Genomic DNA, 72,089 nt, shown 5'->3' with positions numbered 1-72,089 from the left:
ACTATCAGTCAGGATAGGAAAGGCTATGCTGCAGTAACAATCAATCACAAAATCCCAGTGGCTTAATGTAACAAAAGTGTACTTCTTACCCAATGAACTTGGCAGAGGACTTGGTTTATGTGTAGTCACTCAGAGAGCCAGGCTGGTAGAAGTTCCACATCAACGTTTGCTTCCAGTGTCCCACAGCAGGGAGGAAAGGATGTAGCAAGTCCTGCACTGGTCCCAAGGCTTTGTCCTGGAAGTGATATATGCTCTCATTTCATTATGTAAAGCAAGTCCCATGACCACACCCAAGGAGAGGATAGCACGAATGCTAATGAATAGCAGTAATGACTACCCAAATACTCACATCCAATATGAAACCAGAGACAGGTGTTAGCGAACCTGGCACAAAGTAGATGCTCTGATAAAAATATTTATCAGACAAATAAAATGAGAAAATGTGGCCCTCATGTTGGGAAACAACTGCCACTATCTTTCTGCTTGCAAAGCTGGTTATATTATGTTTTAATATATATTAAAATGTATGTTCTATGTTATTGAGTGGAGGAGCCATAGATTACAGAACAGCTGTTGGTATGATTATGAACTCAGTTAGAAAAAGTTATGGATGTACACATACACACAAGGCATAGTTATATGTTACATAACAAGAATTAAGTGTCTGAAAAGGTGTTCCACCAAATGTTATTATTGGATTATTTCAATATGATGGGCTTTTAAGTAACTTTTAAATTTTTATTTTTCCTATGTTGTTTGACATACTGTCAGTAAGCATGATAATCAGAAACAAACAAATTCTTTTTTGAGAAAAGAATATACAAATCCTCATTGCAAGGGAATAAAGTAGGCAATACTAATAAAAACATGCATGGCAGAAAATGGAAATAATTAGTCAATGTTCTGAAATAAGAGCAAGTTTACAGAGTGACCTAAGATACAAAGCTGTCTATTGAGGAATATTCTTTGGAGTACATAGAGAAAAATCTGACATGTCCATCATAAAATAAATTGACGCTCCCAGAACAACATGGGCTTGTGAAAAGGACACAGGGGGCAGCTGGAAGAAGCTCCTCATAGCCAAATCTGGAATAATTTGAACATCACAATTAATAATGATAGTAATGGGTTATAACTCATTGAATACAATAAGAATCAGAGAAACTATTGGAGGCTCTTTCACCTTCAGCACTCACTAGTGATGTATTCATGGAGTAAATTCTCAGTCCTCACATTATTTGATTTATCAGCAGCATTCAACAGAGTAGATCCCACCCTCCTCTTTTAGGTATTTTTATTCTGACCTTCCAGAACAAAACACTGTCCTAGCTTTCCTTCCACCTCGTTGGCTCCTTTTTCTCAATCCCCTTTTCTGTTTCTTCCTCCTCTCCTCATACTCAACACTGGAGTCCCACCAGGATTTAGTCCTTGGTCCTCTACCTGCATTCTCTCCACTGGTGATCTCACATAGGCTCATTGCTTCAAATACCACTGATGCGTTGCTAACCCCCCAGTCTGTATCTATCACCCAAGCTGCGCTCCTGTACAGCAGATTTGCATATCCAAGTGGCTACATAACACCTGCAGTTGGACACCCAATGGACATTTCGAATCTAATATGTTCAAAAATGACCACTGGATCTTCCCCAAAAACCCACTTCACCCTCATCCTTCCCCCACTTTAATGAATGTCATCCTTCCAGTCACTGAAGCCAAAACCCTGGAGTCTTCCATGACTCCTCTCCTTTCCTCATCCAGTCTTGCAGGAGATTCTGCTGGTTTTGCCTTCAAATATATCCAGAAGCCAGCTATTGTATCATGTTCTTCATTGCTACCACCAGTTATTTCCTCTGCCTGGAATGCTCAGACAACCACAGGTCTAAATCCTTCACCTCTTTAAATTTTTGCTCAAAAACCATCTTCTTTATAAGGTGTATCTGGACTACTTTGGTTAAAAATGCAATTCAGCCAGATACAGTGATGCATGCCTGTAATCCCAGCTACTCAGGGAGCTGAGGTGGGAGGCTCACAGAAGCCCAGGAAATCCAAGATTTCCACCTGAATCAGCCTGATATGAGAGCCCACCCTCATGACACCATACCCACTTTAACTCCAATCTGCGCAAACACTGCAAATGTCATGATTTGTCTATGGACACAGAAGAATCAGCAAAAATTAGAACATTTCTTACCTGCTTTTATTTCTAAAAGAGTAGAAGAGGATATCTAGAATTGCAGGAAAATAGACCTGTAGGAGTGTTTAGAGACCTTAAAAATAAGGAAATCAAGTACCACGTTCCATTACAGATGTTAATGGACTCGCTAAGTTGCATGGTTGGAACTAGACCTAACAGCTGGTTCAGAGCTATTTCCACCTCACCCACCTAAGCCAATGCTTCTTCACATCCTTGGTGTGCCTGTGCAGTCATGCTAGATTACCTCCTCTCAGCTCCCCTTTCCCTCAGGGCAAAGAGCACCAATCTTTTCAATTTTCTTCTAGGGCACTTATCCAAGCCTTTAATCATTTGCACAGACTCTTCTTAAATTTTTTTTAAATCTTTAGTCTCTGAAGCCCAACTATGAAGCAGTTTCATATAAAAGAGTGATTTTTGAATTAGGAAAGGAATAAACATGCATCTGCTAGTGGGCAGCTGTGATGAGGTAAGACAGCATGATCACCGCCTCCCCCAGGTCATCTTGCCTGGTAAGGGTCAGTGGGCATAAGGGCTGGGCCAGCCAGGGGGAGTGGGAGGAAAAATGAAATCTTAATTTCCAAAGAGCCTGGGGGAATAAAGCTGCCTGAAAAAAAATGTGATCCTTGCAAAGATAAGAAGGATAGAGACGATTCAATAAAACTACTAGCTTGCTATAAAAACATTTGCCTACTTTGTTTTCTACCCAGTTTCCTCCTGACACGTATTCATAAGTGTTCCCCACCTTTGAATGTGCACCATACACGGAAATACACAATCAGCTGCTATTATTATCCTCATAACATGTTTCAACTCAAGGTAGTTGAAAATTGTTCTCAATGCACTGCATTTAGCTGGACATCCATTCTTGACTGACAGACACATTCACACACATTTGCCCACTATCCCTCCAGCCTTCCTCATCTCACCCCTGGTAGAAAACCACTTGATAACGAAGATGTGGAGTTTGGTTCAACTCTACACCTACACCAAAGAGAAATGGATGCAACCATCCAATAGTTAGTAGAAAGGTCCCTGAACTAAAGATCATGAGATGCAAGCTTCCTTTGTTCACCTCCTAAAATTTTGTGACCTCAAGCAATCATTCCACCTCCTCAAGTCTCACCTGCTTCTATTGTAAAATAAGGATGATAATAAAACTTTGCCTACCTGAGGGCAAGTGGCTAGGTCAAATAAGACAGTTTCATGAATCTCTCCTTGGTCCACAGTTCATTTACTTAGTCAAAAATATTTACCAAACTCCATATAGGTGCCAGGGATGTTGGGAAATGCATCAGTGAGCAATCCTGATGAAGCCCCATCTGCAAGGTAGGAGGCAGACCACTAGAAGGAAAAGTGAAGTCAGGAAGGGGATAAAGAGCAATAAAGGGGAGGGAGTGCTATTCTTTCTATATATATATATATGCTTTAAGTTCTAGGGTACACGTGCGCAACATGCAGGTTTGATACATAGGTATATATGTGCCATGTTGGTTTGCTGCATCCATCAACTCATTATTTACATTAGGTATTTCTCCTAATGCTATCCCTCCCCCAGCCCCACACCCCCCAAAAGGCCCCAGTGTGTGATGTTCCCCTCACTGTGTCTATGTGTTCCCATTGTTCAGTTCCCACCTATGAGTGAGAACATGCAGTGTTTGGTTTTCTGTCCCTGTGATAGTTTGCTGAGAATGACAGTTTCCAGCTTCATCCATGTCCCTGCAAAGGACATGAACCCATCCTTTTTCATGGCTGCATAGTATTCCATGGTGTATGTGTGCCACATTTTCTTAATCCAGTCTTAGTGATGGACATTTGGGTTGGTTCCAAGTCTTTGCTGTTGTGAATAGTGCCACAGTAAACATATATGTGCATGTGTCTTTATAGTAGCATGATTTATAATCCTTTGGGTATATGCCCAGTAATGGGATGGCTGGGTCAAATGGTAATTCTAGTTCTAGATCCTTGAGGAATCGCCACACTGTCTTCCACCATGGTTGAATTAATTTACACTCCCACCAACAGTGTAAAAGCATTTCTATTTCTCCACATCCTCTCCAGCACCTGTTGTTTCCTGACTTTTCAATGATTGCCATTCTAATTGGTGTAAGATGGTATCTCATTGCGGTTTTGATTTGCATTTCTCTAATGACCAGTGATCACAAGCATTTTTTCATGTGTCTGTTGGCTGCATAGATGTCTTCTTTTGAGACGTGTCTGTTCATATCATTTGCCCACTTTTTGATGGGGTTGTTTGTTTTTTTCTTGTAAATTTGTTTAAGTTCTTTGTAGATTCTGGATATTAGCCCTTTGTCAGATAGGTAGATTGCAAAACTTTTCTCCCCTTCTGTAGGTTGCCTGTTCACTCTGATGGTAGTTTTTTGTTGTTGTTGTTTTGTTTTTTTTTTTTTTGTTTTTTTTTTTTGCTGTGCAGAAGCTCTTTAGTTTAATTAGATCCCATTGTCTATGTTGGTTGTTGTTGCCATTACTTTTGGTGTTTTAGTCATGAAGTCATTGCCCATGCCTGTGAACATAGCCTATGGGAGTGCTATTCTTAATAAAGTAGTCAGGAAAGACCCCCCTGATATAAGTTCACTTGAACTATGTGGATACTTTGGAGAAAAGCATTCCAAAAAGTGGGTAGAACAAGTACATACTCTGAGTTTATGAACTCCACTCTGCACATTTTTAAAGAGACAAGAGGTCTCCCAAAATCCTGCATCCTTTAGAAACACTAGCAGCTTGAGGGCCTGGCCAGCTCTGTTGTGGAAAAACCAAAAACTGAGAATTAGGGGAAAGGATAACTTGCTTTTTTGCTCACCTCTTCCAGGATCAGCTGGAACGTAGCCACCAGTCTGTGGGCAGGGATTTTCCCAGAGCCCAGCTTCAAATGAGCCCTCTCTGTTCTAGCAAGTGTCTCATGAAGAGAGCCCTGGAGACTGCTTCACTATTCCCTTTCAGCTCCTTGGAGGACCACAACCCTTTTACAGCAACTCAGAAAACATCCCACTAGTTACTCCCATCTTGGTCCTGGGACAACATTCATTTACTGTCAGGCAAACCTGAAGTTTGTCTCCCTAAGTGGCCTTAGCAGGCAGAGCACTTGGTGTGATTGGAAAGAAATAAGGAAATAACAAGCAGAAAAATTGTGCTCCAAAATGCCTTCACAGGCCTGCTTAGAGGAATGTCTACAATGTCCACGATGTATCACTCTTTTAAAGTAAAACTGAAGTCCCATTCCATTTTTAAAAATGCAAACATGGTACTTTGATGATAACACATTAGAATGTTATCCTGCCTTTAACACTTGTAGTGGGTTGAATCACAGCCCCTCCCAAAAGAAATCCACATCCTATCCCCAAAACCTGCAAATATGTGACAAGTGCTCTTGTAAGTGAGAAAAGAGGAAAATACATGCACAGAGCAAAGGTCATGTGAAGATGGAGGCAGAGATTGGAGTAAAGCAGTCACAAACCAAGGAGTGCCTGGAGCCACCAGAAGCTGGAAGAGGCAAGAAAAGATCCTTCCCTTGAACCTTCATAGTCTCAGCCCCTGCCTACCTCTCGATGTCAGAATGCTGCCTTCCACACGTGTGAGAGTTACATTTCCGTTGTAAGACACCGAGAGTGTGGCAATGTGTTACAGCAGCCCCAAGAAACTAACACAACACCTTCGAATTTGTTTATCATATTAGTCTCTGCTGCTTTCCTGGACCTCAAAGCTCTGGGGCCTGGTCCCCCTCGTGTTTTATAGGGAAGGGAACAGGAGCAGGAGGAAACGTTTGACAGAGGGAGAGTGAAGAGCAAACCCAGGGAGCACACTGATGTGGCAGAGGGGCCACATTACAACACCATAGGGGACAGGGGAATGTGGGCACTGGGGTGAGTAGGGCAAAAAGGAGTAGGAAAGGCCAGTGACAGGGCATTTGAGGGGTGATGATGGCCAACCTCAGAAACTGCACCCTGGCCTTGATGTTCTCGTGGTTTTATGTCACTGCAGGTTCCAGCCCAGGGCTCAGAGAATCAGACTCCTTCCCGGAAAGGGCTCCAGGTCTCCCCAAAGGAGCAGCCAGTCCAACATAACCTCTGCAGAGAAGGCTCTGGGCTAAACAAAAAGGTGGATTAAAAGCTTTCTCAGGTTACATTTCTCTAAAGTGCAAGCTTGAAGAACCATCTGACTTGTGCTCCAAGGCAAATTCACTGCTGTTGGCTTCAGATGAAGAAGTCACAGGCAACCCCAACCTGGTTGAGAAGACAGGTTGCCTGTGATTTGTCACACAGAGAATGCTCCAGGGACCGGGAAGAAGTGTCTGAACTAGCAGGCTGGCGCACATCCAACTAGGAGTAAGAACACACACAAATCCCAGGCGGCTGATGGTTAAAATGTCTTGCCTGAATTCCTTTTTTTGTTTTGTTTTGTTTTTGCCAAATTTGATGGCAGTGATCAAGCAGCCTCCTTGGGAAGCACCTTGAGGATACAGAGGGAAAGAAAGCTTCCTTTGGGGTTTCCAAAACACTCCCCTTTCATGCTTGTTTTCACCTAGTCATTGCCTCCCTCCTGGCCTCCGGCACCAGAGCCTGCATCCTGCCTGCCCCAGGTAACCGGAGCCCTGAGTGTGCACAAAGCACCACTATGCCAGAGTGATGTTATCAGGCAGGCTGGTCTGCTCCACATGGCAAGACAGCGGCTGAGCCAGGGTGGCCGAGCCCGAGCTGAAACAGGACTCCCATGCTGCCAAGTGAGGACAGAGTGGCCTTTGTGTGGGGCAAATCATATTTAGGTCCATTCCTTATTAACATTGCAGTCATCAGAGCATTTTCTTTCCCAGCTTCCAGCTCCAAAACCCTGCATAGGATTGTGTAGGATGTGGTTCAGCCCTGGAGTTGACATTGGGTGGAAAGGACGGTGTGACTTTTCTCAGCTTCAATTTTTGGGGTCCATCAGAACACTGAGTGCACAATCATACATGATGAGCAGCAAGCCTTGTGGCCAAACCACAAAACTTGATTGGAAGCTTGATATAGACTAGAAAAGATCTGGTCATCATAGAGAGAAATCATATCTTTTACAAGAGAGAGAGCTGATTTGGGAACCCTATAACCCTGGATATATATTTGTACCCTACCACAAACCTGCTGTGTGCCTTTGGGCAAGTCTCTTGACATCTCTGAGCTTCAGTGTTCTCATCTGTAAAATGCAGACAATAGTGCCTACTTGCTAGTGTTGATGTGATGATTACAGACAGTAAATGCAGACAAATGAGCGCATGGTAGATGCTCAAAAAAATAGTAGCTTTAGTATTAAATGGATTTTCTGTGCCCTCTTCTACCGTCAAACTATTGGAATACATCTCAGTAGCCCTATCACATAGGTGAATATACATCTTAAGGTCTTAATAATGTACAGTATAGAATTTGGCCCAAATCAGAAGAAAATCAGCAAATAAACCGACAAGGGTATTCAAAGCCAGACATGTAATACCATAGCCCTTTTAATGATACTAAACCACACCCATGTTTGTTTTTTTTCTTTTTTTTTTTTTTTTTTTGAGACGGAGTCTCGCTCTGTCGCCCAGGCTGGAGTGCAGTGGCCGGATCTCAGCTCATTGCAAGCTCCGCCTCCCGGGTTTACGCCATTCTCCTGCCTCAGCCTCCCGAGTAGCTGGGACTACAGGCGCCCGCCACCTCGCCCAGCTAGTTTTTTGTATTTTTTTAGTAGAGACGGGGTTTCACCGGGTTAGCCAGGATGGTCTCGATCTCCTGACCTCGTGATCCACCCGTCTCGGCCTCCCAAAGTGCTGGGATTACAGGCTTGAGCCACCGCGCCCGGCCTCACACCCATGTTTTATGAGCAGCACTACATCTAGAAAGAATACCGCTACACAAAAGCACGAGAATTTGCTCTTTGAGGTTTCCAATCTCTCACCGGCAACTCCATTGATGGCCCACATTGATTGTGCCCCTCCTTAGGCAAGGTCTGGTAGAGGGGCCTGAAGATGCAACCATTAGGGAGCTCAGTTTGGCATGGAGTAAAATAAAGCAGGACAGCAAACTGGCAAAGAGTTCAGCTGGGGAGAATAGACAGCCCCTGTCAATCCTTGCTTGTCACACTCACCAGCTGTGTGATTTGGGGCATGTCATGTTGCCCCTCTAGACCTCAGAGCAAATAGCAAAGCACCTCTCTCATGAGTAGATGTAATAATGCAAATGGTCTGGTACATAGAGCTCAGGAAATATTTGCTGAACTAGTGACTTGCTGTTGAGAAGTTAAGGCTGGGAAGAAGAAACAGATCAATAAAGGACATAATTGGAGGCAGGAGACGTTTTGTGGCACCCTCTGATCACGCTGGGTAGGCAGGAGGCAGAGGGCTCCCCCAGATACCTTCCGTGCACTTTGGAGAGGAAGATGAGGCCAGGTCAAAGTCTGAATAAGTAGTGAAGGCACATTACACTGGAGAAAAGGCAATGGAAAGGAGGTGACATGTGTGTATTGCCTGGTATATTCAGGCCAGTGCTAGGGGCTTTACCTATGCCATGGTGTTTAAGTCTTACAACAACCCTATTAACCCTCTTAAACCCATATGGAAAATGGGAAAACTGAATTGTGGAGATATTAAGCAATACTAACAATTATTGAACATATATCATGTGCTTTATTGATGATTTTATAATCATTTCTTTTAAAGAGCCTAATGGCCCAATAAGTGAGATATTTCCATAAAAATCTAACATAAAGCACATTTAATAACCTGCCCTGGATTTTTCAGCTGATAAAGGAAGAGCCAAGATCCCAAACCAGAGACCGTCTGGCAGCAAACGCCAGGTGCTGCAAATCTCTCACCGCGCACCACCCATGAAACCAGTGGTTCTCAATATTTGATGTGCCTCAGAATTACTGCTTGAGTGTTTTGGAATCTCAGATGATCAGATCTAACAGACCTCCTCTAGCACTTACCACATCAGAGCCTCAGGGGTCTGGGCTCAAGTTAGTGTGTTTTGTAAATGTTTCCCAGGGCATTTTGCACTTGACAAGTATGGAGGATCACTTCACAAACCGTGAGGAGTTTTTGTACACTCTGGTTTTCTCATGCTCTGCTGTTGCCGGGCACATTCTGAGGAAAATAGTTCCCACACCTGTGGCCAGGGCAGACTTGCTTTGTCAAGCCTGGAGGCCACCTGGTAAGCATGGGAACTAGCCTCACTCTGGGAGAGGTCGGCTGGGCATCCTAAGCAGCTCACTGCTCCTTTTGTCTTAACTGTTACTTTCCTTGAAGAAATAACATAGCAAGAAGCAGATGGGGGTTGGGAGGAATCATCCATGACTCTCTTTATATGTTCTTCTACAACTTTGCATATTCGTTATTTGATTAAATAACAATATTGTTATTTAGTCAAAATCCTAGGGCAGATATTCCTTTATTCCATTGTTATCACAAGGTATGAACAGTTTCCTGTATTTTAATTTTTCCAGGTCTTTTCATAAGCTTTATAATTCTATATTTGCACTTGTAAAATATCCCTCTCAGTGGAAAGGCCATAATGTAGTTAACCTTTTTCTCTATTGTTGGGCATGTGGGCTGTTCCTAATTTTTTAGCATTATGGATAATATTGATGTAAATAGCTACCCAGGCAATTTCAATTCCTTTCTTCCTTCCTTTCTTCCTCTCTTTCTACCGACCATCAACAACATCTACTTAACATCCACTATGAGCAGGTTCTACGCTAGACACTGGGTAAAAATCCGAAAAGGACCCAGCCCTAGCCTTAAAGAAGTTTATTGTCTGGGCCGGGTGCGATGGCTCACACCTGTAATCCCAGCACTCTGGGAGGCTGAGGCGGGCGGATCACTTGAGGTCAGGAGTTTGAGACCAGCCTGCCCAACATGGTGAAACCCCGATTCTGCTAAAAAAAAAAAAAAAAAAAAAATACAAAAGTAGCCAGGCGTGGTTGCACAGGCCCGTAGTCCCAGCTACTCAGGAGGCTGACGCAGAAGGATCACCTGAACCCAGGAGGTGGAGATTGCAGTGAGCCGAGAGCATGCCACTTCAGCCTGGGCAACAGAGCAAGACTCCATCTCAATTTTAAAAAAATCACTGTCTAGAGGAAAATGGAGAAAGCAAGAAAATTTTAAAAGTACTTATATTAAAACACAAGGAGTCCACTAAAAGATATTTGGTGAAACAAGGAGAGCTGGACAAGAAGGGTCAGCACTAATTATTCCACCTGGGGTGTTGATGGTAACTGGGGCAGGGACAACTTCCCAAAGGAGGGAGCTTTGCAGCCAGGTCCTGGGAGAGCCTGTGATAAGGGAAAGTGGACTGAGTGATGGACTCAGATGAGCCTTTAGGCCACCTTTCCCACTCATGTTAGAAGTGATCCTCCTACTGGCAAAGATTGTAGGCCAGCAGTTCCAAGTTCTCGGTGAGAAGAGCCTCCGTGTCCCCTTCACATCACACCTGAACAGAGACTCACCCACCATCTCCTATGGCTGGGTTGAGCCCTTATGGCTGTCTGGATCCCCTTCTTGCTGTGAAGGATCCATGTCTGCTTCTATAAAACTTTCTCATGGCTAAAATTCCCTGGGACATAGCTGGTTAGGACACTAAGAGAATTTCATCCTTCATTAAAGCCCAGCTCAAATCACACCTCCTCAGTCAAACCTTCTTCAACCCCCGCAGACTGTAATAACCCAATGTCTGCACAGTACACGTGGCCAGAGCAGACCCTGGTTGTCTGAGATTCAGTTTATTCACTTTAGAGGAGGTAGAGTTTTTAAAGGGGCTTTTTAAAAGAAAGACAAAATTATAGTACAGATGTGACAGAAAAGGAAATATTTACTTAGAACGAAAGAAAAAGATATTATGAAAATTTAAAAGCTGGCAAGTACAATAAACATCAGATAATTCAGAAAAAATGTGTTTTTATGAATTAACTGCCTAAAACACTTTTTGTATTTTTCTCTACAAAATCATGTACACAAAAAAACATTTTAGCTACATACTATTTTGTGTGCATACATAGTATTTTAACATTTTCTGCCAAAGATAATAAAAATATAATTTATTCTTTCTTTTAGCTTGGTAAGTTAAATTTGTTTGTTACCATTGAAACTTGGGATGCATAAAATATGTAAACACACACAGATTTATTTCATTTTGTATAACAGCTGCAGGTTTTTCTCTACAAACACAGATATGAAGAATTCTAATGAATTCTCTCTCATGTAATTCCCGTTACACATATCTACATACACATGCACATTCTACATAAGAATGTTTAGTGGGTGTGCATGTTTATATTGCACAATTCTGTATTAAGTATTTTCCTGGCCTGGAAAAAAGTTCCATTTAGATTAAACAAAATCCTCCACATACAATTTGATGTTTGAATGAATTTTCCAAAGACTAGCTTCTGGTTCCATTTATTTCAAATTGTGTTTGTTCTCATGACCTATATACTTAGACATAACATTACCTCTGGCCCTGCTGTATCTTTGTTCCACCCGTGAATTGAATTTCTAGTGGTATATGTATTCCTGGAAGCCATTTCTGTACCAGCTTGGCTAGCAGTAGCTTAACTGTACAAAGAAATTACTGTGAAAAAAACACAAATCCCAAAGTAAGTGTAATCCCAGCCCAATTGCCCCTTTAGCAAGTCTCAGAATTGTTCTCAGCTCTTCCAGCACTACTTAGCGCCAAGGAAAATGATGCAGAGAGGGTCATTGTGGAAAGAAAGTGTCTTCACTGGTTGCTATTTAAATATCTTACTCATGAAAATTGTACAAAATTCCATGCCCACATGAACACATTGCGAGGATCTATCCAAAGGTCGTTAAAATGGAAATAAGTGTCCTGAGATTTAAGCTTCATTGTAACTCTGCTTCTTTATCTTTTTTTGGTTGCCCTATTAGATTGTTATTTGCCATTATCCTGCACTGATGTCCTGGCTTTACCGCTTACTATCTATATGATTTGAGTCAAGTCTGTTAAGCTTGCTGAGTTTCTGTTTGAAAATCCGTAACGTGGGAGTAAAATGAGAATGCCATATCTGTTCCTGGGGCTTTTGGGAGAATGGTGAGAGGTAATGGAAGGTTCTCAGAAGTCAGCAGATAGTCCCCATGCCCATGGTGGATTTGGTGCTGACACAGTGGTGGAGGTTATCCTTCATACGCTCATTGGTTATGACATGGGGACAAGGAATTGAACTGACCTTGGATTTCTCTTAGTCTTGTAAGCAAATTTTTAGCAATGCTTATGAGGTGCTTTGTGGTCTGGCCCTGCCTACTTCTTTTAGTCTTGCCTCATCTCTCAACACTCCTACCTCATTCTCCAATACAACCCTTTCCATTCTAATTACCAAGACATGTGGAATTTCTCCACCATGCAACCTTTCTCTGGCCTCTGGGTTTTTTCACATGCTGGTCCTTCTGTCTAGAAGACTTGTATCCCAACACTCCTCCCTTTGCTGATAGTCCTGCAGGATGCAGCTCAGCTGACACTTCCTCCAGGAATTTATGTCTGATGCCCTAGTCTGTACAAGGTGCCCTGCCCCCACAGCCATGTGTCTGCACTGCCTCCCGCTCTTCCTTTTATCACTGCACTTAACGCACTGGATTGTAATTGCCTGTTCACTCATCTGTCTCCCCACCACTAGCCTGTGGGCTCCTTCTGGACCCACAGTACTTAGTACACTGACTGGCAAACACTAGTGTTCAATAACTATTTGACAATTAATACATTCACTGAAAACAGAAAAAAGGTCAACTCTCCAATCCCTTGGTGGTATCTAGAAGAGGCAGCATAAAGGTGGGAAGCCTCTGGGATTGATCTTTGGGCTGTCAGCTAGCTTGAGAGAGGCAAACTTTCTCCTATCAGATGACAGAGGGTGAAATACTCCCTGCCTGAGGGCACCTCTTCAAGAGGCATGAAGACCATTTGCTGAAGTCATTGACCCCAGACCTCAAAGGGCTTGCAGAGGTTGCTGGACTGAATGAAGGAAACTTGTACAGGTCAGGGAGCCTTCCCTGATAACACAGGTCTCCCTGGCTGCCAGGTGACCAGCCACATAAAGGAGTCACAGGTGGCTGTAAGAGGTGTGGAGTTCACTCAGTGGCTAACCCTGGGGCTACTCGGATCAGGAAGAATGACTCTGCACAGGAAGTCTTTCTGTACAGGGGCACAGTAATAGAAGTGAAGAGGGCGCCTGTAGTCCCAGCTACTCGGGAGGCTGAGGCAGGAGAATGGCCTAAACCCGGGAGGCGGAGCTTGCAGTGAGCCGAGAGCCAGCCACTGCACTCCAGCCTGGGCGGCAGAGCGAGACTCTGTCTCAAAAAAAAAAAAAAAAAAAAAGAAGTGAAGAGGAAAAATGGGTCATTAATCAGAAGACAATAGCCTGAGATCAGCCTTCTTTCAACCTCGGAAAACATCTCTAAGGTTCAGAATATGCCCACAAATCAACCTGTCCCATGGAAAAGTGTCTAACTTGTGACTAGATAATGTCCCATTCTCCTCTGCAGTAAGTACAACCAAAGCTGGAAGTTTGTTAGATCTTAGAATTTTTTTTTTTTTTTTTGACAGAGTCTTGCTATGTCACCCAGGCTGGAGTATAGTGGCATGATCTCAGCTCACTGCAACCTCCACCTCTCCAGTTCAAGTGATTCTCCTGCCTCAGCCTCCCGAGTACCTGGGATTACAGGGGCCCACCACCATGCCCGGCTAATTTTTGTGTTTTTAGCAGAGAAGGGGTTTCACCATGTTGATCAGGCTGGTCTCGAGCTCCTGACCTTAAGCAATCCACCTGCCTTGGCCTCCCAGAGTGCTGGGATTATAGGCGTGAGCCACCGTGTCTGGTGGGATATTATTTTTTTTTCTTGAGCTGCAATAGGGAGGCAACTTTACCCACACCTAATTGTCCATTGTGGTCTGAAATTCCACAATTACACATGCATTCCTTTGGCTTAGTATTTTTTTTTTTCCTATTAGAAGGCAAACATACCTGGCAGCCTGTGCGTTGGACCATATCAGCCGTTTTCACTGTGTATCAGTTTACATAATTCTCTCCTAGCCTCAGTATTTCTTACCTGAGTTGTGGAGTTAAGAGTACTCGGAAGAGAATTTCAAGTCCCAAAATCAATGTCACCTCCTTCTCAATTTTTCTAAGTGCTTTTCACCCTGCCTCAACTGGTATCCATTTTAAATATCAGCAATCCTGATATTCTTCACCATGGATCCTTCTTTATTTTTTTTCTTTCTCTTCATTTTCTACCTTTCTCCCTCCATTATTTCTCTTCTTTTTTTCAATTTCTTCTGTTTCTCTTTTTATCCCATCAATCCCAAGCCTGAGGGAGTATCCACATGTATGTTCACGGACATTCTTTAACACAGATGCAGTGTGGTATATGAGAGGCAGCACAAAGCCTTCAACGCCAGAAAGGTCTGGCTTTAAATATTGCTTCTATTGTTTAGGAGCCGTGTGACTTTGGATAAGTCACTAGTCTTATTTTTCTCCTTTGGAAATGGGGAATAATCTCTATCAAGCCAGCAGGACTTCCTATGCGAAGGTTGCAGGGAGCTGTGAAGATTAAATGCTTCACCAATGTGTTTGGTTTCTGCTAACCCTTTCTCCTTCCCTTTCCATCTCCATCTGGGCCTGACAGCAGCATCCAGTGAGCCCCATGAGCATTGTTTAGCTCTGTGGACTGGAGATAATTAATCTCTCTCACAGGCCTGTCTTATTCTTTGTCCTTTTTAGTTTTTCCTGACTTTAACTTTCTCCTCATAATTGTGTTCTCAATTAAGTTGCAGTGAGTCTGCAACATGGTAGCCTGATCTTGAAAATACAGATGGTGTTTCCAATCAATTTGCCAAAGTTGAATGGAAATCCTGAAATTTTAGAGCAATGCTTCCGAAAGTGTGATATTCAGCTTAGCTGCATCAGAATCTCTAGAAGTGTTAAAACTGCAGATTCCGGGGCCTTGTCTCAGAGCTCCTAAACAGGATCTCTGGGAACATGGCCTGGAATCTACATGTTTGCCAAGCACTCCAGGTGATTCTCACATACCCCAAGGCTTGAGATCTATTGCTCTACAGATTAAGCTTAGGACCTAAACTGACTATTGAAAGAAAGGATAGGAATGTTCAGCCTTTATTGACCATTCATAGCAGTAGAATGACCTCTCTTCACTGGCCATAGAGACCTGAGGAAATGACTTGCCTGAATGCTCATAGCTGATTAGTGGTAAAGACAGAAAGAAACCCAGGTTGGAAGCTTCCAGGTCCAGCTGTCTCTCAACTGCCCTCGAACCTTCACTCCAAAGAGTTCTTGTCACCTAACAAAGCACTCACCAGAGTCTTATAATCTGCAGGCAGAAGAGTAAAATAAATGTGTATGTGTGTGTGTGTGTGTGTGTGTGTGTGTGTGACAGAGACAAAGACAGACAGAGACAGAGAGATTGCCCTCTCTTTCTTCCTGTGTCCATTACATTTTCCCTTATTTTCAAATTCATCATTGAGCTTAGATGCCTGATATTTTTTTTTTAAATTCCTGACAATACAGCTTCACGTGAGTATAATCATAATTAAATTCCATTACAGGGAAGGAATTTAGATGACTAATGGCATTATTTTTTAATCCTGAGATTTGATCTATATGTCCATTTAGGTATCTTTTGTGCTTCCTTATAGTTAGGAACTCTTATATCAAGTTTCATGCTTCCACTTGATAAAAGATTTTTGGACCAAGGTACTCATTTAAAACATTAGCTATTATCTGACACAGAAATGAATTTAATGATGCTTCAGGAAGAGTGTAGCTAAAAGAGCAGTGGTCTGAACATCAGCAGATTTGAGGTTGCAGCCCAAAGAATGAGCTGTGGAACCCTGGGTGAATGACTTACCCTCCCCAGGCTTCAGTTTACTCATTGAAACAATAATATAAAGAAATGTGAGTGTTTCTCAGGCTGCAGAGCCATGTTCCGTGATGTGTTCATTGAGGGCAATTGCTGCAGTTACATCATATCCAGAGCGTCTTGACACATACTCTTATAATAAAGGCTCTGAGCGGTTCTAAAGTCAAGAATCAAGTGTAATTTCTCTCAATACAGCTTTCCCCAAGCCCCTTTCACTTTCCATTCAAAAAGTATTTATTGAGCACCGACTTTGTATTAGGCACTGTTTCAGGAGTCAGGATTCAGCAGGCAACAAAACGTAGAAATCTCTTCCTGGAAGGAATTTACATCTAACTGGGGGAGACATACACAAGCAAAATAAAAAATTAAAATCTATAGCATGTTAAATGATGAAAAAGTTTGTGAAATACAACTCATTAGAGAAGAACATTGAGCTAAAAGAAAGAGATGAGTGACTAATATTCTTTAAGAATAATTCTTATGAATATCTCTGGACCTGACGTTGGGCAAAAATACGACCTGGGAAATCATGTACTAGAATGTGTCTAAAAGACTGTCTATTCCTAAAAGCATCTGCTTCCCTGTGAGTGATCACACCAGGGATCTTGCTGGTAAGTAGGGAGGTAGAGTTTGTCTTTGGCATCAAAACTGGTCATGTAGTCAAATCACTCCCATAATGTCACAAGCTAGTATAATTCAGTCTACTCATCCTTTGTTTGCCTAGTGCTAAGGTAGATGCTATTAGGAGACACTATAGTAGAAACCATTGCCCTTGTCCCGAGCAGCTGAGGGTCTTGCTGGATAAAATGATTGAGAAGATAATTCTTGATCAATGTCTTCAGTGCAGTGGATGCAGTGAAATCTATTAGAGAATCATGAGGTTCGTCATCTAGTGCCCTTCATCCCTAGTAGATGACTTTGCATTGTCACTACCAAACTGGGCCTCAGTTTTGCTAGACTTCAAATATACATGGTAGCCTATGACCTCCAAACTTGCTTGTATTGGTGAAATGTTAGGTTATCTCTTTGTAAGAGAGAGATTTATTCATTCACTTAACAAACATCTATTGAACTCCCAGTGGTATTTGACCCTGGAGCCAAGATAAATAATCCAAAAATCCTTTTCTGAAAAAAAACTTTTCATTTGGCTCCCATTTGGCTAATGTTTGCTGAGCATTTACTATTTGCAAAGAACTAGTCTGAATGCTTTTTATATATAATCACAACCCTTTTGTGAGCTGTATTGTAGGAGGCAGAATGACTCCTACAAGATGAGCCTCAGTGACTTTCACCTTTGTATAATATCTGTTGAATGTGGATGGAACCTGTGAATTTGATGAGATGTCACCCTGTGGTTATGTTATATTCACTGGCAAAAGGGATTTTGCAGATGTAATCAAGGTCCCTAAACAGTTGGCCTTAAGAAAGAGAGATTATCTTGGGTGAGCCTGATCTATTCAGATGAGACCCTAAAAAGGACTGGGCTCTTCCTGAAAAGACTCACAGCATGAGAGAGATTTGATGGAAGGAGATTCCCCTTGGCTGGCTTTGAAGATGGAGGGGACCACACAGTGAGGGATGGTGAGCAGCATCAAGGAGCTGAGAGCAACTCCTGGCCAGCAGCCAGTAGTCAGGCAAGGACCTCAGCCCTAGAGCCTCAAGGACTCAAACTCTGCCAACAACCTGAATGATCCTGGATGCAAGTTGTTCCTTAGTAATGCCTCCAGGTGAGAACACACCCTGGCTGACACTGTGATTGCAGCCTTGTGAGACCCTGAGCAGAGAACCCAGTCAAAACATGCCCAGGTTTCTGACTTGCAGAACTAGGAGCTAATAAATGGGTATTGTGTAAGCTTGTGGTGATTTGTTGCACAGCAATAGAAAACTAGTATCCTCATTTTATGGATTGGAAAATAGGAATAGGGAGGCAAAGAACTTGAGCAAGATCATAGAGCCAGCAAATGCCAGGATCAGGTTTATGAACCTGTCCAGGTTGGTTCCAGAGCCTGTGCTGTTACTTCAGCTCTGCCCTTCAGCAGGGAACTGTGTCAGTAATCAAATGTCTGCAGCACAGTTTACCAACTGCAATAACTAACATTGGTGGTTTTTAAAAAAAGTCGTCCGGGTGCGGTGGCTCACACCTGTAATCCCCGCATTTTGGGAGGCCAAGGTGGGCAGATCACTTGAGGTCAGGAGTTCAACACCAGTCTGGCTAACATGATGAAACTCCATCTCTAAAAACAAAAACAAAAATAAAACAAAAAAAATGGAGCAATCAACTCTATCAGGGGAATAAACAGGTACTGTCCTTCGCAGAGAGCCCATAGTCAAGAATTTTACAAACTGGTTGTTAAACTGTTGGCAGCTTGAGATAGGTAGGAATATTTACCTTGTGCAAAGTGGCAAATGCTACAAATCAGATTTTTGTTTTTTGGTTTTGTTTTTGTTTTTGTTTTAAATGAGAGAGAAGATTTGCCAGCACACCACTGGCACTAATGATTCTTCAGGTAAAATATATGAAGGTTAACATAAATCAAATGTTGTTAGAATTCTGAGAAAAGAAGGATCATTGTGTGACTGGGTCAGTGCAGAACAGCATCATGAAATATAACAGAGTGTGGGAAGAGCCTTTCAAATGCACATTTGTAAAGTGGCCCAGAGGTGGGGAGGAATGTCATGTGTGTGAGCACCTGGAACAGAGGGTCATGCTGGGCACATCATTCTCCATCATGAGATGCTGGCACAGTACCATGTCATGACAGCAGAGCGTGCTCTGCGTAGGAGGAGTTTGGATGGATCCCAGCAACATACCAGATGGGATGGGGGATGGGACACTCACAACTGTCCATCAAGTGTGACCCAGAGGCCCAGGGCACAGTATACTGGAATGGGAAGGTGGGGATCGGGGCCCCATCAGAAAAGAAGAGTACTAATATGAACCCAGCTTGAAACCAAGTTCGTATCAGCTGGTACTGAACTGGGTGTAGTTACTCAAGGAACAGATGCTTTAACTGGACAATGGAGGCAAGAACTGCCTGAAACAGTTTGGGTTAGTTTCTGTTCTGAGCCTACTAATGAAAAAAATACAAATTTATCAACATTTAGTTGCATACCATTTCTCAAAGCTCCATTATACAGTGTCAAAACGACTGGTTGAAGTGGAAATATTTAAACCTTTTGCCCAGGTGTGTTGTGCACTGGGTACAACAAAAGCATGTACTGGTGTTTTTTGGTGTGCTCTACTGGACACCCCTTTTGCACCTCTTCATATCCTCTTGGCCTAATGGCTGCAAGAGGTAGTTGATAGCTTCACACAGGTATGACTGACAATCCCACACCTCAGACCTTCATTACTCGTCCCTTACCCCTGGCCTTTCCTGTTGACACTGCGGCTTGGACCACCTCAGAAACATACCTGGAGCCCTCAGTTGCACAACCCTGAAGTGCCAGGGAATTAATACCCCTATGGGGCAAGACTTTAAGCACTGGTAGACAGGAGTGGTGGGTAAATGCTTCCCCTTTACAACCCTGCGGATGGTCTTGAGATCCATTTCATGAGGCTTCTCAGCAAGGCTGTTGGGCTCTAGCAGTCACCTGTGCTGGGAGCCAGCTCACTCCTCCCATGCTCTGTTCTGCCTCACTCTTGCTCCCTGAAAACTTTCTCATCTCAGTTCTGCTTTCTAGGGAACCTATGGTGGGACATGTACTAACTGGTCAAAGGTCAGACCTTAATGACCAATTACCTGCTAGGAACAGTGGTTGCCAAGATGGGAAAGTCTTAGAAGACTTTCTGGGTGAAAAGCTAAACGTAGCAGGTCATTTCTGATCCTCAGATTTTTCCATTCCTCCAACCCATGCCTGTTTGATAAAGTTTGAAAAACATGCAGCACACTCACAATAGTGTGCAAGGGATAAACTTCCAAGGTTTTGTGGATTAGATTAACCTAGATATGCATATTGTTTTGGTGAATATAAGAAACGTCTTTTTTGGGGTATACTGGTAACCATGTGCTGAGAGCTGTGGCACCAATACCATTAGAAAGAGGGAAATCGTTACATTATCAATAACTATTGGAAATCTCTGACATCATGCATCTAAATCTAAGAATTACCTGTTTATTTTGGATTCCATTCTATGAGTAATCCATTTTCTTCACTGCTTCAAAAGTGTGCACATTTAAAGTTTAATAACTACTCTCTTGAAGGGTGCTTGTTATGTTCCCTACCCTATTCTAAGTGCTCTATATGCATGATTCACAACTCCCAGGTAGGTATAGTATTTTTATTATTACCTATTTCACATATAAGAAATCTGAGGCCCAGAGACATAAAGTAACTTCCTAGAGGCCACACAGCCCAGTAACATTATAAATAGAGCTGAAAGTTAGAACCAGCTAGGGCTGATTCCACAGCCCTTACTCTTAATCCAGTTAACACACTAACTCATGGTTTGATACTGTCATGTTTAGATAAGAGACTAAAAGACTGTGCAGATACGTGGTGAATTGGGAAAGCAAAGAAACACCAGTGAATAGAGCCTTCTCAGAATTGGATGGACATGATGCCCAATTAATAATTGAAAGTGAGAAAGAAAATCACAGTGTTTCAGTGTTTGATACCCAGATGCTTGATGAACTTTTCATTGAATTCACATTAATCAGTTTGACTTTTTTTTGTTTCTTATTGATTGAACCATCTGAGCTGTATTGATACCAGTCAATGTAGCCTAAAAAATGCATTAAATGATCTAAAAAGTTCATTTATGAATGCTCATAACTAACCTTTTGGCATTTTAACCAACTATTTGTCTTAAATAGGTTGCAGGCATAGACCAATCACTATGTATAATTTGTCTCAGTTTTCTGTCTAAGCTACTCTAAAATGATTAGTTAATGGCAAGAGGAACATAGAACTGAGGAAAAGGTCCATCATCTTGTGCCTAAATCACATAAATTTCTGCTAGTCTGCTTTTAGAAATTAGTATTTTTTCTTCTTTGAGAAAGACAACATTTAGAAACTTGGTTTCCCAAGCAAATCATGTTCTAATTCAGCAACTGTACTGAACTACCTAGGACCATGGGCGTGTAACAAGGTCAAAAGTCAGACATAGAGTCTTTATGAAAAATCATTATCTTTCCTGTTGTAAGAGTAGGATAACTAAGGATCGCCTAATCTTTTCTTTAAAAAATCTGCCCAAAGAGCTAAAACCCAAAAACCTGTCATTTTCCTCAGTTCTGAGCACCAGCAACATTTGAGCACTGAGGATATCATATCATGGCTCTGATGGGGGAAGAGGCCCCTGGCTGTAATCTTGTTTGCTTTCTATAGTGTAAAAGAATGGGCCCTGGACTCAGCTACAATATTCGTGACTTGATTGTATGACAACTAATAGACCAACTTAACCTCTCTAAGCATCGCTTGAGTCATTAAGGGGATGGAATGAGATGATATTTGTGGAATCTGTGCAAAAGAGAGATTTCAAGATATACAATTGTGCCCAGCAGAGTATAACACGCTATGGTACACAGACTTAATAATGGTCCCAAAGATACCCATGCCCTAACACCTGGAACCTGTGAATGTTACATCATACGGCAAAAGGGACTTTGATTAAGTTAAGGTTCTTGAGATGGGAAGATTATCCTGTATCATCCAGGTGGGTCCTAAAGACAATCATGAGTGTTCTCATAGGACGGAGCAAAAGGCGATTTAACTACAGAAGTAGGAGATGTAACAACGGAAGTGAGGGACTGCAGTGATGTGATGAGCCAAGGAAGCCCAAGGAGTGTCAGTAGCCTCCAGAAGGTGGAATGAGGTAAGGAGCAGGCTCTCCCCTGGAGCCTCTGAAAGGAACCATCCCTGCTGACACCTTGATTTTAGCCCTAAGAGACTCATTTCAGACTTCTGACTTCCAGAACTGCAAGAGAACAAACATTTTAAGCCACTAAATTTGTGGTTGTCTTTGACAGCAATGACAAAAGTGACTAAGTTTGAGATTTCATTTCCTGTTTCTGTTGTCACTTTCATATCTGCCTGCTAAAATGGGATACTCCATTCTCATGTCCTTCTAAATAAGCATCTCATGCCATGCTTCAAAGCAAACCTTCTTGTATTAGTCCGTCTTCACACTGCTATAAAGAACTGCCCAAAAGACTGGGTAACTTATAAAGGAAAGAGGTTTAATTGACTCAGTTCAGCACAGGGAAGCCTCAGGAAACTTACAATCGTGGCAGAAGTCGAAGGAGAAGCAAGGCACCTTCTTTGCAAGGCAGCAGGAAGGAGAAGTGCCAGACAAAGAGGGAAAAGCCTCTTATAAGACCATCGGATCTCATGAGAACTCACTCACTATCGTAAGAACAGCACGGGAGAACCACCCTCATGATTCAATTACTTCCACCTGATCTCCCCCTTGACATGTGGGGATTATGGGGATTATAATTCAAGGTGAGATTTGGGTGGAGATACAAAGCCTCACCATATCACTTCTCCTTGGATATTGTATTGTTTTTCTGGAGAAAGTCATAATTTCACTTAGCACTAACAGTGAATACAAGAATCCAGTCAAATTTCTCTTAGTCAAAAGAAATTCACAACAGGAGTAAAGAGAAAAGACAGTGAAGAAGAATCCTCCAATTCTACCTGTAATACAGCTAGCTGGCCAAACAACCAACCAATTATTCACCTGTTGGTCAACATGTTTGAGCAATTGGTATATGCGTAGTAGTCACTGTGCAAGCCAATAAAAGGTACACAACTTTTCTGAAGAAGGAACCATGTGGATATGCATGACTTAGTACAAAAACAGTGAAAAAATATCTTGCCTCTAACCAGTCATATGATTTTGGGCAAGTTGCAGCCTCTCTGGGTCTTGGTTGTCTCTTCTCTCAAAAGTAGAAGTTACACTGTAGATGATGTTTATGCTTTTGAAGTGTCTTTCTTACTATGTGAACCTCCCTGAAGAGCCACAACAACACCATAAACAATATTGTTATTTCCATTTCATAGGTGAGGAACCAAGCCTGAAATTGCTTCATCTGCCAAAGTCAGTACTGGTCTGGGTACTGACTTCATGCTTCTCCCACCACATCACAGCACATTATGCCACCCAGTCTCCAAGGTCCACTCACCTCGGTGGCTCTCCCTGCATCTGTCCAAACTGTTTGTTCCCTCTGCCTAGAATGCACTTCCCCAACCTAAGCTTGTTGAAGTTCATCATTAAAGATCCAGTTTAAATACCATCCTCTCGATTGAAATAATTTTTCCTCTGTGACTTCTCATAGAAACTTGCTTGAATAGTACTTTTATAGTACATGTTTAAGCCTATTTTGTAGAGAAATATTTTTTAACTTAACTTCCCAACCAGTCTATGAGATGAACAGACAGTTCTCCTTGTTTCCTCCCAGCACCAAGTATAGTAGCTCCCACACAGTATATGCCCATTTTCCACTGAATTAAATGTACAGCTCTGGAACTAGGAGTTAGAGTGCCTGATTTCTAGACCACCAAGTGGCATGACCGCTTACGTGGTGTTATGCTGTTCAGTGCATTCATGGACTTTGCCAATCCCTCCTTTGACTCTAAGGCCCACATGCTATTGATTTCCTTTGGAGAGGTAGAGGGGTGTGTGTGTGTGTATGTGTGTGTGTGTGTGTGTGTGTGTGCATATACACATGTGTATGAGATTAACAGATCAAGGGAGAGTCAAGGACGTGATATGGAAAATGGGACTATATATACTTATGGGAATGTAAGAGAATATCTAATTAAAGACTTATTTCTGTAATATTCCAATTGTGAAACTAAACACTTGTTCTTCTTTCACTAAATGAGTGGTTTGTACAGGGGGAATGTGGTCTCCCTGGACATGAGTGAAATAAAAACAGGCTTTCTAACTTCTCACCACTCTAGCCATAGTACCACACACGGACAGTGGAGAGAAGTGAGAGGTAGGCATGTGTCTTTCCAATAGCTAGAAGATCCCAAGAAACTGGTATATATCTTCCAGTCAAATAAGAAACTCTACAGGGGACTCCAGGTGACATAACAGTAAGGATTAAGTGCATGTCTCATTACCAAGATTTTCCCTGTGGGGACCATGGGGCTCCTCCTTTTGTTGGGACCACTGGATATACTGACAACTCTTATTAATAGTGGGCAGAGCACATCCATTTCTTACAGTGTAGTATACTAGGTAACTCAGACAACCTCCCTGAAAATAATCAAAAAATGGTAGGTAGCTTTTTAAAAAAATCTTGAGATTCTTTCAAGAACATACAGGAAAGTAAGGATGTCCCAGAAGTCAAAACCTGAGGGGTAAATGGGAAGACAGACAAGCAAAGCCCTGGAACTGGTATTCTCTCTGACAGTATTTGCCTAAGTCAGGTAATTGCAAGTTTTAGATTTCACACTTCACAGGACAGGCAAAGCAGGAGAAAGACTAGAAAGTGTGCACATTGGTGAGACTAATAGAAGACTCTAAATAAAACTGGAACCCCAAAGGGTTATAGCTTCAGTGAAGAATGAATTAGAAATCCCCCCACCTAGGAAGAGGAAGAAAAGTAATGATTTCAAACCTGGGAGGTGGGTAAAGGAAAAATGCTCCCCTAAAAATTCATAACCATTAGCCAGCCCTCAAAAGTGTCTGAAGTCCAAATTCATTATTATTAGACTTGTCTGAAAAGTCCTAAGTCAAAAATTTAGTTATAAAATGATCCCACATTGGTAGCATACCCTGTCACTTGGCAGAAGATTATTCATATCCTCTCTAAAGGTACCCATCTTTAACCCAGGCATAAAATAATTCCCACAGATATATTCTAAGGAGGATCAACTTGGAGTAAGTGTTTTAAAAAACCAAATGGCAAAATAGTACAAGAAAACAAGGTACCATGAGTGAGAGCCAGTAGAAACAACAACAGATCAATCAGATTTGTTAAGGCTTCAGTGCTAGAATTATCAGTCACAGGTTATAAAATAAGTATGCTAAATCTGTTTTAAAAATAAAAGTGATAATTAAAAATGTGAATAAGGAGTAAGAGACTATCAAAATTACCAAGCAAACTTAAAAAAGAGTGAAATAGAATTTCTAGAAATAACATATAATTGAAAATTTTTAATGGCTTTCATTTCCAGCAGTATGGTGGATTACATACCTGAACTAACCCTCCCATCAACTGTAATTCAAAATGAAATGTTAAACTTTTCAATTCTCCTAAATGCATCCATGAGCTGGTAAAAATGTAAAGAAAAGTCAGATCAATATCTAAGTGAAGGAGTGAGCCCAGGATGGTAAGTGGAGACCAAGGCAGTTTTGTGAACATAAGCATCAGTTTTCTCAGTTTTTAGGAATTGAGAAACAGTTACACCTTAGGTATTCTAACAGAAGACCTCTGCATAGAGTGAGGACCCCAGAGAACCACATATTTAACATGAACCAAAATCAATTGTATCAAACTCTGTATTTGCGTGGAGGTGGGGGAAATTATCTCCACTAAACATCAGAGCTCAAGCACATGTTCATAGTATTTGGATGGTTCAAAAAACCTCAAGCCCAGAACTCAAAATTGTCCCAAGCTGGCACAAGCAAATGCAAATCCACTCCAGAGAAACCCATCTCCATCCTAGGCATTGAATTTTCAAAGATAAGATGCCAAAGAAGAAAGAGCTTTCAGTTAAAAATTATTAAATTAGCATGGAAGCTTGCGCCATGAGTGAAATCCTGCAAAAATAGCAGGCAGAAAAACAAAACTTGCAAATACATTACAAATTAGAATTACCATATGAGAATAAGAAATGAGTAATAAAATTTCAGTAATAGAAACCTGAAAACCCAAGAACAAAAATTGAAAAATAAATTAAGTAGAACTCCTAGAAGTCAAAAATAATCCCAAATGGATTTTAGATTTAAATATGAAGCAAAACCTATTTTTATAAACTCAGGGTAGTAAAAAAATTACTTAAACAGTTACAAAAAGTGTCAACCATAAAAAGATACATTTATATTAAAATTAAGAAATCTTCTGTTCCTTAAATAGAATTAAGAAAGTGAAAAGAAAAGCACAAAATGAGAAAAGATACTTGCAGAATATATAAATAGACAAAGGATTATGTCCAGAATAGTTGCTATACTATACATATCAATACAAAATAATAGAAAAGATGAATGAAAAACTTGCCCAGGCACTTCACAGAAGAAATATGAACGGCTGACACACATATGAAAATTATGTGTGAAAATTATGTGAATACAAGAACCCAGTCAAGTTTCTATTAGTCAAAAGAAATTCACAACAGGAGTAAAGAGAAAAGACAGTGAAGAAGAATCCTCCAATTCTGCCTATAATACAGCTAGCTGGCCAAACAACCAACCAATTACTCACCTGTTGGTCAACATGTTTGAGCAGTTGGTATATGTGTAGCAGTCACTGTGCAAGCCAATAAAAGGTACACAACTTTTCTGAAGAAGGAACCATGTGGGTATGCACGACTTCGTACAAAGACAGTGAAAAAATGTCTTGCCTCTAACCAATCAGGTGGTTTTGGGCAAGTTGCAGCCTTTCTGGATCTTGGTTCTCTCTTCTCTCAAAAGTAGAAGTTACACTGTAGATGATGTTTATACTTTATGAAGTGTCTTTCTTACTATGTGAACCTCCCTGAATACCCACAACAACACTATAAACAATATTGTTATTTCTGTTTCATAGCTGAGGAGTCAAGCCCGAAGTTGCCTTATCTGTCAAAGTCAGTACTGGTCTGGCTACTGACTTCATGCAATCACATTGCAATCAGAGACATGAAACTTAAAATCACAAGAAATGCTTTCACTATTAGCCAATTGTAAATAAAAATAGCATACTGAATAAGATAAATATAAATCATAAAATGTAAATGTAAATGGCATGTGATACGGTTTGGCTCTGTGTCCCCACCCAAATCTCATCTTGTAGCTCCCATAATTCCCACATGTTGTGGGAGGGACCTGGTGGGAGATGATTGAATTATGGTGGTTGGGTCTTTCCCATGTGTTTTTGTAATAGTGAATTAAGTCTCATGGGATCTGACAGTATTATGTGGGGGGGTTTTCGCAAGGGATGCACAAGCTCTTTTTGCCTGCCACCATCCATGTGAGATGTGACTTGCTCCTCCTTGACTTCCATTATAATTGTGAGGCCTCCCCAGCCATATGGAACTGTGAGTCCAATTAAATCTCTCTTTCGTAAATTGCCCAATCTCGGGTATGTCTTTATTAGCAGTGTGAAAACAGACAAATGCAAAAAATTGGTACCAGTAGAGTAGGGTGTTGCTGAAAAGATACCCAAAAATGTGGAAGCAACTATGAAACTGGGTAACAGGCAGAGGTTGGAAAAGTTTGCAGGGCTCAGAAGAAGACAGGAAAATGTGGGAAAGTTTGGAACTTCTTAGAGACTTGTTGAATGGCTTTGACAAAATTGCTGATAGTGATATGAACAATAAGGTCCAGGCTGAGGTGGTCTTAGATGGAGATGAGGAATTTGTTGGGAACTGGAGCAAAGGTGACTCTTGCTATGTTTTAACAAAGAGACTGGCAGCATTGTGCCCCTGCCCTAGATAATTGTGGAACTTTGAACTTGAGAGAGATGATTTAAGGTATCTGGTGGAAGAAACTTCTACACAACAAAGCATTCAAGAGGTGACCTGTGTGCTGTTAAAAGTTTTCAGTTTTAAAAAGGAAACAGAGCATAAAAGTTTGGAAAATTTGCAGCCTGACTATGTGATAGAAAATAATATCCCATTTTCTGAGGAGAAATTCAAGCCAGCTGCAGAAATTTGCATAAGTAACAAGGAGTCAAATGTTCATCCCCAAGATCATGGGGAAACTATCTTCAGGGCATGTCAGAGGTCTTCATGACAGTCTGTTCCATCACAGGCCAGGAGGCCTAAGAGGAAAAAATGTTTTCATGGGCCGGGCCCACGGTTCCCATGCTGTGTGCAGCCTAAGGACTTGGTTCCCTGCATCCCAGCTGCTCCAGCCATGACTCAAAGGGGCCAAGGTACAGCTTGGGCTTTGCCTCAGTGGGTGGGTGCCCCATGCCTTAGCAACTTCCACCTGGTGTTGAGCCTGCAGGTGCACAGAAATCAAGAATTGAGCTTTGGGAACCTCCGCCTACATTTCAGAGGATGTATAGAAATGCCTGGATGTCCAGGCAAAAGTTTGCTGCAGAAGCAGTGCCCTCATGGAGAACCTTTGCTAGGGCAATGTGGAAAGGAAATGTGGGGTCAGTGCCTCCACACAGAGTCCCTACAGGGGCACTGCCTAGTGGAGCTGGGAGAAGAGGGCCACCATCCTCCAGACCCCAAAATCGTAGATCCATCAACAGCTTGCACCATGCACTTGGAAAAGCCCAGACACTCAACACCAGTTCATGAAAGCAACTGGGAGGGAGACTGTGCCCTGAAAAGCCACAAGGGCAGAGCTGCCCAAGACCATGGGAACCCACCCCTTGCATCAGCATGACCCAGACATGAGACATGGAGTCAAAGGAGATCATTTTGGAACTTTAAGGTTTGACTGCCCTGCTGGATTTTGTAGTTGTATGGGGCCTGTAACCTCTTTGTTTTGGCCAATTTCTCCCATTTGGAATGGGTGTACCCCCATTGTAACTAGGAAGTAATTAACCTGCTTTTGATTTTATAGGCTCATAGGCAGAATGGACTTCCTTGTCTCAGATAAGACTTTGGACTTGGACCTTTGGGTTTATGCTGAAATGAGTTGAGACTTTGAGGGACTCTTGGGAAGGCATGATTGGTTTTGAAATATGAAGATATGAGATTTGGGAGGGGCCAGGGCAAAATAACATGATTTGACTCTGTGTCCAAACCATATCTCATCTTATAGCTCCCATAATTCCTGCATTGTGGAGGGGACCTGATGGGAGATGACTGAAATATGGGGGCTGATCTTTCCCATGTGTTCTTGTAATAGTAAGTAAGTCTCATGAGATCTGACAATATCATAAGGGGGAGTTTCCCTGCACAAGCTCTCTTTGCCTGCCACCATCCACATCAGATGTGACTTGCTCCACCTTGCCTTCCATCATGATTGTGAGGTCTCCCCAGCCACGTGGAACTGTGAGTGCAATTAAACCTCCTTTTGTAAATTGCCCAGTCTTGGGTATATCATTATCAGCAGCATGAAAACAGACTAATACAGCATGTATAGCCACATTGGAAAATATTTTCACATTAGTAAAGTTGAAAATACATATTTTCTATGACTGCAATTTCATTTGCATATAATTAAGAGTTTCAAAGTCTTTGGGCTTCACCCACAGTAAAAACATTTAAAAAATACATTGTACACTGGGACCGAGAACATGTGTACATTCGCACATGTACTCACTGAGATATGCACTATAGGCACACCATGCAACTGTAGGAGGGACTCTTCACATTGCAGCCACAGCCCTGAAATGTATGTGATATGAAGAGTGAGGTGTGTGTGTGTGTATGTGTGTATGTGTACGCACACATGTGAGTGTGGGTATGTTCATAAAGAGATCTAAAGATAACTCTAACAAAGGTTTCAGAAAACAGCTCTTGCACTTTAAAAATATGTATTCTTTCTATGTGAGGCACATTCCAATACATTCAACTTTATTTAAATCCATTTTTTAAAATGCTAATCAGGAAGTGACCCATCGTCCGCAGTTTGCAAAATGCTCTCACATATGTGCACCAGGAAACATACAAAAATGTTCATGGCAACCTTACTTCATAATAGCCCTGAATCAGAAACAAGCTAAATGTCCATCAATAGAATGAATAAAAATAGTATGGTCTATTTTTATACTGCAAAACTCTTCAGCAGTGGAAATGAATAAACTACAGCTACATGTGACTATAGGGATGAAACTCAGGAAGACAAATGCTGAGTGAAAAAAGTCTTAAAAGAATACATATGTAAAATATATACATACAGTATAGTATCATGTTATCTATGATGAATTATTTTTAATATTTAAAGTAAGCTCTAAATGTGATAACATGGCCTGTGCTTAATTTAAAGCCTACTCCCCTCAACTAATTTAGGTCACAAGAAGGTTACTAAGTGGAGATAGTTCTGTGTACACAGCTGCAGATGCATGAGGAACTAGGATTGACAAAAGAAATTTTCTAGTGGTTCCCTCCAATACGAAGAACTTCTGCAAGGTAAACTCCACTACAGGGATGTTGCCTTTCTCCCTATTATATCTTCAGAGTCTACAATGCCTGGCACTTAACATATACTAGAAGGAAGGAAGGAAGGAAGGAAGGAAGGAAGGAAGGAAGGAAAGAAGGAAGGAAGGAAGGAAGGGAGGGAGGGAGGGAGGGAGGGAGGGAGGGAGGGAGGGAGCGAGGTCGATCACATCCACAGTGTTTACATATTTGAAGCTTTTAAATCCCTATTGCGTAGTCTGCAGAGTCGTAAGTCCTGTGAGTGAGTAAAGGCTCCAAGCACTATAACCTTGAGCAAGTCAACTAAGTGCTGGAAATCTGTTTTCTTGGAATCTAAAGGGGAACATGCCCTATATCAGTATGGCAGTGAGGTTCAAGTGCAACAACGCTTGGAAAATGGTTGGTCACCTGTTAAAGTTTTATGCAAATGTTGTTTCCCAAATATTTTGGCTCCAAGGTCTTAGACCTCCTTGTAAACAAGTTTCTGGATCATTGACCTCCAGAGGGCCCTGGGGCTGTAAACCCCTCCCACCCCTGCTGGCGATTGCCTGAAACCCCTCAAATGGCAGACAGTCTTTCTCCTGCAATCAGAGATAAGGATACAGAAAGGGTGTTGACAATAAGCTTCACCTGCCTCACGGAGCAGCACAGGTACTGTGTTGCTGAATGGGTGTGAATGAAGACGGTGATGAGGTGAAGATGACCTGCTTACCTCAGGGGGCACAGCCGGGTCAGGAATGAAATTGAGAGGTCAAGAAATTGAGAGGGCCCCAGGGGCTAGAGGGCGGGCTGGAATCCAAACCTATTCTTCACCTTAGGAGAAAGGCCTTCCCCTGTGCCACTCACTCAGTCATATCCCCCTCCCCTTACTCCTCACCTTCTCATCAGTTCCCCCCTCCCCACTCCCAGTCTAAAAGGTTGGAGGTTTAGGAATCCTGTCCAATCTGAGCCTAGCTGCACCCAGCAGGCAAGTGAACCACTAGGACAGAGAGACAGAAGAGCCATGCCCATGTCTCAAGTCTTTCCAGCCATGTATCAGAGCCCAGGTCAGAAGAATTTGGGCAGCTCTTCCATGGCCACACCTGCAGGAGAAGCCCACTTGCCGCCAACGGGCCTGCCTGCCATCAACTCCTGAGCAGAGCCTCTGCTGGGAGTTCTAGCACCAACATCCTTCCCTCTACCGCCTAGCACCTGTCCCAGGCCAGCACACATGCTTCACACCCAAAGGGCCAGGAGTTGGGACACTGCCGAGAGGCTTCTAGGTCAGTGAGACTCAGTTTGCAGAATGAGTGGCAGCAGCAACAATAGCTATAGCCAAAAGTCCCCAGGAGTGTGGGATTTAGAGTCATTTGGAGGGTAGAGTCAGTATTGGCCAAACTGAAGGGTCAAAGAGAGACAGTGGTGAGAGATAACAGTAGCAATGATAAAATAATAAGAACCCCATATTACTGTACGATTATATGTGCCAGGTTCTTTACATGCATGGCATCCTTAATTATTTCAACTGCCTTAGGTGTAGGGACTGATATTATACCCATTCTACAGAGGCACAAGGAGTTTCACACAGATAATGAGGTACAGAGCTAATCTTACGAACTCGTGGTACCTGACTCCAGAACCCACTGTCCTAACCATTCTTCTCATCTGCCCATTGAGAATAGAAATCTGTTTCTGTGGTTGGGTTTCTGACTTGAGTCCACAGGGCATGCTATAAAGCCAAGGCCACAGCAGCGCCAGAATAGTCGGACAGAGTCCTCGAGGATTAGCAGATATTAGGGCTTGTAAGTGCTTGTTGCTGGCTGGGAGCTGGGCATATAAAAGTGAACTAGACAGACCCCAGCCCACCCCATGCCTACCCATATAGTCTATGATATAGCCTGGTGGGAGCTCTGAAAGCCTCTAAGAAGGATAGAGGCCCCAGACATGGAAGGAGGCTCAGCAGACTTCTTGGAGGAAGTATTATCTAATCTGAAATGTGAAGGATGAGTAAATTAGTCAGGGGTGTGTGTGTGCGTGCGTGCGTGTGTGTGTGTGTGTGTATGTGTGTGTGTGTACATGGGAAGGTAGGGGAGGGGTGAAAGGCGAATAATCTATGCAAATGCCTAGAGGCAGGAGAGAGTCTGGCAGGCTGGAGGAAGTGGTGGTCTAGGGACTGGAACTTGGAGTGCCAAGGGAAGTGGAGGAAATGGGAAAAGAGAAGCCTTAGCTATTTAAAGCTGGCAGCAGCATTATAAAATTTGCCTTCAGAATGTTCACTGTGGCTTCAGGGTGCACATGAAAACAGAACAGCTTTACCCACTGATCCCCTTGCAGTGGAGGACAGGCAAAAAACACTGTTATTATGAATGCAGGGCAGGGCTTCAAAGGAAGGCCTAGAGAAGGCTCGCAGAGCCTCCTCCTGTACTGACTGACTCATGAAGGCCCTGTAAGCGTGCCCTCCAAGGAAAAGGACCAGGCATTGTGGCTAGAGGCTTACAGGGCAAGAACCCATGTCTTGCCTTATACTGACCCATGTGCCCCCTAACAGAGGAATCCATGCGGCACACAGGCAGGCACCATGTGGCAGGTCTGACCTAGCCAGGAAGCAAACCCAGGGCAAGTAGCAGCAGAGCTCACCATCTCTTCTGGGGAATACTGCAACCCATCCTTCTGCCTCTGGTCTGTCCTCCTCCAGTCAATCCTCCCCATTGCTGCTGGAGACATCTGGTAAAGATCTGTGTAATAGTCTTCAAAGCAGCAACTGGCAAACTTCTGGAGGTTTAAGCATGATTTAAGACAGTAACACCAAGCTGTGCCTCGTGTCCTTGCATTCTTCACTTTCACACATTCTTGTTAAAAAAAGTAATCATTTTTACTTAACAATACAATAGATGAACCACTAAAAAAAGATTTGTTTTATTAAATCGCAACCTTAAGAACACGTCTTTTTAATATTTAGCATGTTGACATGAGCAGCATGCACAAAGCACAGAAGTGTGTCAGTTGTGTTCATGCACTTGTATGATTGCTTGAGTGGAGAGAGCTGAACTCACTGTACTTTTCATGGAACACCATTTTTATGTGAAAAAAAAATAACTGACCAATTGTGGTCATGCAGACTTACATAATTTGTAGACATTTTCTCAAAAATGAGAAAAGTGAGCCTCTTGTTTCAAGAAAAAAAAAATGACCAATTTTGTTATCAGTGATAAAATTTGAGCATTCAAAAAAAAAATTAGAATTTTGGAAGCTTGTATTTGCCTATGAGCATGACAACTCCCCAGTACTAAAAGACTTTTCTGGTGAGCTCAATGGTGACATTAACAGATTTTTTAAAAAATTTGATGTAACCAATGTGTCATCAATTGGGAAGATCCACCTAACTGTGAACAATATTTCCAAAAGACCAATGAATAACGTTACAAAAATCAAGCCTGGATTAAGAGACCAAAGTGCAAAATTGACCAGTGGATTTTAAAAAATAGAACTTAGTTTTTTAGGACAGTTTTAGATTTAGAGAAAAATGTGTAAAGATAATACAAAGAGTTCCCACATAACCATCACCCAATTTCCTTACATATTTTATTAGTATGATACATTTGTTAGTATTAATAAACCAATATTGATATATTATTATTACCTGAAGCTCGTATTTTATTCAGGTTTCCTTGGTTTTCACCTAATTTCCTCTTTCTGCTCCAGGACCTCTTCTAGGATACAATGTTACCTCTAGTTATCACATCTCTTTAGGTTCCTGTCAGTCTCACAATTTCTCAGGCTTTCCTTGTTTTGATGACCTTGACAGTTTTGAGGGGTACTGGTCAGGTATTTTGCAGAAAGTCCCTTAATTTGGATTTTTCTGATTTTTTCTTGTGATTAGATGGGTTATGATATTGGGGATGAAGACCATATACGTAAAGTGTCATTTTCATTAGATCATATCAAAGCTACATACTATCCACGACTGCTGATGTTGGCCTCCATCACCTGGCTGAGGTAGTGTTTGTTAGGTTTCTCCACTGTGAAGTTACTTTTTCCTCCCTTTTTGTGGTGTACTCTTTGGAAGGAAGTCACTACTACAGCTCACATTTAAGGAGTGGGAAGTTAGGCTCCGCCTACTTGAAGGTGCAGTATGCATATAAATTATTTGGAATTCACACAGAAGATTTATCTCATCTCTCCTATTTATTAATATAATCACTCATTTACATCAATGTGGATTTATGGATATTTTATATTTTAGGCTCTAACTCAATACTATCTTATTAATTGTATTGCTTAAGTTGTTCAAGCTTTGACCATTGGCAGCTCTTTCAGTTGATTCCTGTGCCCCTGCCTTTGACATATCCACATCGTTGTGAGTTGTGGGGGTGGCGTTTGAACACCTCCTTACTTTCTGGACAACAAGATGCTCCAGGTTTGTCTTGTATATTTCAGGCTCCATTCCCACAAGAATCAGCCATTTCTCCTAGGAGCCCCAGTTCCTTTTACATTAGAGAATGATACTAGAAACCAAGATCTAGGAAAGGGGTACTGATGTACTTTAATGTAACAGAGAACATCATTTCACATTCAAATGAATTTTAAGAAACTACAACTTTTCAGTTTTGGGTGTAATATGAAAGAAGAATATCCACATAACCTTAAAAAGTGGCTACTAAAATACTACTCCCTACATATACATGTTGTTGCATGTGTATGAAACCGGATTTAACATGCCACAGCAGACTGACTGCTGCAGACTGAGAATCTGGCTGTCTTCTACTGAACGAGACATTAAGAAGATGTGCAAGAATCGAAAACAAATGGAAGTCTAAATTATTTATTGTTTTAGACAATATAGTTATTTCTTTTAAAATGTGGGATTTATGCCAACCTATAATGAGGTTTTTTTTTTGTTATTTTAAATTGATAAATAAATGTTTTTAAATGTTCTTTGTTTAAATTTCTAAAATGGTAAATCCCAATAGATGCAATGTACATAAAAAGTTCTTTGTGGTCATCAATAATTTTTGAAAGAGTAAGTGGATCTGAGACAAACAGGTTTGAGAGTCACTGGCCTAGCCACACCAGACTCATTGTTGTCTCTCTACACCCTCTCACCTTTCTGGAACCCTTGTCTATCTATAGGATGCTGATGCTTAAGTCTAGAACGCTCTTCCTTTCCTTGTCCCCAGGCCAACTTCCTCTTACCTCCCAAGACACGGCTCAAAAGTCTTCTGTGAAGCATGACCTGACTCCCCAGATTTAAGTTTACCCTCACCTGTAATCCCATACTTCTTTCTACAAATTTCTGTTCTAAATACATGTCTTGTAGTGCTTGTAATTATCTGTTCATCTATCTGTATCTTTTTCTCTCTTGAACAAGAGTAAGGACTTGTCTGCTTCATCATTCTAGTTTGGCGCAGGGTGCAATGCCAGGCATATATTTCTTGCTCAGGGTACATGTGTTGAAAGAGTAAATAGACAGCTGATCCAGGGATACTCATCCTTTCCAGAGACTGACCAGGCCACTAGGCTGGCCTTACATCTGACTGAATGTTTCTGTTTCCCCTCCTTTACAGGAGCAAAAGTTAGGCATTTACCTCTTCGACATTAGTATCATTCAGTAAATATTGTTCAAATGTCTACTACATGTCAGGCACTGTGCTAGGCACTGGGGGAAAGATCATCATGTGGATGGTACGGTCCAGCATGAAATAACTAGTCACCTTTATGTTTGCCCCTAACCTGCCTTCTGTGGTTAAGAACATCCAGAGTCAGTTCATATAGAGCAGTCAGTTGCATCTAAATTTAGCCCTAGTCCTGGGACATAAATAGGACAATGCAAATGCAATTATCCAGTGAATTCAGAGAGTGTAGACAGCCACTGTAGGTAATGAAATGTAGGAAATATTTTATGCAGGCTAGTGGTCAGATTTACCCATATTCAACAACTCTTTGCTATGATTCTTCTTGAATAATGATGCACAAACTTGACCAAGTCCTTGTTCTCTCATTCTTTTAGCATTTTCTTGCTGGCAGGTATGAGAGTAAAAGGAGAGAAAGAAGAAACGTGAGAGATGATGCAAGAAAGAGAATTCAATTTATGGTACACTTGGCCAGTAAAAGGGAGTTAAATGCTAATAAATTTTAGTTGCAATTGAGCCATCTGTTCAGATATTTCCAGCTAAAACTACAACAACTTCCTTTTGGCCACTGACCCAGTGTTTGAAATTATGTATCCCAGGCTAGGTGAAGTGGCTCATGCCTGTAATCCCAGCACTTTGGGAGACTGAGGTGGGTGGACCACCTGAGGTCAGGAGTTCAAGACAAGCCTGACCAACATGGTGAAACCCTGTCTCTACTAAAAATACAAAAATTAGCTGGACGTGGTGGCACATGCTTGTAATCCCAGCTACTTGGGAGGCTGAGGCAGGAGAATTGCTTGAACCCAGGAGACAGAGGTTACAGTGAGCCGAAATTGTGCTATTGCACTCCAGCCTGGTCAACAAGAGTGAAACTCCGCATCTCAAAAAAAGAAAAAAAAAAAAAGACACAAATTCTGTGTCCCAAATTGTCTAAATGTGTACAGTCTAACATAGTAGCCACTACCTAAATGTGGCTAGTAGGATATGTTGAAAAACAGTTTAAGGGATATATTGGATTTAATAATAAATATTATTAAAATTAATACCCATTTCTTTTTATCTTTTTCACACGACTATTGGAAAATTATAAATTACGTAGGTGGCTGACACCATATTCCTGTTGGATACTGTGGATCCAGCCTCAGTTCACCATCTTCCATTCAGTTTAGCAGAGTTCTGGTTCCAGTCAGCCCTCTTCTCTATTATCCTGTTCACTTGGCCAAAAACTTCACCATTTAACTGCAAGCCACAGGTCCTCTGCCTGCTTTTGCAAAGCAAGGTAATTAATGCTAAAGAGCATTCAGTTGTTGGAATTTTAGAAAACAATACATAACATAAATGCCTTTCCTTCCCAGATTGCAACTAACTGGTAAATACTCAAAGAAATTGACCAAATTTGGATTTTTTTAAAAATCAGCTTTATTGGTATATCTAAGGGATCACTCAGAGCAAGTTCTTTCCCTCTCCTGATAACATCACTTGGAACTCCTCACCTAAAAGGCAATCTCCAAGCAAATCTCAGGCTGGTTATCAGACAACATCTGAGGACAAAGGAGAGGTTGTTGATGGACTGTTCCAATTCTTTCAGGAAGGTCAATCCCAATCCATCTGTTCTCCTCTCCTCACCCTCCCACACCTGAGCAGACTTTCATTCTCCCTGCAAACCTTTTCACAAAGAAGACCCCTCATCTCTGAGTCTCCCCTGCCTCCTGCTCATTAGCAGTTCTAGAATAATGGCAGGCCTGGAGCGGCCTCCTTAGAGAACTCGCTCTGGGGAGCTCCCCTCGCCAGGCTGAATCCGGGCACATGCCTGACATCCCATAGGGCTGGTTCACACCCACTTCTATGTTGTGTTTGTATTTGTGAAAGGAGGACAGGATGTGGCAGGACGTTCTCAGTATTCCCTCGTTATTTTTCTGTTATACAAGCGAAAGACACAGATAGTTAACATTTATTATTTAGTATAAAGAAAACGAGGCTTAGAAAGATTTAGTAACGTGTCCAAATTTATATTATGTTTAAGGAACAGAACCAGGATTGGAATGTTTTATGTAGCTAATAGCTAGCGTAGCACCTACCAGATAGAAGAAAAGGGACTTTTTGAGTTGTGTTTGCTTTTTTGCCATGGTCCTTTTTTAAAATTTTTTTATTGATATATTTGCACATTTTTATGGGGTATGTGTGGTGTGTTGTAACATGCATAGAATGCATGTGTGTAGGGGAATGAAGAAAGGTTGGGTAATGGGTACAAACACATCCAGTTAGTTAGAAGGAGTAAGTTCCAGCATCCAATGACAGAGTAAGGTGACTACAGTTAACAACAATGTACTGTGTATTTCAAAGTAGCTAGAAGTGTTTGGCACTGCCGTGTTCCCAGTTATTCAGGCTCAAAATGTCGTTAGCTCTCCCCCTCTCTACTTCCCTTTTCTGATCAGTGATCAAGTCCTGTGACTTTTGCTGCTGAATGATTCCTGAAATGAGTACCCTTTTATCCCGATTCCCATTCCCATTCCCGTTCCCATTCCCATTCCTATTGCTCTCCACCAGGGCATTGCTTTGCATCCAGAGTGACTATAATATTTGCCACCACATTCCAGGCAGCTACTGATTTTGCACTTCTATTCCTTGAACCAATCTGGCTAGCAGGCATCTTTATGCACATTCACTGATAAGGAAACAATTAGAGATGGAAAGAAAGTGTGGCACTCAGTGGCAGAATTATACCTTAAGTATGCACTCTTCCCATGCTGGTTTCCCATCTCAATACCATGAGAAAAGAAATAATTGAAACCATTTCTAAGTTGTGTTGGTTTATCCGTTGGCCAAGTTCTGATGAAAGGTGAAAATTTTAATCCAAAAAAATGTAATCCAAAGTGGCACAGTGGAGAAGGGGGATTAGGAGTGACTTCGTGGGTTTGAAACCTAGCTGTTGCAAATATTTGACTGCTGGAGGTTGTAGTATCCAGTTGGCTGACATGTTGGAACCTAGACTTGCTGGGATTTATACTTAAGTCTCTGTTATACTACTGACTGTATTTTGTTTTGTATTTGTTTGTCTTATATAGATTGTTAGTCTTATATATTTTGTTAAATATATATTTAATAATATGCCTTATCTCCTTACTAATCTTTAAGCTTTCTGAGGATAGAAGCTGTGTCTTTGTCTTTATCGCATCTCATAGTAGTGCCTACTTCTGGCAGACGCTCAATAAAGATTTGTTGAATTGAATAATTTCTGATGCCCAGTGGGTGAAGTCCAATCTGTTAGGGAGGCCTCTGCCATCCTTCCCAATCAATACAGCCCTAATTTCATAGCCTCATGCCTGTCATTTCTCAACCCCTCCTCCTCATTCCTCCCGTGTTCCAGTCACAGGGGTTGTCTTCCCCATAAACAGTGTGTTTTGCTTATACTCTAATGATTTCCTCTTTCTGGATTGTCCTACTCCACCTTGCATTCCTAGCATTCTCATCTTTCCAGGCCCAGGTTAAATATCACCTCCACCATGATTTTATTCCTAACCCCTTTCCCCGTGTGCCTCTTTGGGATTCTGCATATACTTTCATTAAAAGCCCAATTCTAACAATTCATTTACAAATATTTTCTCCCCAGCTAGAATGATACTATGTAAGGTAATTTTCAGAACCTAGGGTGACAGGCAAATGTATAGCCTCTAAAATATTATTTTATCATAGGAGAATTAAATAGAGACAAATGAGTGAGGATCAAGATATAGAAAAAAAAGTTTTGATCAGAAATATAATGAAGAAAAGCTTTTTCCCTGTTAAAAAAGGGATTCCTGACTTGATCAGAGGAAGAAGGAGAAACGATGAGAACCTACTCAGGCTTCCTGCTAAGGCTGTCAGAAGACTCAAGAGAAATGACTTCACAGCATGCCCAGGTTTGCAGCAGGACCACAGCAGTTATGCACAAGGACATTGATGGCATTGACTATGGTGAAAGTACCTCAAGGTGATGGCAGAGAGCCAGTAACTGACGAGTCCCTTTCTCTAACTCCACCACCACCTTGGCCTTACCCAAGACCCAAAACTGTAAGTGGCCATGAGGTTGGAGAGGGAAACCCAACCTTGATGAAACTGGACACTAGGTTGCCATATAGAAAATAATTAGTTTTTACAAAGCTGTTTCAAAACTAAATTATACTCATAGTGACTGGCGCAGAGATAGTTCTTAAAAAGTTTGTCTTGAATTTTGAGTGGATGAATGAGTGAATACAGATCGGCCACACAAGTGCAGAACATTTTATGGTGTGCCTAAAGAGCATTCAGTTGTTGGAATTTTAGAAAACAATACATAACATAAATGCCTTTCCTTCCCAGATTGCAACTAACTGGTAAATACTCAAAGAAATTGACCAAATTTGGATTTTTTTAAAAATCAGCTTTATTGGTATATCTAAGGGATGAAGCTTAAATCTGTAGCCACAGTCAGGATCCCTAATGCAATCCCTTTGAATGGAATTCTCCCTCAGATTGTGTTTCTGCCTCAGTAATCTTCCACATGTATGAACCAAGAACACCCATATGCTGAGTCCAGGTCACAGAAAGACACCAGTTACCCACAGGCCCCACAGGACTGAGCCAGGCATGCTTAGCTTCTTCTCCCCAACCATCCATCAGATACTTCATCCTCTTCCCATGAGGAGAAGCCAGTTAGGTGTGAGGAGAAAGGCCAGGAGTGTTTCTCTAGCAGAACTCGTACAGAGTCATGACCTCAGAACAGTGAAGCCTCCTCTCTAAAGTCAATACCCAGCTGGTCATTGGCATGATGTATGACTTGCAACAAATTCAATCCACTTGGCTTCCCAAATACCTTAATCCTCTCCTGATACGATCAAATTGGTCCTCTCCTCAGGCGTGTCTGTCGTTCAAGGTGGAATGGGGCAGGCCGGGTGCTATGGTGTCTCTAAGTTCTTGTTCCTACTTCAGAATAGGAGCAAACTTACTTAGAGTAATATTTCAGGCTCTCGTTTCTGCTTTCTCCCCCAGATTATATCAGATGGTTGGAAGAAGCGTTCTTCTTATTATAAGAGATGAAAAGGACATTTGAGTCTCCTTAACTCCCATCTCTCCTGGATCCCAGCACACACATACAACCATTCTCAGACTTTGTTCAAATTATAACACAGAGCCGAAGTTAAAGGAAAACAACTGGCCAGCCAAGGGATTGTGACTTCTAGCCAAACCGCCTTGTAAATATGTGTTTGTGTACATACATATGTGTATGCAGGCATATGTGTGCATACAAACACATGTATACATATGTGTATATGAATATCGTGATCTTTAAAGTTGCACTGGTGGCTAGAACTGGGGTGTGTAGGAAACAATGTGTAGAATTGCCTGTTCATTCTCCTTTAGGAGGCTGAGTAATTTAATGAAATTCCTCATTGGATGAGGATGCCCAAATAGGGAGACAGAGAAGTTTGTTGAGATGGAGTGGGCAAGGACACAAACCACCTTGATCTCCCTTTCTTTAAGCGACGAGAGGACCCAGCTGTAAGGTCTGTGCTTTTTAGATCGTCTGTGTATTCTAAAGTCACAAGACAATCATTCCATCCTCTATCTGCCTTGCCTCAGTTAATTCCCTTTACCCAAGAATATATTGTCTGAACTTTTCAGTATTAACTTAGTAGCGTAAGGAAACAAAATGGGCTTAGAGTTCTTCCAAACTGGGTTGGTCTTTGTGTATCAGTTAAGATTAGGTTTGGTTATGAGTCAAAGAAACACAAATAACTGTAACTTAAAAAAAAAATAAGTTTATCTCTCCTATACAGCTGTTTCTCAGTATCTGTAGGAGACTGGTTCCAGGACTCTCTGAGGTTACCAAAATCCATGTATGCTCGATTCCCTTATATAAAATATTATAGTATTTGCATATAACCTCTGTACATCCTCTTGTATACTTTAAATCATCTCTAAATTACTTATAATACCTAACACAATGTAAATGCTATACAGATAGTTGTTATACTGTATTGTTTAAAGAACAAGGACAAGAAAAAAGTCTGTCCATGCTCAGTACAGACACATTTTTTTCTAAATATTTTCAATCTGTGATTGTTTTAATCCATGAATGTGGAACCCATGGATAAGACAGGCAGACTGTATATGTAAAACAGAATACAGGACTGGAATGGCAACTTGGCTCCCAGAAGTTCTCAGGAATCCAGGCTTCTTTCTACATTGTTTCACCACGTGTGGCCTCCATTCACGAGATCAACTCATGGCCTGACACAGTTGCTCCAGCTCCAGCCATCACATCTGCACTCCACCCAGGAAGACAGAAGTGACACAGAAGAGGAAAAGAAGAACACTTGACAGCTGTTTTTTAAGGAAGGTACTTAAAAGGTGCCATATGATACTTTTGCTTCTGCCAGCTAAAAATAGAGGGTCTTATTTTAGAGGAGAATAGATTATGAGGAATGACTAGCAGCCTCAGCTGCACCTTGAAACACATTACCTTTTATCTATATTAGGAAATTACTGGTAACATGCTCCTGTCACCAACACCTTCATCATCAGCTTCACTCACTAACTCAAATTCCACCATTAGTCAACCCACCACTCCAACCAGAATGATCTCTGTATACTCACTCATAAATATGCCTTGCAACTTTTTCTCCATACTTTTACCTACACTGGTCCTATTGTTTGGAATGCCCTCCCTCCCCCTCTCTACCTAAATTCTACTCACCTTTGAAGGCTCAGTTCAAGCCCCACCTTCTTGGAAAAGCCTCCTCTTCCCTTCCTTTGTCCCAATAAGAGCTCTCGTTTCTGAACTCCCATAATTCACATTATCTAAACTAGTCATCTGACTCTTGGCATACATAGACATATGTGTTTAGCTCACATGCATGTCTTTCACCTTCAACTAGATTGTAAGCTCCTTGGAGGCAGGAAAACTATCATGACTTCTTTGCACCTTTCAGAGTACCTAGGCATACACATGTTCCTAAAACTTCTATGTACCTGGCCACTTGGAAGTCAGGGTTGGGGGAATTAGCATAAGACTCATAAGCCAAGAGAAATGAATCAGAAACTCAGCTCTGACCCTAACTAGGTCTGTAACCTGGGCAAGAAAGAGAACTTAAGGTCTCTGAGCTTCAGATTTCTCATGTATAAAATACAAGAAGACCTGCGTAACCTAATCCAAACGGCTATGTTAAGGAATACACACACACACACACACACCCCCACTTGGCATAAGACAAACACTACACAAATAATATGTCTGTAGTTTCTGTCTGAGTTTTTTTTTGTGGTTTTTTTGTTTTGTTTTGTTTTGTTTTGTTTTGTTTTTTTACTGTAAGCAATAGAAGCCAACAGCTCTTGCTAACTTGAGCAAAGTAGTCTTTATTGTAATAGCAGAGCAGAGTGCTCACAGAATCAAAGCGTGTCTGGAGTCCAGACCAGTCTTGGAAACAGATGGGGTGCAGGGCAGCTCTGGGGTCCAGGGTCAGGTGCACTGCCAGAAATGAACTACCTCCACATTTCCAATGTTGTGCTATTCCATGAGATTCACGTTCTGGGAGAGACTGGTTGGCCAACCTTTGGGTATATGCTCCCACTCCTTGGTTACAGCAGACCAGATCACCTTCATAGTCCCACAAGGACTACCAGCACACAATGGAGGAAGGTCAACTCCCCAAAGGAAATCAGAGTGATGTTATCAAAAGTAGGGTGAATGGATGCTGGGTGGTCAGAAAGCAGTAAATATCCACTACAGGGCTTAATAAACATGTGTTGATTGAGTGACAGTGGCCCATTCCTTTAATTCTAAAGACATTTTGCACTATAAGTAGTACAAGTGATTTCTTTAGACCTTATCAGTGAACACCTTGGAGAGCATCAGTTTATCAGATTCTTTCTACCAATGGCAATTAGAACAAGATCTTACAGAAAAGGGAAACAGAATTACTCCTTGATGGAGGGAGGGCACTGGGAGAGAGAAATGAAATCTCAGCTCTGTCACCACTTGATCAGAGAAATCTTTTCTGACCTTCCTAGGTCAAGCCTCCCTCCATTCTACTTTCTTATAGCTCTATGTCTTCTCCTTTGTGAATAATACAGTGCAAGTTAAATTTGAGTTTTTAATTAATGGACATTTCTCCCATAAGTTGTAAACTCTATGAGGGCAGGGCCAATGTCTTTCTGCTCACTTCTGTGTTTCTGTTACATGTTCCAGAGCCTGGCATATTCTAAATGCTTAGGAAATATTTATTGAATGGATGACATGAGTGAAGAAATGAATAAGTTCTAAAGGGGCCAGAAAAATTAGGTCAGCTGCACAAGTATCTAGAGTAGGTCCTTCCAACCACAAATCAGGGGCAGGCTCCATCTTTCCCTTCTCAGGCACATGGAGTGGCAGGAAAGAGGTTAAAAGTAGTGCATATTAACCAATGCACCATCCACGAGGGGCTGGGCCATGCTGCACTCTTCCCCAGGACCCTCCCCTGGAGGGTAGAAGGCCCATAAGATGGTGGCAGCAGTCACCCACAGCTGCTGGGAGAGGAAATAAGTTATTCACACTCTGATCTGGGGCATCCCTTCCTTGCTGTGGGCACCTACCCAAGCAGGAGCATTGCTTATGCAGATGCTATGCTCCCCACGTGGTTAATCTGCATGTGTCTCCTGGGACAAAATAATAACAAGCCCTTCCATTTGTATGGCACTTCAAAGTTTATAGAGCTCTGTCCTAATTCTTTTTTTTTTTTTTTTTTTTTTTGGTATGCAGCAACCAACGTATAAGACAGGCAAGTGTCATTGTGATTTTATAGATGAAAAAATGAAGGCTCAGCATCTTGTTAAGGTTATACATCTAGGGAACTTCAAAGCCAGGTAATCTTGTCATCATCCATGTGTAGAAGGCATATACTTTCAGCATAAAAAAATCTCAAGGCCTTCTTTTGAGCCCTAACGATAGCTCTCACCTTGTCACTGAACATAATATTGAAACTTGCCAAATAAAGGGATTCAGGGAAACAGTGAAGTTATGATTCAGTTTTAATTCTTGAAGGTACAGTTTTATTCTTGTTAAGTCATATTATTAATAGGTTTCATCCTAGTTTAAATTGATTTTGATGGAGAAAGAAAAGAGAGAGTGAAAGAGATAGATAGACAAACTTAGATTTCATTTGCAATTCAGTTAAATTTTATTTTGTCTTTGAGTTTGGAACTGACAAATTAACTCCATTTTCTTCCCATTTTTGATTCATTTTAGGTGAACTCAATTTTCTTAAGAGACAGCCTAGGCACAGGTCCTTTGAGGTGTGAAGGCTCAACCTGTGGATCCAGGCTTTCCACTCTGAGCCTAGCCCAAAGGCCTTCCCCATCATGCAGGTCAAGAAAAGCAGGTGACAATAGGTGGCTGGGGGAATTTCCTAGGACCTGACTGCTCCTCCTTGGGGGTTAGAGTTCTGAATGTGTCGTCATCATTGGAATTTTATCTGCATGCTTTAAAACAAAACAGCAGACACTCCCCCACAACTCTGGCTCAGGCTCTGGAAGACACGCTGAGATTTGAGGAGGTGACGGTGAGAAGTGATGCCTTCTGAGTTCAGGTGAACCAGGATGTGCTCTTCTTTTTCCTCAAATAGGGTCTGAGACTCCCAGCAGCCTTTCATCAATGACCAAACTCCAAGAGCAGGTCTGGCCCACGGTGCAGCAGCTAACACTCATCTGGTCCTTACTATACTCCCAGCGCGGGGCTAAGTGCTTCACACATATTATCTCACCTGTGCTCACAAACCCTCCTGAGGTAGAAACAAGTACCATCCCTGAGGAATCAACTCAGCAAAGTGAAGGAACCTGCCCAAGACCACATGGCTAGTAAGTCCAGGAGCTGGGACTTCAATCTAGACTCATCCACTTCCAGTGGGAAGGGGAAAAGATGAATGGAGACAACTGATCCCCAGTGAAAGCCTGGAAGCCAGGAGCAGAGCCCTCACTGTGCATGAAAGAGAGGTGTGCTTCTAACCCAAACTCCTTCCCAGGTCTTTTATGTGAGTAAAAATATAAATTTCTATTGTGTTTGAGCTATTATAATATTTGGAGGTTTATTTGTTGCAGCAGGTAGCATTAGTCCAAGTAGTCCATATAGGCACCTAACCCAGCCTTGTAGGCTTGAGAAGGCCACGTATGCTGATTCTGAAGGTCAGTTCGTTGCTCACTAGGCAAATATGAGGGGTAAAGGGCTTGTGCCTGGGCTCTCCCAGGAAGCCGGAGTTAGGAACTAAGGTCTGCCCAGTGGAGGCCAATCTGAGATAAGGCCTCCTCAGTGGGCTCCTCCTGTCAACCTGGCCTTATAATACACATCTATCTCCTTCCAGGCCCTCAGCAAGAGGAAGAGCCAGCTTCTAACATATGGTGAGTGAGCCAGAGGTGGGGGTTGCAAGCTTTGAACAATTGCAAGTGGGGCAGAAAACAGACAAAAAACAATCCCCCCCCTGTGAGTATGTCTCCTGGTCTTACATCCATACTGCTTCCTGACTTCTTTTCTCCATAGTCCTATTTGCCCACCATATATCACATTGAAAATTGTTGATAACTTTGGGAGACTCTGTCAGGGAGCCACTGTCTGCTGCCTGGCTCTCCCATCCTGGCTGGGCATCTGCCTTCAGTCCTGCATGAGAAATCCTTCTCCTGCCCCGTCACTGTGTTCTGATTTCCAAGCAAGTGTTCCCTCATCACATGTCGCAAACTGCTCTGCCCTGAGGGAACTTGATGGTGGTGATGGAAAGCTCCCACTGCCTCCTTCTGTGGGGTCAAGACTGGGGTCTTTGTCCATCTTGGCAAGAAGTTGAAGACCCTTTTCTCCTTATGTTTTGCTGTAGTCATCCTTTCCATTCATTCAAAGCTTTGCCATAAGCTCATCCCCGTGGCTTTGTAGACAAAACTCCCATGCCCCCCTGGTTCCCCACCCACCATCCAATCCCTGAATAAACAACAGCTCATTTGTAAGAGATTTTTAATTTCATCTTGGTATGCCATTAAGGAGTGGAATAAGGATCTCTATTCATTTTCACTCACATAGTATCTGCTACATTCTCCAACTGGTCTTTACCACAGAAACCTGTGGGGCCATACAGCATCTGCATAATTTTCACTCATCAGACTGGTTTGGGTTTCTTGGTGGTTTGCATAAATTATAAACAAGAGCACAAAAAATCACACGACATAGACGCTACCATAAGGGGACATGTTCCCTCTGGCCTTGCCAGAGTGATAGGGACGTGTCTCTGTGTTCAAGTCTCCAATGATGTCCCCAGAAGTGAGGCCAAGCCTGTCCCGGCCCCTCCCGGATAGGTCCACAGTGACCCTCTGTCTTCCCCACCAACTCATTCTGGTTTCCCAGGAGGCTTCCTAGCACAGAACGATCCCATCCTAGCACCACAACTGGAGACCAGGGTGTGGAACTGTCTCCATGTACAATGGCTGCTGGGTCTTCTGTGCTGAGGATCAGAAGAGTGAGTTGGAAGGAAGAGCCAAGGGTTTCCACCGGACCCTTCTGCCTCTATGAGCTCCATGAGGTTCTTTAGAAACAGACCCTCTAAAACAAGGGGCCCCAAACTTTTTCTGTAAGGGCCAGACAATACAGATAGCAAATATTTCAGGATTTCCAGGCCACAGACAGCTTGTTATATATTCTTCTTCTCCTTTTTTTTTAATGACCTCAAAAAAAAAGTAAAAACCATTCTTGGCTGGCAAGCCATAGAAAGCAGGCCTGCAGGCAGCAGTTTGCCCACCCCTGCTCTAGAACACCCCCAGGCCCTCTTCTATCCCCTCAGCCTTCGCCTCCTCCCCACTCTGGGACTCTGGGATCCCTCTGAGCTGCTCTGAGCTGGTGTCTCCTCCAGCACAGGCTTTGCAGAGGGACTTCAGCAGGCAAAACTGCCCTCGGGAGTTTGGGAGCCCTCCTGCTCTGCAACCCTATGTACCCTCCTTTGCCAAGTGAGTGCCCTGGTTATATCTTAAACAAATATCAGATATTAGTCTCAGCCCTGCTCATGTGTCCTGGGAATGAATTAAGCCTTGGTGTTTCCCAGTGAGGTAGGTACCTACTATTAGCCTCATCCACACTTGCAGATGCTGAAGCTCAAGAGCTGAGCCAACCTTCCGAGCACTGCCCAACAACCACTTGTCAGAATTTAAAAGAAAGCCCAGGAGTCTGGGCTTTACATTTTCTCAGGACATGATCAGGGATTATGCTGTCCCACCCCTGCCCAGTGATTCAACCCCAAAGAGAGCAAGAATGCAAGAGAGAACACCATCAGCCACACGGAATTGCTTTCCAGACCTGAAAGACACTCTGCAAACAGAATGAACCCAAGCACTCAAAGCTATGGCGCTAGGTGGAGCAGCCCTCTCTGCCCTGCTGACAAGTCTCGTCAAACTAAAAATAAAGTTTATAAAAGTAAATTATCTCATTTTATAACTTAAGTGCATCAAGCATTTCCTTAAATATAGTTCACACTGAAAATAAAGTTACTTTTGCTGTACAGTTGGTGTCTGTTAATTAGGAATAAACTTTGAGGGTAAAATATGAAAGGTTACACACTCACACACACATCTATCTGTCTGTCCTTCTGTCTATGGGTGAGTAGATGGATAGACATATGCACCTCTTGACAAGAGCTTCCCCGACATGGTGGGAAGTTGTTAGGAGTCCCTAAGTATCTAGTTTGCATGAGAATGTCTATATTAAAAGTCCCTGTCCTTAATGATAAACACGTCTTCATATCTTCATATCTAATGCTAAGACTCTTATTAGAAACATTAAACTATGCAATCCATAATGTATTCAGTCTTTGGAAATGCTGAGCTACACCATATCATTATACAACAGCATCCCCAACAAAACTCCCTCCCCAACCCACCTCTTCCCTGGCCTCCCTGTCCCAAAGCCAGTGACCCCTCACAGAATATGGTTGTTCCATATGGGAGCCTAGTCACAGGACTCTAGGGGAAGACTCAAGAGGTGAAGTAAGAATTCTGCATGGAGTACAGGTGGTCAATGGGGTTTCCCACTCTGGACTGCAGAGGCCCAGCTTCTGAGGTTGCTAGGAAACAGTCACCCAGGTTACTGAGGGAGGTGTCGTCGCTATCCAGATCGTGGAAAAGGGGCTCGGCACCTGAAATGGAGAGGAAACACTGGCATGAGGGTCTGGAAGAGGTGACTCATTTCAGTGTCAGGATATTCAGCTGAATTCAACAAGCATTGCCTGAGCACATGTCCCATGTGAAACTTTCTACAAAAAGTCTGTATTCTCTTTAGGCAGCTCGTGTCCAAAGTGCAACAAGTGAAAACAATCTAAACCAGGACATGACAAAGTGCTAAATTGAGTGCAGCATAAGCAAATGTCACAGTGTCTAGACAGGGAGTGTGGGGAGTAGGCAGGACATGTCACCAGAGGCTGGAGAGACAGGGCAGAGCTCCCACAGGACTTGGGCCTAAAAAATGATGCTTGAAGAAGGGATGGTAAAACCAACAAAAAAACAAAACCAAAAAAAAGCTCTTTGAGTGAGGTTAATGAAAACTCCTGTGATAACATTTGTTCTTTCAAACACCAAGGGTCTACTAGCTATCGGGTGTTACCCCAAATTTGTAATGGAGAGGAAGGTTAGGTGCCTACTTTCAACTAATTAACACCTTTCATAGGGAAGCCAGTAGGGCACACAGTGGAACAGCCGAGAAATCACTGCAACCAAGACATGGAGGCAAAGAATGTTCTGTCTCCACTTCAAGTAAATAGGAGAGGTGAAAACTGGAGTTTATACAACTTGTCATGGGGCTTTAAATATTCATTTTATTAAAGGAGTCATCACAGGGATACTTTAGGTAACAAAACCCCTGAGACTCTGAAAAGAATTTGCAAAAAAATGTAGTTGCCCTGTTTTCCCACAGCGGTGGAGTAAAGAATGGTACAGATGTGACCTGTGCCTTCTAAGGAAGCCAAGAGGGTGGCTATCACTGAACATCCAATGAATGGGGTCGGCCAGTGAAGGGCTTGCCAAGGGCCAAATCTTAATAAATGTTTGCTGAATGTGTGATATGGGAAGGTGGGGGTGATTTTAACAACAGATTTTTTTTTTTTTAAATGAAGGCAAGAAAGAAGCTGTTTAACAAAATCTGTGATCTGTGGCATGAATCTCTGATACTAATATTTAGAAGGCTTGCTGCATAAAATTATTTTTTAACTGTCAGTATAATTTATCAGATTACACAGTATAGACCAATGCATTACATACACCACTAACCTTCTCTGTATAAAAATGTAATGCCCTATATTTGGTTGAGGTTTAACTTGAGCCTTCACTCCAAAGCTCACCCAGCCCCCTACTCTGGGTCCTCAGGCTCGCCGTTGTTGTCCATTAGCTTAAGCACAAAGCTGGGTAAGTGGGAGAGGCTCAGCTATCCATATATGCAGCATTTAAATCAATGCTTCTTTGGGTGGGGTGGGTATAAGGGAGATACTTTTCACTTTACAAGTCAGTTTATGTTTCACTAGTTACATGAGAACACCTATTGGTATCCATAGTAGGATAGTCCAGATAGAAAATTTGTCTTCTGTGCTTTTTATATCTTTTCTTACTTTAGGCAAATGTTTGCTTAATTAAGGCCTTCCGTAGCACCGATACTGCTGACATCTGGCATGAAAGCGCAAGACTTGCAGAATTCAATGACAACAAACAGGTCTACAAGGAGAGCACAACTTCCTATTAAAAACCAACAAACAAGAAGCTTTGAAAACAAGATAAATGGAAGGGTCACTAATGAATATGCATGAAGGTCTTTCTCCTGTAGCCATTGGTTAGGCGATTCTAGCAGTATTTTGTAGGGCACATTATTCTGCTTTGGAGCTTCGGTGAGCATCTGGGAACTGCGTAGATGTGTTTAGGAGGGAATGAGAAACCCATACAAGATATGAGAGGGCCCGGGGGGCTTGAGTCCCTCTTACCATAAGGGTGCATGTGGTCTCCAGGCATCTGGGGTGGGGTGAGACCCTGTCGGAAGGGATCTGAGCTGTAGACACTCTGCTCGATGGCCAGGAGCTGCTGTGGGGTGGGCAGAGCTGTGTAGGGGTTCATGATTCCTTCCATCCCAGCACTCCCACCACCATTTGTCTGAGCTGTGGAACAAAGAAGCAGCCAGGTCATTCTCAATGTGCAGCCTGGCATGTGACTTCCCTGGGTCCTGATTCCCTCATTTATAAAATAAAATGGGATGAGGTGACATCAGTGGTTCCAGTCTTTGTCCTACCAGAGGCCATCAGCAATCACTTTGGAGGATAGGAATAGGGTAGGGGCTGGGATGTTGAACTTTGAGAACATCCTTAAAATATATCATTTCAACAAAAGGTTGTGATGCTAGCCACATGTTTGGCAGTCTCTAGAATAGATGTATCTAAAGATCTTTCTATGATAAATCAGTATGAGCCCATCAGTCAAGTGGGAGCTGTGACCTGTTGACCTCATGGGGCTGATGGGAAGATTCCATAGGACTGTGTATGCTTTGGAATTATAGCTTGCTATACTTGTAGATAGAATTTTATAAGAAAAGCAGGATTCACTTCCTGCCTCCACAACTTGCTGAGGTTCTCTGAACATGGGAAGAACAGATACTATTTCCCACTAGCCTCTGCTTTCTTAAGTCTACCTTTGGAGCTTCCTTTAGAATTATGTAAACTAAGTCCCAAGCCATATGAGTTTGTGTTCTCACAATGCTTTGATGCATTCTTCTCCCTTTGAACTGCACAGGGGTCCTGTGAGGTAGGACTAGCAGGCATTAGGGCCCTACCCTAGGGATGCACACAGCCTGAGGAACAAGGCAAAGTTGCTCCCACAAAAAGAGCCTTAGGGGTGGAGCTGAGGGAAGAATTCAGATCTAACCAGCTTGCTGCTCCACCCTTCCCCACACCCATGCCCTGTTTTATTTCTTCTCTCCCTAACTTCTACCTTGTTGTTAACATACCGTTTAGTCTAGAAGGTAAGAAACTAAGGGAACTCTTGGCTGCAAGAGTCAAATTCTAGATTAAGCCTAGACCTGATGCCAAGCACAAGGCAGGGTCCGTATGAGGATAAGAGGCTGTGCTGAGGGGCCTGAGAACTAGGATCACATTCCACAGACTTCAAAGTGTGGTCCACAGGCTAGCAGCAATGGCACCACCGAAAAGCTTGTTAAAGAGGCATAATCTTGTGGCCCACCCAGACCTTCCTTATGAATTGGAATCTGCACTTCACCAAACTCCCAGGTGATTTACGTGCATATTAAAATGTAAGAAGCCCTGTTTTAAGGTACAAACCATTCAAGGAATTCTGGATAGCTGAGTTGGGGGGTGAGGGGCATAGCCTTTAAGAATGACATTGTTCTAATATAGTATTTCTTGTTTGTTTTTTTTCTTTTAACTTCCATGAAGTCTCCCACAGTCTGTACCTCTTCACCCTCCTCCCTAATCCTCATATCACTCTGACTTTTTTAAAAGTACACCTGGGTAGAGATGAGAAGGCAGCATGGCCTGTGGAACACAGTGTTCCAGTTCCAGCCCCCTCCCTTACTGATCTAGGGCCACATTCAGTCTTGCAGAGCCTTTGTTCGCTCATCTGTGAGATGGGGATAATAACAACTTCTCCACTCACCTCCCGGAGTGGGTGTTGTAAAAGTCAAGTCAGCACGTATGAGAACACCAATCTATAAAACTGTTCAACCAAGGAGGGCCTTGTTATTTTACTATCATTATTTTCACTACTTTACATTATTTTGGAAAGAGGCAAGTCACCGAGGCATCTTCTATTAAATCAATTAGCCTGGAAGGAGAACTAGGCAAGATGAGAAACTGAACGTATCTGTGACTCTGCAAGTAGTCCTGACACATTCTCCCTGACACTGTGGTGGGATCCAGGCCCGGACGCTGTGGATAAGGTCAGTGCCATCCCCAATTAGCAGCTCTAAGCCTGCATGCAGCTCAGGTGTCCTCAACCCTCTCACAAGTTCCTCATGGCTCAGTTCTCCCTTGAAGGCCTTATCTCTCCAGTGGGTATGGTCTAGGCTTCACTGAGTCCAGATATGTCATCCAAAGAGCTGGGTAGTGGGAGGCCTCTGGTAGGAACAGCCTGGATTCCAGCCAGAACTGCCTGGGAGGAGGCACCAGCTTACCAGAGCTCAGCCTCTGGGTGTTTTGCTGATCTTGCTGCTGCTGCTGCTGTCGCCTGGCCAGCTTCTTCATCTGATAAGGAGAGGACCACAGGATTAGAAGTCAGGTGACCTGCAGCATGTTCACATGGTAAGGTGGGGGCCTGGAAGCGATGCCTTCCCTGGGAGAGGGCTTGTTGGCAAAGCTCTAGCCCTTACTTAGGAAAGGAGCCGCAGTGGCCAGCCCCGTGTGCTAGAAGCATTGCAGCTGAGAGCTCTTCTACTCTGCAGCAGTATAAAGACAGCTGACTGGGAAGCAGGGGTGCAGCTTGTCTTAGCAGAAACAGGGATGTTCCCTCAGCAAACAAAACTTGCTGCTTGTGGTGTGACCATTTTACATTAGGTAATAAGTGTGTGACTGTGAAATTTGCAGCCCAGCCTAGACGTATGGAACAAGAGGATACTGACAGGTTGTGATTTAGAATCAGCCCAGAGGCTGTTCCTTTCCCCCTCCCTGTCTACTGGCCCTTAAGTTTGAGATGAGCCTACCCAGACATTCATGCCTCTTCCAAGGTACCCTGCTAACATGCAAGCTTCCCTGAAGGAATATTTTAACTCAATGTTTCTCAAACTGTGTTCCATAGAGCATTAGGGTTCCATGAGATGTTGACATATACTTTGAGCGCGTGTATGTGTCTGTGTGTAGGAAACACTAGATTTTTGTAAACATTTTCTCTATTGCAAGATTTTTCAGACCTTTAAATGGGCCCCTGTGCTTTATGAATCCATAGACTATAGGGCCTCTGCAACTTATCGCACCATGGAGTCTTTCTTTGGTGGAATAACACATCAATAGCCCTGTTCTGAGGATGTCATTTAGGGAAATGCTACCTTAACCAATCGTGATCAAATAAAGAGATAACCTGTGATACTGTAAAGTATATATTTGGTTGTCGACCCTGTTTTTTGGTGTACGATTCCTAAAATTTTTGGACTCTCCAAAGCGATGCCTATTTGAATGTTAATGACTGACTGACCGCTGTCAGCCTCTAGGCAGCTTCAGAGTGGAGGCTGATAATCAGAAAGACCCGGGTGTGATTAGATGGTTGGAGCATTCAGCCCCACCTCCAAACCTCTGTGGAAAAGGGATGGGCTGAAAGTTAAACTGACCATCAGTGGCCAGTGATTTAATTAATCATGCCTACATAATGAAACCTCCATAAAACCCCAAAAGGATGGGGATCGAGAGCTTCCAGACAGCTGAATACATGGAGATTCCTGGAGACTGGGGTACACAGGGAGGACATGGAAGCTTCACACCCTTCCCCCATTTCTCGCCATATGCATCACTTCATTTGCATCCATTGTAATATCCTCAATAATAAAGCAGTAAATATAAGTAAGTATTTCCCTGAGTTCTGTGAGATGCTCTAGCAAATTTATCAAACCCAAGGAGTGGGGTCACGGGAATCCCAATTTATAGCTAGCTGGTCCAAAGCACAGGTAAAAGAACCTGGAGCTTGCAATTGGCATTTGAAGGGGAGGGCAGTCTTGTGGGACCGAACCCTCAACCTGTGAAGTCTGACACTATTTCCAGGTAGAGAGTGTCAGAATTAGAGGACACCCAGTTGGTATCCACTGCACAATTGATTGCCTGCTTGGCGTATGGAGAGTATCTCCACATATTTTGTCACAGAAGCATTCTGCACTGATTGTTGTAGTGTAGGCAGGAAATATAGGAGTTTGTGCCTCATATCATCCACTAAAGATCAGAATAGAAGGAAACAGTCACAGGACATGTATTTTAGAGGTAGGAAGATGAAAGAGTAAAAGGTCTAAAACTAAAACCATGATGAGGGAATATAGAGCTTCATTGGATCCAGAGGACAGTATGACGGCTTGGGCCTATATTAGTGAGGGCTGGGCCCTGGGAGAAGTAAGAAAAGGCACTCATTCTACCCTGTCATAACATTGTCTTGGACCAGTCATATGCATGCTACTTTTAAAACAACTCTGGTATTTGCGTTAAATAAATATGAATTAAGGAACATGCTTTTACCAAAAGACACAGAAAGACATTTATTCATACAGATGGCTGGCCAAATTCACAGTCATGGCCACTAGGAAAGTACAAGCAATTTCACTAAAACGAATGCCTTCTCTCTCCCCTTCTGCAGGGCTGCTGTGGCCAAAATAACTATTGATAACAGAATTTTTGAATCAAGAGAACTACTCTATCCAATGAGCTAAGGTGAGAAAACCTGGCAGCAAGTACAATGTTCTACTGTGATTATTTCAGGAAACCAGCAACACGGGGACAGATAAAAGTAAGAAAAAGGTTACCTTCGCTCTCTGGTTCTGGAACCACACCTGGACAACACGAACACTCAGTCCTGTCTCTGCAGCCAGAGTCTCTCTCACCTTGGAAAAATTGAATATGAGAAACGTAGGCACATTGGCATCTCAGGGTAGGAGGTAGAACGTCTTTTATATAATACACGAGGAGGCCAAAAGACTGTATCCGCTCTAGGAGCTGGATAGTTTTTAATGTTGAGCATAAACACAAACACGAGAACATTGCTTCCCTTCAGGTAGAGAGAAAGTCCTTCACCAGGTAAAGAAACAAAAGAATAATTATTAATTTACATGTGCATTCCCAAGAGGTGTTTCTGGATTTCTCTTGCTCTGGAAATTAGGCCTTCAAGTGGTTTAGACATTAGTCTATTGTTGTGCTTTAGCTATAAGCCATGCATATGCATTGACCTACTTCAGGAGATCTGAGAGTGAAAAATCACTTTGGAAAAACAAATGGCTCTCCCTTGCTCTCCTCTCTTGCCTAAATTCATTGACCTTAATTTTTGGTTTTGTCCCTCATGTCTCTATGTAACTTTGGGTGTTTCACAAATATCCATATTAACTGCTACCTCAAGTGAGCCCTGCCCAAAGAGAATAAGATGAGAGCCATCTGGAATCCGGCAGAGCCAGGTAGACAACTCTGAGGCCAACATGTGTGCCAGGGCTGTAGCGGAGACAGCACAACTGGGATCCAGATAATAAAGAGATACATGGAAACATCTGCCCACCATACAGGCACACAGTGAGGTCTGGCAAGGTGTCGAGAAGAGAAAGGGCAAGAAGCACAGATTTTCAGAGGGGGCCTGAGAGACACTGCCCTCTCTTGATTAGATCCTGGGGAGGAGAAGGGATTGAAAGAGCTCCTTGAATAAATGTGTGAGTAGAGCAAACTGAGGCCTTGAGAAATACTTCCCCTTTATCATGCCACTTGGGGCAAGGCTTAGAAGTGGAATGATTAGAACAGGTTTTTGCAGCACATCCTTCTGCTAAGCCAACTAAAATAGGAGTGTACTCAGGGGCCCACCTCCACCTGCTGAAACCGTATCCATTTCTCAGAGGCCCAGCTCAAAAGCCACCTGTTCCACAAAGCCTTGCCTGATTGCCTAGACCAAAGTGACCTTTCCCTTGCCTTGCTTCCTGGCTTCCCCTCTGTTATGGTCCTCAGAGCCCCCTCTCTGCTGTTACAGTAATGTGTACGCGCATCTCCTTCTTGCTGTTTACTTGGAAGCTGCCCGGGACAAGCACTCAGCACAAAGCCATACATGGGCTGGGAGTTTAGTATACATGGAAGAAGTAAATAAGTGAGGAAGATTATAATTTGTCCTGGTGCAAGCCCAATTTGGGGGCATTTCACTTTCTACCATACCTCTCTTGGAGCATAAGGAGCTGAAAGGGCAGAAAAAGTGAGTCTGCAACTGAATCTTTCCGAAGGTCAGAAGTTGTGATAGGCTGGACTATTGCTCAATAAATATCTATCCTTCCCTCCCCTGCCCTGTGGTGGGTGTGTGCTTCACCACTGCACCTATGCTGGCTAAGCCCATGCCTTGCTTTGGCCTGTGGGATGTGATGTGTCTGATATCCAGCAAGAGGTTTTCGATGGGCTTCCCACTTTGACTTGGCCTCTTGCCTCCTGCCATCGTCATGAGAACAACATGCCCAGGAGAGGGCTGCTCTCTCAGCCTGGATCCTCGAATGACAGGTGGAGCAGGCTGGAACCTGCACCCCACTGGGCCACAGCCAATGCACAGTCCAAGAAGGGAAAATACATGCTTGTTGGGAGCCATGATGACTTTTTGTTTGTTTGTTTGTTTTATCACAGACAAAGCTGACTAATACAGAAAAGGATGCAGGAAAAATAATGCTAACATTTTTTCAAAATGTATTTCCCTTGTGAATTTCAGTAAAGAAAACCCCGTTTTCTTTATTTTTACCATGTAAAAGATAGTACTCAGTACATGACAGGCAGTCGATAAACAATAAGTACTCAATAAATGGGTGCTGCTATTTATGGCAGAGACTGCTAATTGTCCCCAATATCTATTCTTTCTTCCTCCTATGAGTAATTGAATCACTAAGTTTAGCAAGGCTCTTGGTCACCCAGACAGACTCATTTCCCAACTTTCCCTGCAGGAAGTGTGGCCACAGGACTACATTTTGGCCAAAACATATGAGGAGAAATGATTTGAACAACCCCTGGATACATCCTTAAAAAGCAGGGTGCTTGCCCTCCATTTCCTCTTTCTCTACCTGGTGACTGGAAACATGGTGACAACTGGAGCAGTCGCTTGAACCCAGGAGATGGATAACAGAGCCACCCACCAGCCTTGCCTTGCTCACCTCTGGACTGTGACAGAAGAGAATAAACTCCTGTCTCATTAAACCACTGTATTTTTTTTACATGAATGTTCATAGCAGTCCTATTTGAAACGGTCCCAAACTAGATACAACCCCAAATACCCATCAACAGGTGCATGGACAAACCAACCATGGCACACCTTTACAGTGGAATGCTGAAATAGGAATGAATCAATCCCCAAATCACCACACCAAGTGGAAAAAGCCAGACTCAAAAAAGAGTACATACTGCAAGCCACTGTGTTTTTATACTCTTTGTTTTACAGCATCTGGGTCTACACCACAATGGGCACCTATCATTATTACTGTTCCCATTGTGCTCCATGAAATGAAAGGTGTGCTCCATGAAATGAAAGGTGGAGTTGGTGTGCACGCATGAAAGCTTGGGGAGAGTCTATCACATCCTGGCCACAGCTTAGTGATCTCTGGAGTCTCCAACAGGGCTTGAGCCACCTGTGCAGGCTCTGTCTAAACAGCCTTCCTCACCACTCTGACCCCCAATGTCCACTGAGATCCCAGAGGGGTCTGAGTGCACACAGAGAAGTGGGGCCCAGCTCCTTTTCCTCCCTGCTCCCTCCTATACCTTCCTGCAGGGCTTGGAGGATACTTCAAATGAGGCCTTGAATGCTCGCCTCTGTTGAGTTGTCAAGATGGTTCTCGGACGTTTGGGGCGCTTATGGTCCTTGCCTTCCTCAGCAGTTCCTTTCCCTGCCCCGTGGGCTGACTTGCAAAGACTTTCTTCATCATCACTTTTACCTAAAAGAAGCAAAAGACAATGTTGTCAGTCCCTGAAAGCCAGCTCCTGGAGCTGTATGTTATTCCATAGCAAGTCCTCCAGGACCACATTTCCAGGATGCCTTTATGTATGAGAGCAATAACCTATGTGGTATTGATTTGAAAGCTTCCAGGAAGAGGCTAAGAAAAATACTTCTAAAACCCAGAGACAGGCAGCAGAAAGTCCACCATTACACCTCAGGCTTTATCACAGCATCATATCCTGGCTCCACATTCACTAGCTGTGTGGCCTTGGGCAATGATACGGTTTGGCTCTGGGTCCGCAGAATTGTCATCTCCACGTGTTGAGGGAGGGACATAGTGGGAGGTGATTGGATCACAGGGGTGGTTTCCCCTATGCTGATCTTGTGATAGTAAGTTCTCACATGATCTGATGGTTTAAAAGTGTGTGGCTTCTTTTGCACTCTTTCTCTCCTGCTTTGCCATGGTAAGACCTGCCTTCTTCCCCTTCACTTTCTGCCATGATTGAAAGCTCCCTGAGGCTTCCCCAGCCATGCAGAACTGTGAGTCAATTAAGTTTTTTTCCTTTATAAATTACCCAGTCTCAGGTACGTCTTTATGGCAGTGTGAAAATGGACTAATACAGGCAAGTTACTTAACTCTCTACGACTAAATGTACTCTTCTGCAAAATAGTGATATATACGAGAATCTACTTCATTGGGGTTGTTGTGAGGATTAAATGAGTTTATACTAATACGGTACTGAGTGCCCTAAATGCCAATGAGCCTTGACATATAATAAGTGCTCAATGAGTGTTGATGATTAATATTATTTCTTAGACATCATTTTTCAAGACTAGACCTAGAGACTATGTCTGAAACTCTAGTTACTGCCAAGTGGTAGAAAATACTACTATTAAAAAGGCCATAGAGAAAAGCATTAGATCATCTGCCAGTACAGGTAATTCAGAACAGACAGATAACACTGATAACTAGTCAACATTGCTTTTCTGTAAAGTAAGTAACTCTCTAGTGTTAAAGTAATTGTCTAACTATTTGAAATACTTCAACTCTATAAGCAGTGAACAACACAAGGGTTAACTCTGAAGGGAAATAAAACCTCTAGTATATGTCACTTTTTTTTTCCAAGCTACCTCTTACATTCCACAGACATCACACTCCTGAGAAAGTGCTTCTAGGGTCTGGGACATACCTGCGTAAGAGAGACTTCTTTTTACTTTTGGCATTAAAAGCCGTAGGCAGGCCAGGTGTGGTGGCTCATGCCTATAAACCTAACACTTTGGGAGGCCGGGGTGGGTGGATTGCCTGAGCTCAGGAGTTTGAGACCAGCCTGGGCAAAGCTCTGTCTCTACTAAAAATACAAAAAATTAGCTGGATGTGGTGGCGGGCGCCTGTAATCCCAGCTACTTGGGAGGCTGATCCAGGAGAATCGCTTGAATCCGGGAGGCGGAGGTTGCAGCGAGCCAAGATCACGCCACTGTACTCCAGCCTGGGTGACAGAGCAAGACTGTCTCTGAAACAAAATAATAATAATAAAAGCCGTAGGCAATTCTATGCCCAAATGATCTAACAAGAACCTAATTTTTCTCTGGGTTCTCACAGAGCTCAACTACCCTCTTTTCTCCAGTGAACATCTTTGCCTCAATGGCTTTCCCCTGTGCCAGTCCCTTCTGGCCACTTCAAGAAAGCAAAGATGAAAGGACCCACTGTATGTGAGCTACACATCCTTTCTCTTTTCTCCTGCCCTCCTCTGTGAAGGATGCTCATGGGCATATGCTGTTTTAGTGTAGACATTAGCCGAGTTCTCATTTTTGGCTCTGCCAGATCCAAAAAACTTATTTAATCTGAAAGGACAGTGGCTGCTTCTTTCCATGAACATTTGAACAAACAAGGTTGAACATGAAAGGAACACTAAATTGTGAGTTCCTTGAGGACATGGCCCTTTCAATATAATTGAAAAGGGACTGATACAGGCAGACCTAGGTTTCCATCCCAGTTCTGACCCCATGCTGTATAAGTATGGCCCTGTGCAAGTTATGTCATGTTGCTGAGCCTTGGTTTCCATATCTACATAGCGACAACAATAATCCCACACAGTGGGTGTCACAGAGTAGGGTTGTTGTGTGTAAAGCAACTAACACAGTCCTGGCACTCAGGCAGCCCTTAATAGACGGTATGAAAAGGGTGTCTTTTCCTTCTGCCTCACCACTCTCAATAGTACAAATAAAAGCCCCCACAAGATTAAAGAAGAAAGTTAAAGCAAGAATCCTCATGACAAGCGGTGGCTATTCTGGCATCTTAAAGTCTGAGGTTGCTGTTTTCCAGGGGGCAATGTGGTAAGCTGATCTCAGATATAACCGTGGTGTGATTATAAAATCTTCCTAGAAGGTTTTCAGAATGGCAAGGAAAAAGCAAGCACTTAAGAACTAAGAGCCTCAGGAAAATAAGAAGATCCCACAAGAGGATAAAAGGTAGAAAAAAGAAAGCTACTGACTGCACAGATTTGCCCTTGCTAGACCCTACTGATCCTACTGCTCAGAGGCACCCCAAACTTTGGTGTTTAGTGAGGCCAGCAATTCTCTCTGGTGGTGGACTCCCAGGGGTAAAAACGATGCTCCTCTAGCACTAGTGATGACTTCAGTGACATTTCTGAGGAAATGGAGCTAATGCCCCAGCCCAGGGATCACGCAGATCTCCTTCAAGGTAGGCAAGAAAAGAGGCTGAGTCTGCAGGCCGGGCTCACAAAAGAGAGTTGGGAAATCCCCAGTATAGAATATATTTTAAAATGCAATTGTATTGTCTCCAGAAACCTCATGCCTCATACCAGTCTTTTCAATAAAACAGTACTTGCATTGATCCTTTTACAGTCATTCCACACATAGTTTGATGCAAATGTATGTTGATAAGCTGGATAACATAACTAATGAAAATGTAAAGTCTAAACTAATGACAATGGTTCATTTATATTGATACCATCCAGGACAGCAATGTGACATGGTATCTACAATGGTATCTTTAGCGTTATATAAACTCAGGCTGAAATTCTAGCTCTGCCAGTTACTGTGTTTGATTCTGAACACATTCTCAAGACTCAATTTTCTCATCAGAGAAAGTAACAGTGTTGTTGGAATTAAATGGGATGATATATGTAAAGGATTTAGCACCATTCAGAAATAATTGGCATTTAATAAATAATAATAATCATTATTATTTCAGCATAAAAGACATATTCTTAGTTCTGACATATGTTGTCAGTTAATTACAGTCTCAGATCAGTGGGAAGTCTCAGTTAAGGTTTTACATTACAGGTGTTCAATTCTCTCTCTTTGCAGCTATGACCCTAGCCAACATGTAGAGCTGGTTTTGTGGACTCTGCCTGTGTGCCTGTGAGAAGGGAGAGCAACAGAGGGAGGGGGAGTTGGAGCTGGTTGAAGAAGGAAGGTGCAATTCCTGAAGTTTGTTCAGAGTCCTAGAGGCAGGATGGCTAAGGGCCTTCTGGGGTCCTCCTACTGCTGTTGCTGTACTCAGCCTTGCCTGGGACATGTGTACATCCCCAAAGAACTGCTGTGCCATCGTGAACCAACAGAGAAGAGAGGGGAAGAGAACACCTCCTAGGTTAGCCATTGGGGCCTATTTTTGGAGGAGGTGGTGAGCACCACAGGTGGCTGCTCCTTCCCTCTCTCCACATCCCCACAAGAAAAGAGAAAAACATATATGTTTTCAAAATGAGAAGAGAAGGGGAAAGGGGAGAACGATTGGTTCCAGGACCCCTCCATATACTCAGGTGCATACTCAAACCTGTGCATACACAAGTCCCACAGTTGGTCCTGCCTAACCTGGCTATAGGAAAGGTGGGTCTCCCACAGTGCATATATACGGGTTTCACAGCCCTTGAATACTGTCTGCATTTGGTCGAAAAAAGAAAAATACACATATAAGTGGACCTGCACAGTTCAAACCCATGTTGCTCAGGGTTAACGGTAGCAGCAGTAGTGGTGGTTTGTCTCTGGAGTGTTTCTCTTGCTTTTGTGGTGCATTTTCTTTCTTTGAGTCCTCCTTCCTGTTATTTGATATCTCTTCTGTCCCTTTACACCTTCCATTTTGCTTTCTAAGAAGCACTTCATGCTCTAGACCAGGAGTCTACAGACATTTCCTGAAAATGCCAGAGAGTAAATATTTTAGTCTTTGCATGCCTCACAGTCTCTGTTGCAACTACTCAACTCTGCAATTATAGCACAGAAACAACCACAGACAATATGAATGGGCACGGCTGTGTTCCAATAAAACTGTATTTCAAAAACAGGCATCAGGCCAGATTTGGCCTGCATACCATAGTTTGCTAACCCCTGCCCTAGACCTCTCCTGACCTCTTGTTCTCCATCAAAACTTACACATCCTGTGTCCCGTTCTTCCAGCTCTGACTCTGGAGGCAGGAAGCACTGCTCATGGTTAGCATGGTTTGATGTGTTCTCTCCCTCAATCAATAACATATATGCATTTAATAAGAAATGCCACTACCCAACAGTCACCAATGTGGAATTTTGGGCATCCTGGCACATCTGAGCCAGAGAGATTCTGAAGATAGAGGAACACAGGAAGCTTTTGGCACCTCTCAAAGTACAGACAGATGCCACAACCCAGCCGCCAACAGGAATCTGGACCCTTGTTAACCATCACCCAGCTTCCATCTACTGTGTTGTAAATATTATGGGTATAATGGTGCCTTCTGACTCTCCTGGGGAGTTTCCAAGCTGCTCTCGGGGTACTCACTGAGGCTTTTGTTTTCTCTTTCAGGAGGGGCAGACCTGCCTGACTCAGATCTCAGTTTCTCCGTGAAAATATGCAGTGCCTAAAATTTACACTGATCAATTTGTTCACGAGAAAGGACATTTCTAAAAGAGCCAGGAGATTGCCCCTAGAACCAAGAGGAGTACTGGAGAGCAGAAGATGAAGAAAAACCTTTAAACAGCAGAGCAGTGAAGTGGAGGGAGAGGCGGCCCCTCTCCTTTGCCAGAGACTCCCACTCCCAGATGCAGGCCAGAGCGATCCCTCATAATTTAAGCTGACACCCCTCAGCGGAGATGAAAGGAACACCACTCGCTGCTCTCCAACAACAAATGTCAGCATCCCTGGAGGCCATTTAGACACAAACGCAGCATAAATCTGACTCCTAGTGGGGAAGTCCAGAGATTAAGTCTCCACGCACAGCCTACCAGAGTGAAATGAATTTGCTTGGCACAAAGTTTGAACATGTTTCTCAGGGCCTTTCTTTCCCCTTTCTTAAAAAAAAAAAAATCTGGAATGGTTCAGGGCTGTTTTTTCCCCCTTGCTGTTCCTCCCACTCGTTTATGACATAAGCAATGGCAGATGAAAGACCCAGCCATGGTTTATGGCTCAGAGTCGGAGCTGCACTACCTGTGGGGCCTCAGAGATTCATTTCAGGTTGTTGGAAAAATCCCAACGGCCCATAAACAGGGCAAGAGATATCTGAGTTTGGCCTAGGAGGCGAGGGTGAGGGAGGGGATGACAGACCTTCATGCTAGGGCAGGGAGAGGCAGGAACGGGCCTCAGATGCTTCCCCAGTGATGAGCCTCATAAATGTCTTTTAGACAGGGGGAGTAGAGGAAGGGTCTGGGATTTGTTGTGAGTGGAGGGAGGAGGGAAAGAAAGAAGGGAGGAATTTATGAAGACAGGATATATAGGAAGCTATTCAGTCCCTGCCCTGCACTATAGGACTAGAATTCCATTCTCCCTGAGAATAGCAGCGGTCAGCTCTCAATGCAATGAACTCAAAGCAGCATTTAAAATCCAAGAGGCAAAAAGTGCAGTTCTCTAGAAAAGCAAAGTCCATGTAGCTACTGTTTTGAAACTGTCTGACACATAGTTCTTCAAGGAAGTTTCAACTCAGACCAAAAACAATTTCTGGTAAAAGATTTGACTTGGAGCTCTTTCATTTAGTCTTACACTCAGTAAGCATTTATTACCAGCTCATGTGTGGAGCACTGCACAGGGACAATCCTAGGATCCAGGGATGATGAAGATTCAGCCTCTGCTCTCACAGAGATATGTGATTAGTAGAGGAGAAAGACCCAGCACCAAAATAATAACTGCACAGAGGAGTTAAGAGAGGGGACTAGGGAAGGGTTCACAGTGCAGGTGTCACCTGAGTTGAAAACGAATGACACAAATGGTGACCAGGAGTTGCCAGGGAGAAAAGGGGAGACAGGGCACTTTATGCCAAGGGCACAAAATACCTAATGACATGGAAATAAAACATTGACCTGGAATGGAGGCTCCTCAAACATGAATGTTCTTGGCATTCCACTACACATTCAGCACTGTTCCTAGCACTGTGAGGGGATAAAGAAGAAGAACCCCTTGCTCTTAAGGAACATAAAACTGAGTTAGAGTGAGTTGGCATGTAAAAGATAATAAAGTATATAAAAGTGTATGTGGTTACGTTCTTCAGGCATAGTAAAAACTGGGGAAAAAAAAGTGTGAGCATTTAGAAAAGAGGAGTATCAATTAGCCAGAGAAGTTAATGAATGAAGAAGGCTTCCAGGTAAGGAAGGAGAGGATTTAGAAAGCCCAATGGGAGGAAGGAGGTGTTACAAAGGACAGGAAGGAAAGAGAGAAGGTGTGTGCAGAGATGGGTGTGGGCCCTTTGGGGCCTCAGGCAGCCTTTCATGGCATGGAAGGTCTTACTGGAACGCTCCACCTAACCAAGGAATAAACATAGCCTCAAAGAGGTGCAGGAACTGGTCTCAACAGACACAGGGCATAGGTGGCAGGGTCAGGCTTCATGCAAGGTTTGTCTACTTCCAAGATGAGGCCCAGAGGCACCCCTGCAGGGAGAAAAGGAACAGGCTGTTTAGCCAGCATATCGGACATAGTAAGCAACTGATAGTCACTTGTACATGCCCTGGGCCAAGTGTGCTGAAAATCAAATGCTTTGTCTCCCATTAATTACTAATAACCACTAAAGATTACTCTTCCTATGGGAAGGTGTGTGGAGTGGTGGAAAGTAACTTTGGCTGTAAAATAGGAGACCTAGTCCTAATTTTGCTACTAAGCTGTGTGACCTTGGATAAAATTCCTTATGTCTCTGAGATGCAATTTCTACATCTATGAAACGAATTAAAAATTCCTTATGTTTACCTAATACTTGACATGGCATCACTTTATAATTGCATTGTTTCACTGTTTCTACCACAACCCTATGAGGCAGGAAATGCCTTGTTATCAGTTTTTTACAGATGAGCAAACTGAGGCCCAAGAAGAAAGTAAGGTGATCTTTTGCCCAAGGATACACAGCTGGGATGCTCTTTCTTCAACCCCTATCTCTCCCTGCCTTCTTGACTTGCCTCACGGGTTGTTGTAAAGATCCAAGGATATGTGGTGCTTGCAAAATATCAGGTGCTGTCTAACTACAGGCAGCATTATTGTTATTAAAGAGTGAGGAAAGAAAGAAGGTTTTCTGGAGGGGGTGAAAAGTTGACCCTGAGCTCCTGCTGGAAAAGCCATTCTTTTCAGTACAAAAGGGGCAGAGCTTATTTTAAATCCCCATATCTCCCCAGGCCCTCCCGTCTCCCCCACTACACCCCCCAACTATCCTGCCCTGCCACTGCAATCCCCACCAGGGCGAATGCAAGGAAAATCTCCAAGCACAGTGCACTAAGCACTCCAGGAGCAGAGCAGACAGAAACCAAGCTGCATGCTGGAGTCAGGCCGTAGGTAAAGTGTCCCAAGAAAGACACCTTTGTTCAAAGATGTCCACTGCAGATGGGGGTTTCTGTGCCAGGCAGGGGGAGGGGCCGGGCAGGTCAGACGCAGGGCATTCCAGCTCAGACGTACAGGCAGGCCCCAAAGGGGAGCTGTGTGTCTCCACTCTGAGTGCTGGCAGCCGGCCACAGCCTGGATGCCTCTCCCTTTGCTTTCCTCAGCTGGCTGGTGCTCATGAAGGGAGACCTTGTGCTTGGGCGGTATTCAGGAAAACAGGACAGTATTGGGACTGATTGGTAGAATTACTGTGGATTTGCATCAGTTTCAGGACTTTTCACATTTGGATAGATCTTAAGCTAACACCTACCTTAGCTCTGTCTCCCCTCTACACACACACACACACATACGCTCTCTCTCTCCATCATTCCCTCTCTGAATTTTTCCATCTCTTTCTCTCTCCTATCTAATAAAAACATGGCCACATGTAGTCCAAACTGATAAGCATGGGTGTATACTGCATGTACCTACACATAGATTTGTCAGACACTGCAAATACTGGCAACTGAAATATCAGAAGATTCCTCCCCACCAACATCACTGTATTCAAATCAAGCCTGGGTAAATATACTAACTGAAACCATAACTTGTTTTGTTTTGATTTGGCAGGCTTCCAAGAAGGAGACTGTAGAGCTCATAACAAGTTGATTCAGATGTTTGGGGCTCAGAGCTCAGTCTAGATAAAGCTCATTAATCCAGCTTCCCTATGGTTCACTAGGCTTGCAGTATTATGTGCATGACATTGTATTAGGTTCAAATGAATAAGGTTTGAGTGTGTTTGTCCTAATTTGGGAAGTAACTTAAGTGGATCGAATACCATCTCTCTTCGGAGTAGTCCAATTTTCTATATTAATTACTAGTCTTTTGAAGGCTAAATTATCTGAGAAAATTAAATTGTTTCTAGGCAAGGGTTGGAAGATAAACGGTTAATTATCTCTCCAAATTGAAAAAGACCAAGACAACAACCGTGTAAGTGGCTGGGAAGATGGGTAAGTTGACTAACACTCAAAATGTTCTCATTGCAAAAGTGAGTCCTTGTTGGTCAAATTCACTGTGGTCTTAAACATAGGGAGAGGTTGCCTGAATGACCACAGCTGATCAGACTGCTTGAGCCCTTGGCTGAGACACTGTGGTTCCTGAACAGGCCCTGTGTTGGTTTGGAGAGGAAAGCAGAGGCCCATACCCAGCCGGGTCTATGCCTTCAGACTCCAGTCCATTCCATAAACCACTGACAGGCTATCTGAAAGAGCAAGGTAAAACAGGGTCAGATACCTAGCTTTTGTTCTTACCTCCACTACTCACCAACTGTGTGACCTAAGAAGGCAAATGACCTTAACTTGCCTAGGACTGGGAGGAGGTTTGGGAGGAAATGGAGATTCACTGCTAATGAATACAAGGTTTCTTTTGGTGGTGGGGTGGGGAGTGATGAAAAACGCTCTAAAATTGACTGTGATGGTTGTACAACTCCAAATACACTAAACGCTACTGAATTGTACACTTCAAGAAAGAAAAAAAAATGACCGAAACTCTCTAAGCCCTACTTTTCTATTTGTAAAATCAGAAGAATAAAGACCTGTCAAGCCACCCTGATAGGATTGTTATGAACACAATACAGACACAGCAGATAAATGCACTTTGAAAAAAGTTGTAATAAAAGTATAAGATATTTCAAATATTTTTATTATGACTCTTGGCTGTTCATGAACTTACCACATGTCCCTACTGGCTAAGAAACTCAAACTCCTCATATGGAAAATTCCATCATTCAACCACTCCAGCTTCAGTGTGCCTACTATGTGTAGCCACTCTTTTAGACCCAGAATAAGGAGGAATGGACAAGATCAAGACAGCCTCTGCCTTAGAAGATGGTGAGTAAAGAAAAACAGAAAAGAAAACAGAGCAATGGGATAAAGAATGACTGCGGAAGTAAGAAAGAAAGAACTTCTTAAGTTCACAGTTCTGTGCTAACAGGGAGGTCCAAATCTATCTGCTCCTTGCAGTCTCCCTCAGCTCCTTTCCATGGTAATTTCTTCCCTTTCTAAATACCCAGAACACGTGTTTGTCTATCTCAAATACTTTAGTTACTCAAGCATATTCAAACAAGGAGACAATTTTGTATGTTGTCTTACATTATTCTCCAACCATTTTAGTGGACAACAGTATCATAAGTTCTAAGTATAAACTTTTTTAAAACAACTAGTGTACTACACCAATATAAAGATTCTTTTTTGGCCTACTTCTGGAGGCAGTATAACAGAGTGATTAAGAGAGATGCTTTGGACTCAAATATTTTGCTCTGTCATTTACTAGCTAGTGGTCTTGGCCAATGATATGGTTTGGATCTGTGTCCCACCCAAATCTCATGTTGAACTGTAATCCTCAATGTTGAAGGCAGGGCCTGGTAGGAAGTGATTGGATCATGGGGGCAGTTTCTCATGGTTTAACACCATCCCCCTTCGTGTTGTCATGATGATAGTGAGTCCTTATGAGATCAGGTTGCTTAAATGTATGTGGCACCTCTTTCCTCTTTCTCTTGCTTCTGCTCCACCATGTAAGATGCCTGGATCCCCATTCACCTTCCTCTATGATTGCAAGTTTCCTGAGACTTCCCCAGAAGCCAAGCAGATGCCTCCATGCTTCCTGTACAGCCTCTGGAACCATGAGCCAATCAAAACTCTTTTCTTTGTAAATTTCAGTCTCCAGTATGTCTTTATAGCCGCGCAAGAAAAGACTAATACAGCAAAAATTCCCTCTGCATTAAGTCTAGGCAGCCCCATCTATAAAATGGGATTGTTGAAAGCACTTACCCAACAAGATAGTTACAGGAACTGAAGGGGGAACAGTGTTTATGGTACCTAGTCAATTGTAAGAAATTAACAAATGCTGCCTAATTTTCATCAGCATTTTAAGTTTGTGTATCTTCTATATAATTAGAATAAGCTTCCAGAAAACAGAGGTCAAGTCTGAATCATCTTTGTATCCTCCACAACACAACAACATACTGAGTACTCAGGAGATTAATAATTAGCTGTTGAATAGCTTGTATTTCAGTTAATACACAAGGAACAGAAATAAGCCAAAGGTCACACTGGCAATGCATTGCACAAACAAATGCACTGTAGAGTTCTGCCTTTCCATTTTTTTCACAAATCAATTCACCAGTGCCAACCAGTAACTTTCAGTCACTATAGAAATTATTAGCTACCTCCATAGTTAGGGTTCACCTGGGATGAAATTTATTTCCTTTTAACTATAATCTTAATCTCTTTCACATTGATATTGATGCTACCAACGGTCCACCTTCTCATTAGTACCCATCCAGTTATGTTTCAATAGGAAGACAGGAGAGCAGGTCATGAAAAAGAGAAACCCCAAATTATGCTAATTAGGGATAGAGAGGAGGGAGACTGAAGAAAATAAAATGCAAACAGGGCAGAGAAGGTGAACAGCACTGTGGAGCACATAAAATCGGCAATTTCTCATTCAGCCAGTCCTCATGTGACTGCAACACATAGTCTCCAAGGATAGCTTAGGGGAAGGAGGGGAGCACTTGGTCAGGAGGCCCTCAGCCCTGGCAGACTGGGCTGCTTCCCAGCTGAGAAATCTTGGACAGACCTTCCCATAGCCATGCTTCGTCATGGGTGGGAATACAAGATTAAGTGAGGAAAGCATAAATATTGTTTGCAAGGAAAGCTTGCTCTAGACTGCTATAAACTGATCATAATTGTATGCAGTGAACTCCACTACAACCATTCAGAAATTATTTATGGTTATTTCCTTTAGGTGAAATTGAGTGTCTCAAGACTATCTTAATGTTGATGAAATCACTGCTGACAGTACCATCACAAACACTTTGTATAATTAGTTAGCCTTGAATTTCTAACATTAAAAACTCTTCAATACTGTCATTACTTATAAAAGACAGAGTTTATTGTTGAAATAGGGGTTAGAGGAAAAACACTGTTACTCTGAAGCTAAGACTGCTGTAATTACAGTCTGGACTCTAGGGCCATGGTTTTCAAAACGAGCATGTCCCCGAATCACCTGGTGGGCTGGTGAAAACACCAGTTGCTGATACAGTGGGTCTGGGATGGGGTCCGCGACTTTCTCTTTCTACCCATTTCCCAGGTGATGCTGCTGCTGCTGCTGCTGGTCCAGGAACCACACCTTTAGAATCACAGATCCAGAATGTTTCTCCCTCTCTCTTTCCCCACTCCTACACTCCCACCCCTGCAGGCACACACAAGAAGGTTGGGTAAGAGCTTCTGAAGAGATGTGAGCAAACACAGCACATTCTTACTTTCAGTCAACAGAGTCTTCATGCCTTTTCAACTATTTCAACCAGCTCTTGAGAGTGATTCCTGCTAGTTTCGATAATTGTGGGAGAATGGAAATTTTTTTACAACCATCTTTTCCTCTTTAAAAATAATGGTATGACTGGAGGAAAAAGTGAGGATGAGTATGAGGTAACCTAAGATGGGCAGGCACAGGACTGGTCCTTGTTATGCATCACTGGGAAGTACACCACCAAGCACAAGGTCAGGCCTCTCTCCTCTCTATCAGTGTGATAGCTGTTAAGCACCAGAGCCATGGACAGCTAAGTGGGTAAGCAGGCAGTGAGCCCCGGAATCTGCATCACGATTCGTCTCTCCTTTACCTTTATGCTCAAGGTGCTGTCTTCCACCTCTATTCCCTATCATCTATTCCTGGACTGAGACAAAGTGCTGAACAGCCCTTCTGTTTGCAAGACTGGTGAATTCAAAGTCATGCATATCTCATAAAGCACAAATGTCATCCAATGTGTGGGCTTAGCTCAGTGTCCTAGATCAAGTCTTTCAATGAGTCCTCCCTCACAGTCAGCTGTTTCACCTCCATCAGTGCCAGTGAGAGCTAGAGCAAGAGATTATCAGGAAGCATGGCAAACGAGAAAAAAGTTGCCATTGTGGGTGCAGCTGAGCTTCAGGAATCATAGGTGGCTGATGAGCTATGACAGCAGCTGGTAAAGAGGTGCTGAGCTTAACCTTGCTGTCAGGTTCTAAGTTAACATTGCTTCTTTTTGTATCAAATGCCTTGATCTATATAATGGATGTGCATCTGAGAAGTTGTACATAGACCAAACTTCTGCAAGGTTGAATTTTATTTTCCCAGTGAAGGAGTTCTTAGTTACATAGATGCTTTATCTTCAGGGATAAATATTTTTTAGTATGCAGAGGATCCTCATACTTCCATCATCACGTATTCGTCTGAACATATTTATTGTGCAAAGTGCTTAATATACATCCGTGAACAAGGCAGAGTCCCTGTCTTCACCACAGTCTGGTAGAGGAGAAGAAAGATTAACAGGTCTTTACAAGACAAGCTAAGAAGTATTTTGGTAAAGTATAAGATACTGAAGGAATACAGTGGAGGGGCATCTAATGTGGTCTCAGGGGATCAGGGCAGGCTTCCTCAAGAAGGCTTGCAGAAAGAGAATGGATTTAAATTTAAATAAATTTAAAATAAAGGACAAAGAAAAATATTCTAGCACAAGAGAGCAGACAGGAGCATGGACAGTGAAGGAGGGGTTAGCAGAGCTGACAAAGCAGAGACTTGTGTTTCAGTTTTTAAAACACAGAGCCAGCCAGGCATGGTGGCTCACGCCTACAATCCCAGCACTTTGGGAGGCTGAGGTGGGTTGATCGCTTGAGCTCAAGAGTTTAAGACCAGCCTAGGCAACATGGTGAAACCCCATCTCTACTAAAAACAATACAAAAATTAGCTGGGTATGTTGGCACACACCTGTAATCCCAGCTACTT

General features: G+C 42.7%; 1 protein-coding gene across 1 annotated transcript; it reads right to left on the bottom strand.

The window, feature by feature from the left end:
- Positions 1-46,872: 46,872 nt before the first annotated feature.
- Positions 46,873-58,511, bottom strand: LOC101014470 (LIM homeobox transcription factor 1-alpha). The gene is made up of 4 exons (XM_021931108.2): positions 58,342-58,511; positions 55,392-55,469; positions 53,073-53,142; positions 46,873-51,048 (listed from the first exon to the last, which is right to left on the bottom strand). Exons 3-4 carry the CDS (start codon positions 53,140-53,142, stop codon positions 50,741-50,743), a joined length of 378 nt encoding a protein of 125 aa, XP_021786800.1. The 5' UTR covers positions 55,392-55,469; positions 58,342-58,511; the 3' UTR covers positions 46,873-50,740.
- Positions 58,512-72,089: the final 13,578 nt, after the last annotated feature.

Source organism: Papio anubis, chromosome 1 (genome assembly GCF_008728515.1).
Source record: "Papio anubis isolate 15944 chromosome 1, Panubis1.0, whole genome shotgun sequence".
Lineage (NCBI taxonomy): Eukaryota > Metazoa > Chordata > Mammalia > Primates > Cercopithecidae > Papio > Papio anubis.
This window is presented reverse-complemented; position numbering and strand designations above follow the sequence as displayed.

What these genes read in the sequence shown, in the direction of transcription:
- LOC101014470 (XM_021931108.2), bottom strand. Translation starts at nt 53,142, where the DNA reads ATGAAGAAGCTGGCCAGGCGACAGCAGCAGCAGCAGCAAGATCAGCAA. An exon ending in CACCCAGAGGCTGAGCTCTG is followed by an intron (nt 51,049 to 53,072) that starts GTAAGCTGGTGC and finishes TTTGTTCCACAG; the next exon opens with CTCAGACAAATGGTGGTGGG.